This window comes from Pelophylax lessonae (assembly GCF_965119305.1).
Source record: "Pelophylax lessonae genome assembly, chromosome: 4".
Taxonomy (NCBI): domain Eukaryota; kingdom Metazoa; phylum Chordata; class Amphibia; order Anura; family Ranidae; genus Pelophylax; species Pelophylax lessonae.
Genome location: NC_138771.1, coordinates 162168798 through 162240886, shown reverse-complemented (window position 1 = coordinate 162240886; position 72089 = coordinate 162168798).

The window sequence follows — 72089 nt, the reverse complement described above, 5'->3', positions numbered from 1 at the left end:
GGGTGTTTGTCAAATGGGCGAACAGCCAACATTCAGCCCAAACTCATGCTCAGGCTGAACCGTTTGCCCAACTCTACTGACAACTTTGTAGGACCAACCAGGCTACCCAAATGCATGGTTGTGATATGTTCATGGGGTTACATTGATAAAGCTCTAAAGCACTCTAGAAACTACAGCCCTGTTCTCTATAAAAAGGCTTCACTGGAGCAAAGCAAATATTTTTTAAGGAAAAAATGCATTTAAGATAAACTGTTTTGAGCACCATAATTTAAATGTCCAAATGTGTCACGGTGTGAAACATAAAGTCATCATTTTGTGATACTTTTTGGCTTTAAAAGTCTTTGAAATAGAAAGATTATCCTCAACAGGTTCTAATGCTCTCGTTATTAAAGCACTCAAATGTTTACACTAATAGAGACAGAAATTGCAACATTTTCAAGCAGTTTCCAAAATATTATATTAAGTAGAAGTACATTTGTTCAGTTTATTAGCAAAAAAAACCCTTCTACTTGCAGTTCCATATTTATTTATTCAGTTAAACTTTGGATTAATTTGAAGTTGGATGGCTTCTTCTTAGGGTGTGACCATAAACTGATAGAGTAGGACATACAATTCATCAACTCCTACCCAGCCGAACTCTGTCCTGCATCTTGACATTCTGCACAGCACAGGGACCTACCGTACTTTATCTGTTTCCTTGCCTTTTTCAATGCCAGAAATGGTGCACATTTCACTGGAATGCAGTGGCAGCTGCCTTGTAAAGCTTTTGTGATGTGTGAAGCCCCCAGTAAGGTCATGTCTGACATCTACAACATGTAAGCAGCAACATTTTTTTTTAAATAGATATAACTTTAACATATTATTTGTTTGTGGTCTCCCCTGTGGCAATATTTCCTTCCTCATATAGTTACATAGTAAGTCAGGTTGATAAAAGACTATCTAGTTCAACCAATAAAAGGGGAAAAAATCATATAATCCCTTATACACAATTCCATACATACAGGTGATCCAGAGGAAGGCAAAAAACCCCAGTAAAGCATGATCCAAGAGGCAATTGGATATTCCCTGGATCAACTGTATCTATAAATGTTAGTACCTAGTTTTTTTATGTACATTTAGGAAATAATTCAAGCCTTTTTTTAAGCAATCTACTGAGTTGGCCAGAACCAGCTCTGGAGGGAATCTATTTCACATTTTCACAGCTCTTACTGTGAAGAAACCTTTCCGTATTTGAATCTATTTTCCTCTAGATGTGAAGAGCACCCCCTTGTCCTCTGTGATGAAGTCATGAAGTGTCTTGAAGTGAATAACTCAACACCAAGTTCACTATATGGACCACTTATGTATTTATACATGTTGATCATACCACCCCATAATTTCCTCTTCTCAAGAGAGAATAAATTCAGTTCCTATAATCTATTCTCATAGCTGAGCTCCTCTGTGCCTCTTTTCAGTTTGGTTGCCCTTCTCTGTACTTTCTCTAGTTTCCTGATATCCTTTTTGAGAACTGGTGCCCAAGACTGAACTGCCTATTCCAGACGAGGTCTTACCAATGATTTCTCTCTCTCTGGAGTCCATGCCTCTCTTAATACAAGAAAGGATTTTGCTTACTTTGGAAACCGCAGCTTAGAATTGCATGTATTATTAAGTTTATGATCTACCAAAACACCCCGATCCTTCTCCACTATTGATTCCCTCAGTTGCACTCCCCCTAGTATGTATTATGCATGCATATTCTTAGCCCCCAAGTGCATAATGTTAAGTCTCCGTTAAGAGACAAATCCTCTTCAGTCCTCAGAGATTATCAAGATGAACCATTTGTATCTCAGATAATGTACTGCAAGTCTTCCCTAACCTCAATCATTGATACTGTTAAAATTGATATCTAGATTATTAATCATAATGTTCAGATTCTTAGGAAGAACAGAATGTGTGTGCCCAATATGTGTGAGTGTTATTTACAGCCTATGAGGGGAAATATGAGGTATACACTTCAACAACTTTAAGATCAGAAAATTAAAGGGAAACTAAATGGTTCTGGTCAAACCCTATTTTGGCTTTTCTTTTTTTGCTACTCCAGTGCTTTTCTCCATGTCCTCTACCAATAATGGCCAAAAAAATGGATACCGTGAAATGTATGCCATCATCCCCAAGAAACTAGGACAAAAAACAAGGGGTAGTAGGGGCCAAGAGAGGACCCATGAAAGCGGGACTATACGACTATATACTATAAAAGGTCCCCATATAGGTTTGGGTTACATACCTCCTCTTTTTTTACTGGAGGAGGTATGTAACCCAAACCTATATGGGGACCTTTTATATGGGAATTCGTGGGGAGAGAGGTTGCTGTACCCCCTCCTCTCCCAGATATATCTATGGACCTAGTTGTCCCTTTTTTCCCTCCCCCTTAGGGGGATTTTGTTCTCAGATAAATGCAGACAAATACACATATGTGATACTGGTATTTTTCTTTCCAGGCAAATTCCCTTCTTGGTTGGACTGTATTTTGTGACATCTGCATTGAGGGTTTCAAGTCGCAATTGAGGCTACCAGCCCTTCTCCCTAATATATCCTTTATTATACAGTATCCCATATGGTATTTTCATCCATATATATATATATATATATATATATATATATATATATATATATTGTAAGGGATTAGCTCGGTGATAGGCGTGGATGACCCCTTTGGGGGTGCGTTTTCACAGAGAGATAGCCGAGAAGTGGTTGCAAACAACACTTTGATTTATTCATGCAATTTACTTCACACAATTGCAAGCCTCAAAACAGCCAAAATAAAATAAAACAAAATAAATCCTTGCCACTGTGTGCGGCTACCTTCTCACACACTGGAACCTATCTAATGAAGTCTGTCCCCAACCTACTGTTGGGCAGACTTTGCTGATCCTACAGCAGACCATCAATAGTCCATTTATAATCTCTTCACACAGCAAACAGTTCATTTAACATGTCCCTTTTCCTCTTCATATGGAACATGTCCCTTTGTCTCTTCACACTCTTCTCATTGAACACATTTCATTTGCTTGTCTCTCCACATAGCAAGCAGTGCATTTATTTCTTTCCACATAGAAATAGTTTCTCTTCTCACCTTGAGACGATCCAAGACCTCACTTCGAGTAGTCTTCACACTTGTTTGCCCTCCTTAGCGCACATCACTTCAGGGGGTCTTCTCCCATGCTCACCAGCTTGTCGGGAGGCACTCATCTGTCTGTTCTCCTCTCCCAGCCCACACGGTGACAGGAGCCAGCAGTCCTTCTCCCATGCCCACACGGCGTTGGGAGGCACACGTATGTCTGTCCTCCTCTCCCAGCCCACACAGCGACAGGAGGCAGCCATCCATAGACTTCCTTTGGACAAATTATAGAGGCCTTAACTTCCTCTTTCCGAACAGCTGAAGGCCTTTCAACTACCTCTGCAGCCGACACCCTATAGTAGTTGGTGATTTGTCTAACCCAGGTGGAAGTGTAGCTCCTGTCTGTGACTATATTAACAGATTTACCTGACTTCCTGTCACATACCCCCCCCCCCCTCTTGTTTCAACCCTAGTGTCAGGCACTTCTCTTGACTCTCACTGATAAGCCTCCTAGTATCCTCAAGCTTCCGGATGAAACTGTTTCTGTCATCTTCATTGACAGATTTCTCATAAATGCCACACAGTTTGTCTCTCATCTCATATACACATTCTTCAACTGCATTTATGGCATCATTTTGCTCCTTCTCGTTTCTCTCATCTTCATTGACAGATTTCTCATAAATGTCAGACAGCTTGTCCCTCATAACCGTCTGTCCAATCCACCATGGAGGACCGTGATCCATAGGCAACTCAATTTTGCTAGTCTTAAAGTCTTCAACATTCTTAAGACGCCTCTCTCTGCAATCAACAAATGATTTCCACAACACTTTGAGAACCTCTGCTTCACTTAGCTTTGTTCCAAGAAATGTCTGTACTTTATCAACTTTCCTTCCATCATCATATGGGTCAAAGGCAACAACACAGTTGAACCCAGCGATCTGGGTGGTATCCATTATAGACCTCCTCTCTGCATCAGTGAAGAAGCATGGAACTGCAACACATTCTTTTACAGGTTTCTTCAATGCACTTTCTGCTGAACTATTTGACCGCTCAAGGTCACCTAGTTCCTTTTCTCTATCTGAACTCCACATGGAATGTATCTCAAGATCACGATCAAACTTCTGCCACTTATCTTTCACCAGTTCCATTTTGGAAACACTCCCTGAAAGGCACTTATTCATTTGCTTCACGTTTTCACCAACAGACCTAGCCCTCTCCACTAGGTGGTGTTTGCTTTTTCCTCCCAGATTTATATCACTTGCTTTAGTTTTCTCCGCTTTAGTTTTCTCCACTAGGTTTTCAGCCTGAACTGAGAAATCATCATATTTCTTACACAGCACCTTTGTTTGCTGAAGGTCTAATGATACATTTTCCAATGCTTGAAGTTTTTGAAGGAACGGTTTATTCCAAAGGGGTGATTCAAGCCACATGTCATCACATTTCTGAGGCTCACTCAGGACAGACCCCAAAACACTGATCCTTTTAAAAACTGCACCAGGCACACTATCCCCTCTTTGGGACAGATCCTCTGTTGCCTGTAATTCCTCTTCCAGTTCCTGCAACGGAATCTTCATCTCTTCTACTTGCTGTTCTAAGGCTCGCTTAGACTTTTCTGGCTCCTGAACGCTTTTCACAACATCATCCTTGGAGCTGACCAAATCTTCAATTTCTGTACACAGCTGTTGGTTAACTCTTTCTAGTTCAACCTTACACTCTAGAGCTTCCTCCAAGGAGCGAGCCAAGAACAGGGCTTTGCTCTCGTTATCACGCGCCTCCGTTTTTGCACGGTCGCGTTCTTCTGCATATTTTGCAGACACAGTCTTCTCCTCACCAAGCATCTGATCAAACTTCTTTTTCACATCTTCAACACACTCTAATGAACCAACGCTTTCTTCCATGCGTTTTGCATATCCGCTATCTGAGCTTGCAATGTTGCGACTTGCTCTGATAGGTTTTTCTTTTCTTCCTCCTCCTCTTTTAATTGTTCCAGGAAGCCATTTTTCTCATCTTCCATTTGTTTGAGCTTTGTGCTAAAACTCAGCCTTTGACACCTCTCTTCCTGTAAGAGTTCCTGCGTGTCTTGCAGCTGCGATTCCAAGATAGAAAAATCTTCCGCAATTTCTCTAGATTTGCTGTCTGCTTGAGAAAGCTGATTTGTAACATTGTCCAGCTCAACCTGCAGTCGGTTTGCCTTCTCTGACAGCTTAGCACACACTCGGTCACCTTCTGACACCTTGACTTGCGATTCCTGCAGCTGTGCCTCTACTTTTTTTCTCTTGTGTTCAGAATCTCCTTTTCCCTGCATAAGAGCCTTCACCTCATTGGCTAGTTTCTGGGAATGAGACTGTAATTCTGCCACACAGGCTTCTTTCTCCTTTAACTGCTGCTGGACACGTTGGGCTTCCCCTTTCCAACTTTCACAGTCCGCACGCAATTCATCTACCACATTGCTCAAAGTAGTGAGCTCATACACAGTACTCAGTAATTTATCCTCTCTTTCACTTTTCTCTTTGTCGCTGAGAGACAATGTCGTTTTCAGAGCAACATTCTGTTCCTGCGCCCCCTGCAGGTCTATTTTGGTAGCTTCAAAAGACTGAAGACTTTTTTCCAGCTGATTACGCAACTCCAACATATCAGCCATACTTTGCTTCTGCAAAGTCTGAATTTCACTTTCCTTTTCCATGAGGATGGTATCTTTCTCCATTATAGTCTCTCTGCGTTTGTGCAACTCGGAAAAAAGAAGAGCAGTGGATTCTTCCCACTGGAACACCTGAGCCTGCACGTTTCTATGCTCCATCCTAAGCAATTCCAAGGCTTGTTCCTTTTCTTCCATTTTCCGTTGCAAGGCATCCAACTCAGCCCTGCACACATACTCGGTTTCCTCCAAACCGATTGCCTCCATTGGCTGCTGGCGTCTCTGTTTCCAGCCTGCCATGCTCTCTTGGTGAGCCTTTTGTTGAGCTGCAAAGCTCCGCTGAAAATCCACATTTTCCCCAGTGTTGCTAGGGACAACAACCTTTCTCTTTAGCTGATTCCATTCAGGCATGGATGGGGCTGGTTCAGACGGTAGCATCCCCTCCATCCATAGAATCTGGTCTCTCATTTCAGCGATCCTTGCATCTTTCAGGCGTTTTGATCACCCCATCTTTAGTCACTCCACAAAAAATTATTTCAAAGTCCAGAAAAACTTTTAAGACCACTGTCTCTTTACAACTTAATAGTTTTTTCCCTCTCTTGCAGGATCTCCTTTCCTGTACACACAGTTTGTGCAGTCCCTTGCACCAGACACAGTTCATCAAAAATTTTGAGACCGCTGTCTCTTTAAAACACTTTTTTTCTCTTTCAGGATCTTCTCTCCTGCACACATAGATTGTGCAATCTCATGCACCAGACAAAGTTCATCAAACATATGCACTTCTTTGCAGGGATCTCTGCTTCTGCCCACTGCATACCTTCACCATATGTAAGGGATTAGCTCGGTGATAGGCGTGGATGACCCCTTTAGGGGTGCGTTTTCACAGAGAGATAGCCGAGAAGTGGTTGCAAACAACACTTTGATTTATTCATGCAATTTACTTCACACAATTGCAAGCCTCAAAACAGCCAAAATAAAATAAAACAAAATAAATCCTTGCCACTGTGGGCGGCTACCTTCTCACACACTGGAACCTATCTAATGAAGTCTGTCCCCAACCTACTGTTGGGCAGACTTTGCTGATCCTACAGCAGACCATCAATAGTCCATTTATAATCTCTTCACACAGCAAACAGTTCATTTAACATGTCCCTTTTCCTCTTCATATGGAACATGTCCCTTTGTTTCTTCACACTCTTCTCATTGAACACAGTTCATTTGCTTGTCTCTCCACATAGCAAGCAGTGCATTTATTTCTTTCCACATAGAAATAGTTTCTCTTCTCACCTTGAGACGATCCAAGACCTCACTTTGAGTAGTCTTCACACGTGTTTACCCTCCTTAGCGCACATCACTTCAGGGGGTCTTCTCCCATGCTCACCAGCTTGTCGGGAGGCACTCATCTGTCTGTTCTCCTCTCCCAGCCCACACGGCGACAGGAGGCAGCAGTCCTTCTCCCATGCCCACACGGCGTTGGGAGGCACACGTATGTCTGTCCTCCTCTCCCAGCCCACACGGCGACAGGAGGCAGCCATCCATAGACTTCCTTTGGACAAATTATAGAGGCCTTAACTTCCTCATTCCGAACAGCTGAAGGCCTTTCAACTTCCTTAGACAGTTCTGGCTACCTCTGCAGCCAACACCCTATAGTAATTGGTGATTTGTCTAACCCAGGTGGAAGTGTAGCTCCTGTCTGTGACTACATTCACAGATTTACCTGACTTCCTGTCACAATATATATATATATATATATATATATATATATATATATATATATATATATATATAATATCACCCATACTAGGCTTTTGTGCCTATGCTAATATTATACCACCACCCTTATGATCCACATATATTGGCCTCCCGGCGCCTGCAGAGGAGATATCCCTTCATCTTGTCCGTCCTATTTTGAGGTTAGCATAATTATAGTTGAAAAATGATGCAATATGTATCAATGTATGAATATGAAATATTTGTTTATAATGATTGTAATTTTTGTATTTTCACTATATTCTCTTTAGTGCAGTACCTATTTGGTCTTGGCAATACCCTGATGAAGCAATGAATGTGAAATGCGTCGGCTTATCCAGGGACCAATAGTCTGCAAAAAATATATATTAGGATCCAGTAGTGTGGTATTTTGGTACACAGTTATCATACACACACGGACCGGTATATCTTTTATGTACTGTATGTCTTGTTGTCATGTTTTTTATGCTTTTGTAATAAAACGAATATATTTTTTATACATACATGAGTGTTGTATTTGTATTCCTGCAACCACCAGTTATGCCGGTATAGTCCCGCTTTCTTGGGTCCTCTCTTGGCCCCTACTACCCCTTGTTTTTTGTCCTACCAATAATGGCCAATGCTCTTCTGGGTTCAATGACACTCAGTGTCATTCAGTCAGTTCCTGTGAGCCTAGGATTGTCAATGACCCACTGACTGGAGGTGTGTAATCACACAGAATGAGTTGACAGTACAATGCTGCACAAAACAGCACTAACACATAACAGCAGACTGCCTTTCTATTTAGTATTGAGAGCCACTGATGCTGGAGTAGAAGAAGAACCACACTCATCACATGATTGTCTGGAAGACACCTGGAATTATGGATTTAAAATGAGATACAGGGATGGAAGATAGTTGGTAAGAAGTACTGAAATGAACATAGTAAAGTGGAGCCTGAATTCATATCTGGATTGAAGTCACCTGTCGCATTGCTAATGCCTGTCAACAATTCTTTGACCTTAACTGTCTGTAATCCTTTTAACATGTGTTTGCCAATGGTTACCTTTTGATGTTTTGGGCAATTTTACTGCATGGCTTTCAAGCCTGAGTTATGTCAACTGTTCAGCTTCCCTCAAATTTAGGCAACTTTTGAAAGGGGTTACGCTTTGTATTCTCTGGCTTTTTTAAAGTTCACACAGTTCTTTCAGAAAAACAAAATTTTATCAATTAAAAATAAGCTACAGTATAAGAAAAGTTCAAAAGTTCAAAATAAATTATGTTATAACTTTAAAAAGGAAATAAGCATTACTTCCCCAAAATGAAATTAATTAAAAGGTCCAACTTCTGGGAGACACTGCAAAAATGTAATTCCCACAGTTATTGTTCTCATGTTTCAAACTCTTCTCTCCCTAGAAAAAATGTCCCAAGCGTCAAAGTGCTGCTGGAAGTATGTCAGTGTCTCAGCTTACAAAACAATTCACATATCACAAAGTTGTCACACTCCGCATATCACAAAGTCGTCACACTCCACATATCACAAAGTTCGTGTCACACTTCACGTATCACAAAACCCAGTTTTGCACCTCCATATCCGTGCCCAATTAGTGAAAAAAGGCTAGCCAAATTTACAGGACCCCTTATCGCTAGGTGAGTTATGAAACACTTTATGCGGGAAAGTAAAATAGGTAAGATATCTTGGCTCCTCCTCCTTCCACCAAGATTCCCACTGCTTGCTTAATAAACTCTCCACAAGTAAGAAAAGACAGTCATCTTCACCTCTTTTCCTCCTTTCCCCAAAATCAGCCCTTTTGCTCTTCCACCCCCTGAGCATAGAACAAAAATGCTTCCAAAGTGCAATAATGTTAAACCAAAAGCACTTTATTTTAGAAAATATTATACTCTCATAAAATTTATAAAATCACAACCCCCATTATTTTAGACACAAATCCTGGTACTTACAGGTGTCTCCTGCAAATGACATCACTTCTGCTCAATGCATTTCGTCATCAAGAACATATGTACATTGTGATATTACAGGGGTATTGCTCAAGTGTGTAGAATCTGCCAGAGAATTCACGCCAACCTAGAAGTGCAGTTTTGCACTTGTTGGTCCACTTTCATTAACAACAAAAAAAGTTTAAACAAATCAGTTGCCCTCACAGAGGCTCTCCATCATCACTGCTATTAAGACTCCTGGCTTTCTCTTCCAGTATCACTGTTCAATGCTCAGGACTCAAGCTTAAGCCATTTGTCTGGACCTGCAGACCAATTCACGGCACCACTGTGTTCCTGTATAAAACTCTATACCTCTCGCACTCTTGGCTTTATCTCTTGCAGTTCCCTGCTGGCTTAGGGCCTCTGTTTGTTTCCTCACAGTCTTCACCTGCACAGCACAGACAGGTGCACTCAGGCTGCCCCATTGCAGCCTCACGGACACCTGGGAAGGGGTGGAGCCCTGTATTGCTCTTATGCCCTTGGTTACAATCAGTGTGCAGAGCTGCACATTCAGCCTGCTGGTCTCCAGCAAGACCTGGACCTTGTATTGAATTCTTTTTTCTATGCAAAGCTCTTCAAAGACTCTAAACTCCAAATATTGATCTGGGAATAACAAAACCTGGAGAAAACCAAAACTTAGTTCTCTCAACCTCCTGAATATGTGAGAACCTTGTGTTGGGTTGTTGCTGTGAAAATCCTGTAAATTAAGAATGCTTTTAGCAATAGAAGTGGTAATAGGTTTTTTATTGTTTTATCAATTAACAAAATAGAAAGTAAACGAATAGAAGAGAAATCGAAATCAAATCAATATTTGGTGTGACCACCCTTTGTCTTCAAAACAGCATCAATTCTTCTAGATACACATGCACACAGTTTTTGCAGTTTTTGAAGAAACTCAACAGTTATATTGTTCCAAACACCTTACAGATGTAGGCTGACTCAAATCCTTTTGTCTCTTCATGTAATCCCAGACAAACTCCATGATGTTGAAATCAGGGCTCTTTAGGGGCCAACCCATCACTTTTAGGACTCCTTATTTAGGCTGAAGATTGTTCTTAAAGACATTGGCTGTATGTTTGGGGTCATTGTCCTGTTGCAGAATAAATTTGGGGCCAATCACATGCCTCCGTGATGATAACCATATGGCTGTATTTCTCAGCATTCAGGACACCATTAATCCTGACCAAATCTCCAACTCAGATTGCAGAAATGTCCCAAACTTGCAAGGAACCTCCACCATGCTTCACTTTTGCCTGCAGAAACTATTGCCTGCAGTCATTATTCTACTGCTCTCCAGCCCTTTGGGGAACAAACTGCCTCCTGTTACAGCCAAATAGTTTACATTTTGACTCAACAGTCCAGCTGCTGCCATTTTTCTGCACACCAGTTCCTATAGTTTTTTACATAGTGGAGTGGCTTAGTCTTGTTTTCACGTCAGTGGTAGGGCTTTTTGGCCATAGTTCTTCCATGAAGACCACTTATGGCCAGCCTTCTCTGTAGATGGGTGTACTTGAGTTCCACTGGTTTCCATTAGTTCTTTGCTGATAGCAATGCTGGACATCTTGCAATTATTATTATACAGGATTTATATAGCGCCAACAGTTTGCGCAGTGCTTTACAATGTGAAGGAAGACAATACAGTTACAATACAGTTTCAAAACAGGAGGAACTAGAGGGCCCTGCTCGTTAGAGCTTACAATCTAGAATGACATCTTGCAATGTCAAAGGGAAATGTTTTTCATCTGTTGCATTAAGTTACCTTGGTCGACCACTCCGTTTACGGTCCACAACAATGCCTGTTTCTCTTTGCTTCTTCTTCTTCTTGAACAGCACATCTTAAAACCCCAGTCTGCTCTAAAATATTTGCCTAGAAGAGACCTTTCTGATGCAGTATAACCACCTTGTGTCTTGTTACTGTGCTCAGTCTTGCCGTGGTGTATGACCTGTGACATGAAACTGTCCTCCACAACCTCAGCATAGTAGCAGACTTTGGCTGCTCCTCAACCAGTTTTAGGCCTCCTACACAGCTGTTTCTGTCTCAGTAATTAACTGTGTTTCAATTCATGTAAAATTGATGATCATTAGCACCTGTTTGGCAAAATTGGTTAATCATACACCTGACTCTAATCCTACAAAATTCCTGACTTTGTGCAAGAGTGCAAATTGTGCAAATGTAGGAACTGATACTGGTTTAAAGCCAAAGAGCAGTCACATCAAATATTCACTGGCTGCCTCAGCTTCTGAAGACTCCCAGTAGGAGGGGCGAAAGGCATCAAGTGGGACTGACAGTGACCTATACCCGGTGATTGGAATGCAATTCACAAGGCAGCGGCCTGGCATTTAACACATGCTTATTTTCTTACAAATAAATACGAGTGTTATTGCTTTTAATACATTTTATTAAAGTCCAAATGTTATTAAACCGTGGAGATCTCTCTCTATAATCTTCACATGATACATTGGGAGAGCGTCTACCCCCCCCCCAAAAAAAAACCCCTATAAGACAAAGGCATAATGAGCTAGTATGCATAGCATACTAGCTCATTATGAAATACTTCCCTTAGAATGAAGTCCCCGCAGTGCCGCCCGCTCAGTGATGGGACGACATGTTCTGCCGTCCTGCTCCCTGGTACGCTCACGGAACAGAGCTCTGAAGGAACGGCACGGGTGACCGTTCCTTCAGAGCGCATGCGCCGATGACGTTATCGGCTGCATTAAAAGTAAATATCTCCTAAACGGTGCAAGTATAAGAGATATTTACAGTACCTATAGGTAAGCCTTATTAAAGGCTTACCTATAGGTACAAGTTCCAAGAGAGGGTTTACAACCTCTTTAATAGCGGAAGAGTTTGTATAAGAGGAGATGCAATCCACTACACTAGGACATCACTTTTGAGATGCGCTTCTGACTCTGCGAGTCGGTGAATTTTTAGTAAAGGCGGGGAGCATGGAAGAGTGAACACTACACGCATAGGAATTTGTTTGCACAAGCACTTTATATAAGGATTGTTTTGCACTAGGGACTGTTTATTTTGCACTATGGACTCAAAAGACAATTTGGGTTGAAGTATATTAGCACTTTGTGATTTTACATGTAGGTATTATTAATTGTTGATATACGAATTGTGGTATATACGATTTATGAATTGTTAGGAATTATTCTTTTAGCACATATTGGTAAAGGAGCAGCGATTCGATCTATTGATATTAACACCAAATATTGATTTGATTTAGATTTTTCTTCTGTTGGATCACTTTGTTTTTGCAAAAAGTGTAATAATTGAAACTGGAAAATGAAGAGTGGTAAAAATACTGGAAAAGGGAAAAGCACTGGAAGTTGCACATCTCTGCAAAAGCCCATATGAAGAGGTATGACAGCCTCAGCCCAGGCTCCAACTAGGCCATGCCCCAACATGCTTCACTCCGCCCAAGAAGCCTAGTCCCTTTTACTAAGCTCCATGGGAGTGAAATGCATTTGGGGTGTGGCCTGGTTTGAGTTTGGGCTGAGGCTCTCATAAGTCTTCTTACAGGGATTTGCAGAGATGAGCAATTTAAGGACTTTTCTAATTTCTATTAAATGTCTAGAGCTGGGGCGAGCTCTGTCCTTGTCCGCTCTCTAGGCAGTTGCTACATAAGAGGACCCGATGGAGCCTTCAGAGGCACCTGCCAATTTAGTTTGGGTCATGGTAAAAATATTGCACATGGACTGCTTTTTTAAAATCTTTATTTTATATTGTATACAAGAAGGGTATTGTGTAAGCAGTACAATGTAACATGCAGATGTGTCATCACATTTTACAATATGGCAAATAAAGAACAGACTTATAACAAACATACCTATGGAATTGTTATTCTACCCAACTTGGTTTTCAATGATGAAACAAAACCAGTAAGGAATGGGGGGTAGGGGGTCTAGTCCGGAGCCAGGGAAAAAATTGTATAAAAGGAGTGTGACAGGCCAAGATCAGGGGACAATTTAAGAAAGTTTTTAAAAAGGGGAAAGGAGGATGAGGCAAGCGGGTGAAAGCTGGCAGAACGTCATTGAAAAAACAGGTAAATGCAGGTTGTGTAACACCAAATGCTGGAATATGTAGAGCACTAAAAGAAATAGCAGAGGATTGCATGGGAGACATACACTTGTAATATCTCCATTTAGCTTGCTTATGGATGTCCAAAAAGTTCTAACTCGAATATTTCCACCATATATAGATGAATATGCCACGTTGCAAATATCAATAATGGTGAAAGAAATACAATCTAGTGTCACATACTCTGTTTGGAGGCTGAAGTATCAGGAGGACTTCCTTTATACCAAACATTCCTGGAATGGTGACAGGGAATAAAAGGGCACAGAGTGGTAATGGTCCCAAAAGTTAAGTCCACTGGTGCTCACCCCTGGTAGACGACTTGGCAGAGAGGTGCTTGTAGATCACCAAGGAGCCAGGTGAGGGTGCCACTAAGAAGACAACTGGAATAGCATCTGGCAGAAACACCAGAACCTATGACATGCTTGCAGAGGGGTCCAAGACAGACCAGGGTCAGCACCCAGAAAGACAGATAGCAGACAGGGCAGAAGGCAGAATCAAGGTCAAGATGCAGGCACAATTTAAACTGGGAAATCCGCAGGATCATGGTCAAAAGGATGGTTACACCAGAAAATCAGGTGGGTAGGCTAGCTGCAGTCACACCAGGAAAAGGGAGCAAGTCGACCTCACACCAGAAAATCAGCATGGATGAGACGTGGTCAGGAACTAACTGGGTCAGCAATGAAGATAGGGTGAGGATCGAGTTGGGTCATAGCAGAAGATTAGAGCACAGACAAGCCCAGAGTCAAACAAAGTCAGCAATGGATAAGCAGATCAAGAAAACTGGTTCAGTTGGAGATTATTCAACATCTTTCTAGTTCAGCTTTGTTCTTTATTTAAGGGACCTGGTGCCAAGATTAGAATTAGGAGTGGATGCCCTCATGAATTAGTTTGCCCTCATAAATTAGAGCTTTCATGCAAACGAACATGCATATATAACTCGACTGAGAACATTTTGCATGTTGTTGCGCATCTTTTTCTTGTAAGGAATTTACAGCACGACTCCTGCATTCTATAACTGAGGGAAGAAATGTGTCAAGAGAATAATTTAGCTTTTTTGAGGGTCTGTGAGGGTATGTCCAAATGAAATTTCCATTTCTATTTTTCTTGGGTATAGCCCCCAGTTGGGTTAGCGGGAAGATTGGTGTGACATATTGACCATTTACATTAGGTTTGTCCTAGAGCTTAGAATATTTATTGTAAGCAGTGACGTCTCCCCTTAGAGGACTTTATCATGACTCATGCCCAAGGTGTGTATGGTAATACTTGGAAGACCCAGTCGCCATCCCCTTTTGGGCCATGTTAATATATTTTTTTGACAATCTCGATTTTTTTTTCCTTTCCAAAAAAAGGAAATGCTGGTTTATCTGATATGGTGGAAAAAGGACCCTGACAGATACTATTTGCTAGAAATACATATTTCTGGCTAACACATTCAAATTAATAATATTTGTCTCAACCATGTGAAAAATGCACTTTTCCAGTTGTCGAGGTCGCCCTAAATGGTTTATAATATTTGGTACATCATTTTTTAAAAATGATTAATATTTTAAAGAGTGGTGTTGCCATACTAAATGGTACAAGTGTTGGAGGGATTTAGCCTCTGATGATATTTACAGGGGTAGTATTTTTACTTTGTTTTTTTTTTTATTTGAAAAGGGCTCCAAAATCTCAAAACTCTAGCATAGGATTGGGTAGGGAGGTAATCAGTTTGGTAATGTAAAACAGAATGTCATCTGCATAGGCAGATAGTTTCCAAAACCCCTGGATGTTCAGATTTAAATTTTTACTTTATAAAACACCATTTTCATTATCAAGACAAACAGCATACAGTAGGTGACAATGAGCAACCTTGACTGGTACTATTCCTTATAGAAAAGGACTGGGAAAGGGCACAATTAATATAAACTCTAGCTGTGGGTTTGCAGTAAAAGGACCAAAATTCAGTGCAACCAAGGCCCAAAGTTCTTAGATATTTTACCTTGAAAGTCCAGTTTACTCCCTCAAACACCTTCTCGGCATAACTAGAGGGCATCCAGATATCCACTTTCTTCAGGCAAATTATTACCACAAGCCCCCCCCCCCCCCCAAAATGCGAAAAAGTAAATAACACCAGGAAAACATCCTTCACTAAAAAATAAAAAAAGTAGATCATGTCCATTCATGTAAATCCAGTGTCAATCATGTCATCTGGTGATGTAGATCCATTGTGATGAAGCAGCATTACAATGATCTGTTGCTGGATGATGTTGACCTCCTACCACAAAGACCCACTGCTACGAAGTTGCCCTTCAGCACTACTGTCTCTAAATCACAGTCAGGTCCATGGTTGCTGTAAGTAAATAAAACAGCTGGGTTTGACATATTTAGTAATTGAAGTTGACTTTGAGTCTGGCTGTTATGCTTACAAAGAGCAGCCTGGAATTTACATAAGCAAACTGGCCGAATATGGCCAGTTTATTTGGCAGGTCACCAAACTGCGGGCAAGCACATTTGACCCAAACCTAGATGAGCATATCATTAAAAAAAAAAAAAAGCATAAGCAGATTTTACCTTTAGAACAATATAGAGGCTAGTGGAGGTAATGGGGATATGTAGCCTTTTTACTGGAAAATTTGAAAACTGCAACTTCAGCAGTCTTATTTCTGGATCCTTCCACTTAGGGTAATGTGCGCTTAAATATATTTTCTCAGTTGGTTTATTGAAATTTATGACAGATTTACTTTAAAGTGCAGACGTTGACATGGGTTACATGCCACAGTACTAATGTCTATTTGAATTTGTTGCATTTGTCCATATGTCACTTGAAGAGAAAGCCCCTACACTATTACTCTAAGAACCCCATGAGATATATAGGCAAAGTGTTTGAGATCCTTGAGATCTCTTCAGCTTCAGTTCAAAAGATCATTAGCGTTCAAGAATGCAAGCATTTCCCCTTCCATTGCCTAAATTATTAATTGTAAAATATGCTTGCATTAATTCCATCCCTCACCTTCCCTGGAGGTTATTTTTCAGTCCTTAGGATATTGTGCACTGTCAGCACTTTTATCCTATTATCTCTCAGAAGACCAGATGCCAAGGTCAAATGTTAACGCAAGTGTTCCCATAAATAATAACATATATGCAAGCTACACAAATGAGCAACATAAGCTTTCACTTTCTTTACACAAAATATTTTGTTTGGCTATGATACACACGTAAATATGTGAAAATGTTGAAAATCTGTTTCAACCCTCTAGACCGTTGCAGGATAAATAAGCAAATTCAAGTTGTCTGAACTTTTCAACAGTTTAAATGTAAGAATTATTTTGAACATATAGTCCATATATGTTTTTTTTTGTGTACTTTTATTTATTAGAAAAAGAAAAAATCAAAATAAGGTGGACTTTTATATGACATTATTTTGCATACTGACACTGTAGCCCAGCAACTTCTACCACCACTTTCTAAAACAAAAATTGGGATGAGTGAATGTTGGGTGGGGCATAGTCAATTCATACTTTAGGGAATTTAACTCACAAGGCCTAGGGCTTGTTTACGCTAGCTGTTTGGGGGTCGTAAAACCATGTGGTTGAGCCATGTTTTGACCATCCCTTAACTGCTCCACCTTCCGCTACAAAGGCAGTGGCTAGGGCTGTGCACATACCACAATGTTTTGCTTTGTGGCTGCAGCAGGAAAAATACCCTTCAGGTCAAAGGGACCCACCACAGCTGCCCCACAGCCACATGCAATGCACGTGGTTTCAATACAGTAGTCCAGCTTTTAGGTGGTTGAAACAGGCACTGCCTGTCAAATGATCTCTGAAGAGTGAATCTCAATTAAGATCCTCTTTAGATAAATGAAGAGACATTATGAGGAAAACTGACAGATAGGACAAGTGTGCTCTGGGTCTTATACAGTATAAGATACACAACTCCAACTTCAACAGCAAGGTAACTGACCAATATCATACAACTTAGCAACTGCATAGCTCCCAACAGTCCCTGATTTTGAGGCACTGTCCCTCATTTGGAACAAAGTCCCTCTGTCCCTCGTTTCTCCTCATTTGTCCCTCATTTTGGTCTGATCTTTAATGCTGTAAATAAAATGCACTTTTTATCTTTCAAAAATTGTTTCCCAGTGCTAAACCTTTCATCCAATTACTAAATTGCTGCACTTGTAAATTTCAAAAGCCAATATAAAGGATTAGTGGTAAAAAAAAGCACTTGTGGGTTTAACTATTCTTTTTTTTTGTATAATTCTCCTTTAAGAAAGCATGACAGGGGATGTGTCCTATGCCTACATACTTTTGCTAATAGGTGTCCCTCGTTCCCATCTCAAAAAGTTGGGAGGTATGCAACTGTGGGACCTGCAGTTAAAGTATATTTACAGCCAAAACGTTTTGGATAGATCTCCTGCCATGTATTTATTGCTCTCTATGACCCCACTGGGAAGATTCCTCCTTTTTGTTTGTTATGGTAACTGTTGTCACCAAGACAGAAAGTCATGGAAAATGAAAAATATCACATTTGTCATCAAAACAGGTATAGTGGGTACACCTGCTTTGCTGACAATTTCCCCTCACTTTGGAGAGATTTCTTCTCTCTTTCTTTTGTGACTCTGAGACAGAAAGTGAAGATGAATCTCCCAAATAGGACATAGACAGCAAAACAAAAACACCATTAACCATTGCCTTCTCTATCAAAAATGAATACAAAAGCATAGGCGTGTGCACCCTAATCACCCGGTGCGATGCAGCTTCCCCCTGCTGAACAAGTCCACTACTTTACTGACACCATAAACTGCTCTACTGACACTGTCCACTGCTCTACTGATATTGTCCACTGCCCTACTGACATCGTCCACTGCTCTACTGACATCGTCCACTGCTCCACTGACATCGTCTACTGTTCTACTGACATTATGCACTGCTCTACTGACACTGTCCACTGCTCTACTGACACCGTCCACTGCTCTACTGACATCGTCCACTGCTCTACTGACACCGTCCACTGCTCTACTGACACTGTCCACTGCTCTACTGACATCGTCCACTGCTCTACTGACACTGTCCACTGCTCTACTGACACTGTCCACTGCTCTACTGACACCGTCCACTGCTCTACTGACATCGTCCACTGCTCTACTGACACCATCCACTGCTCTACTGACACCGTCCACTGCTCTACTGACATTGTCCACTGTTCTACTGACACCGCTCACTGCCCTACTTACACCGTCCACTGCTCTACTGACACCATCCACTGCTCTACTGACATCGTCCACTGCCCTACTGACACCATCCACTGTTCTACTGACACTATCCACTGCTCTACTGACATTGTCCACTGTTCTACTGACACCGTTCACTGCCCTACTTACACCGTCCACTGCTCTACTGACACCATCCACTGCTCTACTGACATCGTCCACTGCCCTACTGACACCATCCACTGTTCTACTGACACCGTCCACTGCTCTAATGCGCATGTGTCTTTGAGCTTTGCTGACATTTTCCTCTCACTTTGGAGAGATTTCTTCTCTCTTTCTTTTGTGACTCTGAGACAGAAAGTGAAGATGAATCTCCCAAATAGGACATAGACAGCAAAACAAAAACACCATTAACCATTGCCTTCTCTATCAAAAATGAATACAAAAGCATAGGCGTGTGCACCCTAATCACCCGGTGCGATGCAGCTTCCCCCTGCTGAACAAGTCCACTACTTTACTGACACCATAAACAGCTCTACTGACATCGTCCACTGCTCTACTGACACTGTCCACTGCTCTACTGATATTGTCCACTGCCCTACTGACATCGTCCACTGCTCTACTGACATCGTCCACTGCTCTACTGACACCGTCCACTGCTCTACTGACACTGTCCACTACTCTAATGACATCGTCCACTGCTCTACTGACACCATCCACTGCTCTGCTGACATTGTCCACTGCTCTACTGACACTGTCCACTGCTCTACTGACACTGTCCACTGCTCTACTGACATCGTTCACTGCTCTACTGACATCGTCCACTGCTCTACTGACACCGCCCAATGCTCTACTGACACTGTCCACTACTCTACTGACACGGTCCACTGCTCTACTAGCACCATCCACTGCTCTACTGACACCGTCCACTGCTCTAATGCGCATGTGTGTTTGAGCTTTGGGGTGCACACCCTAATTCAATAGGCTGCCCACCCCCATGTACAAACTTATGGCTTAAGGTCCACTTAAAAGGCTTACTCCACCTTTTGCAACATTTTACAAACATATCTAGAGTGTAACATGTAACATTTTGCTAAGCACCCCCCAAACATCTCAAAGCTACTGTCACTCTTGCAATTGGTGTGGCTGTACCCACTCAGGTTCATAATTTTTCATATAGATCTGTGAATGAATAAACCACTAGTTTCATTTGCAACAGTGGCAGATGGACTTGTAATTTTCAATGGAATACAAGTGCGGTAATCACAGCTTTCATAGTCCATAGACACTTCTTTCATCTCTCTAACTAAAAGTTGAGACCTTGGAAAAAACATAGAGCTAGAGGAAGAGTCTTCAGGAGCCTGACATACAGGTAGTTAATCTGGCTGAAAAAAAGACACAAGTCCATCTAGTTCAACCAATTCCACTTTTCACTGATTGTGGGTGCAATGCTTGGCAGGGTCTTATGAAAAAGAAAAATTGCATAATGTTTCCTGCAGAAATATGTGCATGTATTATTTTTTAACCACTTACTGACTGCCCCACGCAGATTTACAGTGGCAGGGCGGCTCGGCTGCGCATAATCATGTAGATCTATGTGATTATGTGCACGCAGATTCGGCGGCTCACATGTAAATAGACACAGCAGGAGTCATACTGCAGGAGGAGCGGGCTCGATCGCCGCAATATTGACAGGAGAGCCATCTGGGTACTGTAGGCATTGGCCTGTAAAGCAAAGTGCCTCCATCCCTAATTTCATAAAATATTTGGGACTTTACATGAGACAAGCAGGTCATGCTATTGGTCTCCATCCCTGTATATGAAAAAATTCTTCAACTTTCGTTTTTTTTCAGAAATCACATAAAGGGAACACACTTAACCCTTTGATCACCCCCAATGTTAACCCCTTCCCAGCCAGTGTCATTATTACAGTAACAGTGCATATTTTTAGCACTGATTGCTGTAGTAATGTCACTGGTCCCCCCAAAAATGTCAGTTAGGGGTCTGATCTGTCTGCCACAATGTTGCAGTCCCGCTAAAAATCGCAGATCGCTGCCATTACTAGTAAAAAAATAAAAATAAATAAAAATGACATAAATCTTTCCCCTAGTTTGTAGATGCAATAACTTTTGCGCAAACCAATTATTATACGCTTTTTGGGATTTGTTTTACCAAAAATATGTAGCAGAATACAAATTGGCCTGAACTGATAAAAAAAAGTTATATTTTTCTTTAAAAAAATTATTGGGAATCTTTTATAGCAGAAAGTAGAAAATATTGGTGTTTTTTCAAAATGTATGCTGTTTTTTTGTTTATAGAGCAAAAATGAAAAACCGCAGAGGTGATCAAATACCACCAGAAGAAAGTTCTATTTATGGGAAAAAAAGGACATCAATTGTATTTCGGTACGGCGTCGCATGACCGTGCAATTGTCAGTTAAAGCAACTCAGTGCAAAATCACAAAAAATGGCATGGTCATTAAGGGGGTAAAACTTTCCGGGGCTGAAGTGGTTGAAGGTGTACTTGGCCATTATGCTAAACAGGATAATTGTTTCCGGCTAGTAACTTGATCAATGGCTTTTCAAGTAGGCATTTAGCATCTTAAAAGATTTCCTTCAACCTGGCAAGCACTTTGGCGAAAAAAATAAAAAGAAATGTGTGCTGTAAACCATCCCCTTTTATTTAACATGAAATTACTAGAAGGGTTCAGTCAAATAAAAAATTAAGTTGTCATTTGTAAAAATTTATCTTAAATATAGTCAGTAAAAACAGCAACTGAATAAACATTTGGGTGAGCATCAACCGATATCTTCTTGTTTTACATATTTGTATGCACTGCTTATTGAATACGTTTATATTTCAAACATACTGTGCATGCCCTGTAACCCTGGATTTCCTGGCAATAATTCAAAAGGGACTTGTGTCAGAAAACAAGTTTAGTAAAGAATCCCCAGTGAATCTCTAGGATTTAGTGACTGCTTTATATTTTATACCTGAGGGTGAATGCGGTTGAAACGAGAGCTTAAACACTACAATTGAGATGTTAGACTTAACTTTTCTCTATACTGGCAGGGATCTCCGGAGACTTTCCACTCTGTGCACTTTGACACGGTGGTGTTTTAATGATGCATGCGCAGTGTAAAACATGGGTTTTTATCGATGTGGCCGAGCCTAGCTGTGAGACAGAAGCCTTCAAGATTCACAATACAAAATGGAGCAACATAATTAGTATTTGTTTCACAGTAGCTGCTTTTGATTAATGTGCTATGTTATAAATGCAGAACGCATTTTTTCCCACAAATTGCCACTCTTAACTGCTTCTGGACCGGAAGGTTTTCCCCTTAATGACCAGGAAATTTTTTGCAGTTCGGCACTGCTTTAATTTAATTGATAATTGCACGGTCGTGCGACGTTGTACCCAAATAAAATTGATGTCCTTTTTTCCCACAAATAGAGCTTTCTTTTGGTGGTATTTGATCACCTCTGCGATTTATTTTTTTGTACTTTAAACAAAAAAATAGCAACAATTCTGAAAAAAAAGAAAAAAAAAAACAATATTTTTTACTTTCTGCTATAAAACATTACCAAGAAAAAACAAATCTAATTTTTTCATCATTTTAGGCCAATATGTATTCTGCTACATATTTTTGGTAAAAAAAAATCCCAATAAGTGTATATTGATTGGTTTGCGCAAAAGTTATCACGTCTACAAACTAGGGGAAAGTTTTATGTAATTTTTATTTATTTATGTATTCTTTGCTAGTAATGACGGTGATCAGCGATTTTTTAGCGGGACTGCGACATTGCGGCGGACAGATCGGACCCCTAACTGACATTTTTGGCACTTTTGGGGGACCAGTGGCATTACTATAGTAATCAGTGCTAAAAATATGCACTGTTACTGTACTAATGACACTGGAAGGGGTGGGGATAACACCAGGGGGCGATCAAAGGGTTAAATGTGTCCCTAGGGGGTGCTTTCTAACTGTGTGGGGGATGGACTTGCTGGATGAACACAGAGACCTGTGTTCCTAAATAGGAGGAATGCAAGCTCCCTGTGTTCATCACTGATAGAACAGCGATCTGCGGCGTTTACAATGGCAGACCGCTGTTCTGTCTCCATAGGGAGCGATCGCGGGTGCCCGGCGGACATTACGTCTGCCAGACCCGCTGATTGGCTCCCCCTGTGGTCAATCGGCCTGTGCGCACCCCCACTAGCAGTCCCGCGAAAACAACATACAGGTACGTCGTTTCGTGGGACAGAGCCGACCTGCCGCAGTATAAGTACGGCGACTGGTCGGCAAGTGGTTAAGCCAGTTTCTTTATATTGATTGTTAAATAGTGAAAGCCAGTAAAGATAAATTACAGGTTGTTGAATATAACAGAGCTTTTAATAGCATAATTGCTAAATATAGACACACTGGGGCTTATTGTAAACATGTCCACCCTTTGACCATCATGTGTCTGCTTACTTTTTGCACTCCATGTGGCTGATTTTCCCAATTTTTCACATGTACTGAAAAGCATATGTTGCAGACTTGTAAGGCTATTAAAGATCTGCTAATTCTAAAATAAGAAAACCTACAGAAATGTAGTGGTGCAAGTTTCCATGATTTGTTATGCCCTGAAATAACTATTTATCAATACTATTAAAATTACAAAGATGACATTTTTATATATTATATTTATTATTAGGGATGCACCGATACTTTTTTGTTTACAATAAGTACAAATACCGATACCTTTTATTTTAGTACTCGCCGATACCAATTACTGATACCTACCGCAACTGTTTTATTTACACTTCAGCTGTCAGCAATGGTACAAAACATTGAAAAAGTATTTACAAATGAAATACATTTTTTTATTTTAATTTTTTTACATTTTGCCCTTTTTTCAATGTGAAACGTGTAAGTATATGGTAAAGGTGTAAAAATATTAATGAACTAAGCAAACAAAAAAAGTTTTAATTATTAATAGTTAACAAAATAGAAGTGAACAAAAAAGAAATAAAAAATCGGCAGGAAAATAATAATTAAATGGAGGAGAATAAGGAGTTAATTAAGACTGATTAGAGTAAATTAAGGGTTAATAAGGGGTTAAACATAGAAAAATTTAATAAAAATCACACAGAAATGTTTTTTTCTTTACTTGACAGGTTGCTTTAACCACTTAAGGACCGGAAGGTTTTACCCTAATGACCAGCTCATTTTTTTGCGATATAGCACCGTGTTACGTTACTCACTTGCCAACCAGCCGCCATAATTTTACTACGGCAGGTTTGCTCTGTTATGCGAAATGTCGTACATGTACGTCACTTTGTTCTGGAGACAGAACAGCGGTCTGCCGATGTAAACATAGCAGACCGCTGTTTTGTGAGTGATGAACACAGGGATCCTGTGTTCCTCCTATTTAGGAACACGGGTTTCTGTGTTCATCCAGTGGTCCCATTCCCCACAAATTTAGAAAGCACCCCCTAGGCACACATTTATCCATTTATCAAAGCACCTTTTGATCGCCCCTGGTGTTAACCCCTTCCCTGCCAGTGTCATTATTACAGTAACAGTTCATATTTTTAGCACTGATTACTGTAGTAATATCACTGGTCCCCCAAAAGTGTCAAAAATGTCAGTTAGGGGTCCGACTTGTCCGCCACAATGTCACAGGCCTGCTAAAAAATGTTGATCGCCGCTTTACTAGTAAAATAAATAAATAAATAAAAATAGCATATATCTTTCCCCTAGTTTGTAGACAAGATAACTTTTGCGCAAACCAATCAATATACACTTATTGGGATTTTTTTTCCAAAAATATGTAGCAGAATACATATTGGCCTAAAATGATGAAAAAATATGACTTTTTCATTTTTTTTCTTGGTAATGTTTTATAGCAGAAAGTAAAAAAAATATATTGTTTTTCTTTTCAGAATTGTTGCTCTTTTTTTGTTATAGCGCAAAAACTAAAAACCACCAAAAGAAAGCTCTATTTGTGGGAAAAAAAGACAATAACCATTTTTTTTTTGGGTACAGCGTTGTACGGCCACGTAATTGTCAGTTAACCACTTAAGGAACAGAAGGTCATTTTACTTACTGTGTTACTTTAACTGACAATTGTGCAATTGTAAGACGCTGTACCCAAATAAAATTGATGTCCTTTTTTTCCCACAAATAGAGCTTTCTTTGGTGGTATTTGATCACATCTGTGATTTTTATTTTTTGCACTAAAAACAAAAAAAGAGCGACAATTCTGAAAAAAATATATATTTTTTACTTTCTGCCATAAAACATATCCAATAAAAAAAAAAAAATGTAAAAATCTAATTTTTTCATCAGTTTAGGCCAATATGTATGCTGTCACATATTTATGGTAAAAAAAAAATATCAATAAATGTATATTGATTAGTTTGCACAAAAGTTATCACATATTCAAACTAGGGGGCAGGTTTTACTTGTGCAAATACTCATGTAGCGGGATTCCCAGCCATTTTGCTTGATATGGGTCCCCCTGGGTCACCGGGTGCAACAAAAGTACTTTTGTGCATGTTCCCCCATGTGTGAGCACTGAGACAATGACCAGTCCAGTATCTTTGGGTTTTTTGTATTTATTGAGAACTTGGATGGGAGAAGGGAATGAGTGGGATACTCCTCTGGATCAACTATGCACAATTTGCTAGGGACAACTGAAAAATGCCAATGGGCGCTGACTTGACGCTGGCTAAATGCCGGTCAAAGCTGGTTGATGCTGGTTAACATTGGCTTGCTGCCTGTAAACTCCAAACTGACTTTGGACTGCTTTCTCACATAAAGAAGTCCTCTTTGAGCTCCCTTTAGCACTCCTTGCTGAGGTAGCTACTTGTACTACTGCTGCGCTGCTAAACACTTCAGGGCCCACACTGGTGCCCTCTTCCTCTCACTTATCTTCAGGGGTTAGACACTGGCACCCCCTTTCTCTAAGCCTGCTCCACAGGTTAGCTGGCTCCCAGATCCCTCTGACCTTCTGGAGTGGTCCCCTCTCCTAGGCAGACCCCTGGGTGGTTTCAAGTACTCACAACACTGTTTTTCCCCGAAACTTCTGCCCAGCAGCTCCACTCAGTCCACAGCACTCAGGATCTCTCTCTGCAGCCCAGCTCAACCTTCGTCCTCTAGGCCGACTGCCCAGGACACCTTCACTACCGCTGACAGGAGGAGAGACAGCCGTCACCCTCCTACTGGGACTCTGCTTCCAGCCAAAGATGCCCTGTCACATGCTCCCCTCAGACTTATAACTCATCCCAGGGTGCATTGCGGCAAACTCCGCCCACTGAGATAGCCATAAGCCCTGGTGTGCTATTGGCTAGAATTTCTCCACTGTCCAATAAGAGTCCTCATTGGAAACAGTGGGGAGACTCCCCAGGCACAACAGACACACCTGGAAGCACGTGACATCCTAATTAAATGATCAGGAACCCCTGATATGCAGACAGGGCCACCCATATACTTCTTCCTAGCACCTACCTAGGAGGGTGCCATACTTAGTATCGGCGCAACCGTAATTATTATTATTAATGCAAAATTTACAATTTGCTAAATACTTTACTACATTCAAAAGAGTTCCAGGTGAAATTTGTTACAGTCAATCAATAAAAAATACATCAAATTAGGCAAACTTTCTAAACAATGTAAACAAAAGTATACACAATTGTAAGTGCATTCATTTATTAATGTTTAAAGATAAAATATTGTGTATTTTAGTGAGTTATTCCTGCAACTATTTTTTTTTATGTCTCTCACCTTTTTTACAAGCTTATTTTGTCTAGATTAACCACTAAAAGGAACTCTTAATGGAGCAATGCAATTACATTTGCTCTGTCTTAAAGGGTATTTTGACTTTTGCAGCCGAATTGGGATAACAGCTACTTTATATTGTGACATTTTCCAATTCACATAGCATACCTTAAAAAAATGTAAAAAATGAAACTGATGTTCTATTCTGGACCCTTCAGCAAGGAAAAATCTCTTTGTTTGTAAGGCGGCTGAGCAGCTGTGTTTGACATAATGTCTGTACAGTACAGTGCAGGCAGATTTTCATGAACAATTGTTACTCGATTCAAACACTTTCTGCCCTAACAAAGAGTTAAAGGCGTAGAGGCTTTTTCCATTGTTTATTAGAGAGGACAGATTTGGAACCGACTTACATCAACATTGTGCAAAAAACCTTGCAGTCAGCCATGACACCTTGTCCTGAGAAACATCCAGAAGGCAAGAAATATTTTAGAAAAACATTGTTAGGCATGCTGTGTAAACAAAAACACAAAACAAACATAAGTGGGGTTTCCCAAATTTGACAGCAAAAGTGGAAAAACGCTTTAACCAATTTCCTACTGGGCACTTTTACCCCCTTCCAGACCAGCCCAATTTTCAGCTTTTAGCACTGTCACATGTTGAATGACATTTGCATGGTCATGCAACACTATACCAAATGAAATGTTAATCATTTTTTTCACACAAATAGAGCTTTCTTTTGGTGGTATTTAATCACTGCTGTTTATTTATTTATTTATTTTTTCAAAAAAAGAAAAAAGACAGAGAATTTTGAAAAAAAGTTTTTCTTTCTGTCAATACATTTTGTAAAAAGGTAATTTTTCTCCTTCATTGATGTGCACTGATGAGGCAGCAATGATGGGCACTGATAGGTTACCCTGACGGGCACTGATGAGGTGGCACTTATGGGCACTGATGAGGCGGCACTGAAGGGCACTGATTAGGTGGCACTGATGAGGAGGCACTAATATGCCGAATTGATGGGCACTGATATGTGGCACGGGTATGCGGCACTGATGAGCGCTGATATGCGGCACTGATGGGCATTGATAGGTGGCACTGATATGTGCTACTGGTTGGCAATGATAAGTGGCACAGATAGGCAGCACTGATGGGCACTAATGGGCAGCACTGATGGGTGGCACTGGTGGACATTGAAAGGCAGCACTGAGTGGCATCACTAATGGGCACTGATTGGTGTCACTGATGGGCACTGATTGGTGTCACTGATGGGCACTGCTGGGGCACTGATGATCAGTGCCCTGAATACCTGTACATGTCTTTCCTGCGAGGAGATGCTGCTAATTGGTTCTCCTCGCCACAAACTCTGTCAGTGTGAGTCTTGGAGAGCCGATAAACGGCACTTTCTTGCTTATATGTGACCTGCTGTGATTGTACACAGCAGGTCCTTGGCTCTTTACTGAGATCAGGGTTGCAATCCCCATGCTATGCCCACCTTGCCGGTGAGCAAGAGGCAAAAGCAGTGGTTGTGGGCTGCCATCATATGATGTCGTCACAGAATAAGAGTGCATCCCGCCCACAGTCATTTTACTATATGGCAGGCAGGAAGTGGTTAAAGTAGATGAAAACGCAATCACTAAATTCTCTTATAAACTTTAACATGCAATATAATTTTAAAAGTAGGTTCAATATTTTAAATTGATAGGTTTTATTAAAATAATATCTAGAACCATTAGGGTTCTTGTTTTTTGCACTTCTTGTTATAGGGCAGTGATGGTGAACCTTGGCACCCCAGATGTTTTGGAACTACATTTCCCATGATGCCTAACTACAGTGCAGAGTGCATGAGCATCATGGGAAATGTAGTTCCAAAACATCTGGGGTGCCAAGGTTCGCCATCACTGTTATAGGGCAATATTGTATTGTCCTTGTCTCAGAACTGCGCTCCTGTATTCCGGTGGAGTGTACACATGGCTGTTTTAACACACATTTTACAAATTTGCTCCACTGTTGTCACCATTAGGAAATCCATCCTAAAAAATGCCATTTGGCTATTGATGACAAGCATGCAGGCAGGAAATGGCTTCAATTAGGATGCAAGAGATCAGCAACATTGAGATGCAACAAAGGTTGAAAACAAGCATTTTATTTTATGAACTTGTCATCGTTTATTTCTCATTCAGCTTGGGTTTACTTCTACTTCAACAAAAGATAAGATAAGATGACATTAGCCCCATTGTTTGTCTTCAGTAGGTCAGCCAACTAATCAATTGTGAGAAGCATCAGTAAAGCAAAACCATTGTTAAAGCGGAGTTCCACCCTCAAAAGTGACTTTGGCCTATCCGCTTGCTCTGTGTCACCTGAAAAAGAAATGGATAATGACGATTTTTTTTTTGTTTACTTAAATGGTTTTTGAAGAAAATATATTTACCTTCCTTCCACTTCCTCCCTCTGAGGCTGTGGCCCGCGCCGCCACTTCCTGCTTGCGTTGATTCCTGGGAGCTGAACGTCATCACTCCCAGGAGTCAATGCGCCTGCACCGGCCCTGCTCATCAGTTCCAGTGCAGGCGCGTCATTCCCTGCTAAACAGCTTCTGGGCATGCCCAGAAGCTGTTCAGGGATGACGCGCCTGCTCCGGAAGTAACGAGCGGAGTCGGTGCAGGGCATTCTGGGACTGAAGAGGACACGGAAGAGGACACCGAAGAGGATGTTCTGGCTTCAGGTGGCCACACCTGAGATGGCAGCGCTGGACAAGAAAATTTCAAGGTAAGTATTTCTTCTAAAAGGTAAGTGCAACCTGGGACAGTTCAGAGGCTATCCATTCTGAAATGCACTAGCCCTGACTGTCCCCGGGGGTATTTTTATCCCAAAAACTTTTTTGAGGGTGGAACTCCGCTTTAACCATTGCAAAGCAGGAAGCAGAGCCTGCGTATGTAATGAGCAAATATGGCTGAAAAAAAATACCAGTATGATTACATATTATATATAAACCAGGACTCTATAACAATAACATATATTGATATAATTTTTACATGATGACGATCTCTTTTACATATTTATCTGGAAACAATTTAAATACTTTACTTTAGACATCATTGGAACTAAAAGTACTCCCCTAATTGCATATTTCTAATGTTTCCATTAAAGACTACTGAAGGTATAAGAGTCAGTGGAGGGGTGTCAGAAAAGAGGACGCTAGTGAAATTCCCGAAAATAATGTCTCTTTTGCTGGAGAGAAAAGAGCAAGGAGAGTTAACCCTTTCCATACATGTGGCAGTATGGATTAGCAAGTACAACTGCTTCCACAAACAACCTGGTGAGGCCAAGTGAGAGTTGTCCTTATCCATTGTGAATAGTTACAGTTGGAGTATCCCACTTTTCCCTTCTACCAAACAAGTTCCAAAATAAACTCTAAAAACCAATACCCCTGGACTGTTTATTGTGTGGCGAGCCATCAGGAGTAAGGAGGGATGTGTGAACTGTTCCCTGAGTAACTGTGGGTAGGTAATCAGAGGAGGCCCGAGAAGCCATCATACAGCAATGATCCCCTATGGGGACAGTGCTACTTAAAATAAAGAAGCAAACGCATACGTAAGTCGTGCACACATATCTAAATGGTGTTCGCACCACACATGTGAGGTATCGCCACAAACGTTAGAGTGAGAGCAATAATTCTAGTGCTAGACCTCCTCTGTAACTACCGTTTGTCCCCATTCCATGAGCTTGTACAATTTTAAGGCGAGACATGTTAGGTATCTATTTATTTGACGAAACATCATCTATCTTATCATACAAAAAATGGGGGTATATATTGTGTTTTGTTTTTTTTTGCAAATTCATTAAAATTTAATTTTCCCCAAACAACTGCATTTGAAAACCTGCTGCGCAAATACTGTGTAACATAAAAACATTGCAACAATCGCCATTGTGTTCCCTAGGGTCTCTGCTAAACATGTTTGGGGGGTTATTAGCAATTTTCAAGCAATTTATACTGGTTTAACCACTTTACCACCGGAGGATTTTGCTGTCTTACGTCCAGGCCACTTTTTGCGATTCGGCACTGTGTGAATTTAACTGACAATTGCGCGGTCGTGCAACACCGTACCCAAATGAAATTTACGTCCTTTTTTTTTACCACAAACAGAGCTTTCTTTTGGTGGTATTTGATCACCTGTGCGATTTTTACTTTTTGCGCTATAAACAAAAAAAGAGTGTAAATTTTGAAAAAATAACAATATTTTTCACATTTTTTTATATGAAATTCCCCCCCCCCCCCCCCAAAAAATGTAAAAATCAAATTTTTTTAAAATTTTTGGCCAATTTGTTTTCTGCTACCTATGTTTGGTAAAAAAAAAATCACAATAAGCGTATTTTGATTGGTTTGCGCAAAAGTTATTGCGTTTACTATCTAAGGGAAAGATTTCTGTCATTTTTGGTGTTTTTTTTTTAACGAGTAATGGCGGCGATCTGCGATTTTTTTTGCGGGACTGCGACATTGCAGCGGACAGATCGGACCCTTGACTGACATTTTTGACACTTTTGGGGGTACCAGTGACATTACTACAGTAATCAGTGCTATAAATATGCACTGTTACTGTAAAAATGTCACTGGCAGGGAAGGGGTTAATTTTATTGGAGAGGGAGGGGTTAATGTATGCCTGGTGCTTACTAGCGTGTGTGGGGGGAGGTGACTGAGTGACACAAGGACAGATCGCAGGTTCAGCTATGCTTTACACAGGCGGGCGGATCTCCAAACTCGATTACCCGACGATCGGGGAAGAGCGGCGGTGATCACTGCCGCTCCTCCCCTGGCCCGACTCCAGATGTGACTGAATACAGCGGGAGCGAGCCTCCGGCGGCGCGCGTGCGCCACCCACAAGGGGAGGAGTCCAGCGACGTAGGTCTACGTCGCTGGACGGGAACGAGCCACTTTGCCGCAGTATAGCTCCAGTGAGCGGTCGGCAATTGGTTAAACTTGTAAACAAAAAGTGCCAGTAAAGGTTTGGTCTTCAGGTGGTTAAAAAAGAGTTAAATAAAGGAGGTATAGTGGTGTAGAGATCTTCTCCAACATGGGGGTAGCTGGGGAATGGGGTAGATGGGGGAAATGCTACTGACAAAGATAGACTGACAAGCTTTCAGTAGCCTAAAATGAGTAGAAGTGAGCCTCCACCTACACAGAGCATCAAGCAGCTCATTTATATAACACATATGGGATCTATTACATACACATTTGTGTTGTTACTACCATTTACCATTAAAGGGTTTCTTTAGGTTTACTGGCCTTTTAAATGTACTATTGAAACAGAGCAAGTAACATAGCATTTAAAAGCAAGCACTGATTGCTCTCTGATTATACACAGTAAGAAGCCAACCCTCACAGAAATGGTCATAATCTGTGCGTGGGAGAATTGTTCTCATTCTATTTCTTCCCATATAGCTTTAAAATATGTAACATTTTTGACTGTACTTTATAATCCCCAAACTGTGGACTGGAAATTCAGGACATGCTGATACTTCTTTTAGCTTTGTCAGGCCAGCACCTTACAGAGTCAGCTAATATACCATCCCATTGTAGACAAAGCAGATTGTAGACGGCCAAACAGAAGGGGAAAATGCAGCACAGATGGTACTACATCACTGGACTGGAAAAAGCCTAATGTGTAGCTAACATAGATATAGGTAAGTATGACATTATTATACAGGATTTATATAGTACCAACAGTTTTGTTATGTTATAAAAAAGAAACAGTACAGTTATAATACTATGTAAGACAAAAGTGTTAGGAGGGCTCTGCTCCCTAGAAGCTTACAATCTAAAACAGAGGGGCAAGTGATACTAAAGGTAGTAACTGTAGGAGAATGAGTTGATGGAGAAGATAAAAGAAGAAGAAGGATGGAGTTGATGGAGAAGATAAAAGCTCGGTACGTAGACAGAGGCAGGGCAGGCGTCTCTGAAGAGAAGAGTTTTCACCGATTGCCTAAAGGTGGACATGGCATTTGCAAACACATTGGAAAAAAAAATGATAAGAATGCACTTAAGCCTCAGCACTAGTCCAAGACCACTGAGCAAGGTCAACCCCTTCAGAGGTCCTGAAACAATGGAAAATGATTGGAACTGTGCATGGTTTGGTGGAGGATCTTGTCTCATTTTCTCCTTTTGTGAAGTCAGATCCTCTAAAAATTGGTCATTACATTCTTTATGATTCTTATATTATTGAATGTTTATTTAAAGCAGAACTCCAGCCAAAAATGACAAGTTAATAATTTACTCTATAGCGCATGTTATGAACCACTTCAATACTGGGCACTTTCACCCCCTTCCTGCCTAGGCCAATCATCAGCTTTTAGCGATGTTGCATTTTGAATGACAATTGCGCGGTCATGCAATGCTGTACCTAAACCAAATTAATGTCATTTTTTTCCCACAAATAGAGATTTATTTTGGTGGTCTTTGATCACCGCAAGGTTTTTTTCTTTTTTTGCTAAACAAATAAAAAAAGACCGAAAAGTTTGAAAAAAAAAAAAAGTTTTTTTGTTTATGTTATGATATTTTGCAAATAAATATGTTTTTTCCTGCACTGATGAGGCCGCACTGACAGGCACTGATGAGGAGGCACTGATGGGGTGGCACTAATGGGATGGCACTGATGATGAGGCTCTTATATGCAGCACTGATGGGCACTAATATGCGGAATTGATATGCAGCACTGATGGGCACTGATATGTGGCACTGATAGGTAGCACAGATATGTAGCATTGATGGGCACTGATGTGCACTAATAGGCAGCACTGATAGGTGGCACTGATGGGCACTGATAGGCAGCACTGATGGGCACTGATAGGCGGCACTGATGGGCACTGATAGGCATCACTAAAGGGGCACTGATAGGTGGCACAGATGGGCAATGAGGGGCAATGGTGGGTGGCACTGATAGATGGCAATGGTGGACACTGGTGGGCGGCCCTGATAGACGGCAATGATGGGTAGCACTGATGGGGAGCGCACTGACAGGCTCCCTGAGCACTGATTGGCATCCCTGGTGGCATGGGTGGGCATCCATGGTGGCCATGGTTGGGTAATCCCTGGGGGCTCTAGTGGCATCCCCCAAGGGTCTGCACTGGTAATCAAAGCTCTGATTACCAGCACAGACCCCCCCCTCGCCCGTCAGGAGAGCCGCCGATCGGCTCTCCTCTCCTCGCGCCTGTCAGGCGCGAACTGAAGAAAGCCAATCAATGGCACTTCCTATTTACTATGTGACCAGCTGTGATTGGACACACCTGATCACATGGTAAAGAGCCTACTTCATAGGCTCTTTACCAGGATCGGAGATGCGGTGTGTCAGAGTGACACACCGCACCACTGATCACCGCTCTGCATGCTCACCTGCAACCTCGGCAGATGTAAGTTTTACCATTCTTAAACTTCAGTATTGGCCGAATTATTTTATGTGTGTACTTCACCAACATACTATACTATAACGGCTTTTCTGCCTGCCCTTTCTTTTTGTCTTGTGTTTACATATTCCTGTGAATCTTTTTTTTTTTTTTTTTTTTTTAATCCAGAAGCCACCTGACTAAGTAACAAATACAGAGACATAGGATGTGTTGGGGCAAAAATCAACTTTTTTTTACAAAAAATATTTTTGAAATCTGCTGCATACAGTGGGTACGGAAAGTATTCAGACCCCCTTAAATTTTTCACTCTTTGTTATATTGCAGCCATTTGCTAAAATCATTTAAGTTCATTCTTCTTCCTCATGAATGTACACATAGCACCCCATACTGACAGAAAAACACAGAATTGTTGACATTGTTGCAGATTTATTAAAAAAGAAAAACTGAAATATCACATGGTCCTAAGTATTCAGACCCTTTGCTGTGACACTCATATATTTAACTCAGGTGCTTTCCATTTCTTCTGATCATCCTTGAGATGGTTCTACACCTTTATTGAGTCCAGCTGTGTTTGATTATACTGATTGGACTTGATTAGGAAAGCCACACACCTGTCTATATAAGACCTTCCAGATCACAATGCATGTCAGAGCAAATGAGAATCATGAGGTCAAAGGAACTGCCTGAAGAGCTCAGAGACAGAATTGTGGCAAGGCACAGATCTGGCCAAGGTTACAAAAAGATTTCTGCTGCACTTAAGGTTCCTAAGAGCACAGTGGCCTCCATAATCCTCAAATGGAAGACGTTTGGGACGACCAGAACCCTTCCTAGAGCTGGCCGTCCGGCCAAACTGAGCTATCGGGGGAGAAGAGCCTTGGTGAGAGAGGTAAAGAAGAACCCAAAGATCACTGTGGCTGAGCTCCAGAGACGCAGTCAGGAGATGGGAGAAAGTTGTAGAAAGTCAACCATCACTGCAGCCCTCCACCAGTCGGGGCTTTATGGCAGAGTGGCCCGACGGAAGCCTCTCGTCAGTGTAAGACACATGAAAGCCCGCATGGAGTTTGCTAAAAAACACCTGAAGGACTCCAAGATAGTGAGAAATAAGATTCTCTGGTCGGATGAGACCAAAATAGAACTTTTTGGCCTTAATTCTAAGCGGTATGTGTGGAGAAAACCAGGCACTGCTCATCATCTGTCCAATACAGTCCCAACAGTGAAGCATGGTGGTGGCAGCATCATGCCGTGGGGGTGTTTTTCAGCTGCAGGGACAGGACGACTGGTTGCAATCGAGGGAAAGATGAATGCGGCCAAGTACAGGGATATCCTGGACAAAAACCTTCTCCAGAGTGCTCTGGACCTCAGACTGGGCCGAAGGTTTACCTTCCAACAAGACAATGACCCTAAGCACACAGCTAAAATAACGAAGGAGTGGCTTCACAACAACTCCGTGACTGTTCTTGAATGGCCCAGCCAGAGCCCTGACTTAAACCCAATTGAGCATCTCTGGAGAGACCTAAAAATGGCTGTCCACCAACGTTTACCATCCAACCTGACAGAACTGGAGAGGATCTGCAAGGAGGAATGGCAGAGGATCCCCAAATCCAGGTGTGAAAGACTTGTTGCATCTTTCCCAAAAAGACTCCTGGCTGTATTAGATCAAAAGAAGGCTTCTACTAAATACTGAGCAAAGGGTCTGAATACTTAGGACCATGTGATATTTCAGTTTTTCTTTTTTAATAAATCTGCAACAATGTCAACAATTCTGTGTTTTTCTGTTAGTATGGGGTGCTATGTGTACATTCATGAGGAAGAAGAATGAACCTAAATGATTTTAGCAAATGGCTGCAATATAACAAAGAGTGAAAAATTTAAGGGGGTCTGAATACTTTCCGTACCCACTGTATATCTCTCTGAATCTGCAGATCATTTGGATATGCAGATTTCATTTAGTTTAAGTAACCTGGACTGTAGACGATATTTGCTGCAAACCTCTTCCTTTGTTGCTGCTGTATTATCCTTCTGCATTGTGGGCAGGGCTAAACTGAATATTCATTAATACAAGTTAAGCAGACAGGAGACAACTCTGTAATGATCATCTATGGAGTGTCTCCAGTGCAGGTGGCAGCCATCTTGGCTGGGTCTGGGTCAATCCTGGAAGGACAGTGATTGCTTGCAGGATTTAAAGAGAGATATCACAGTCCTATTCCTGTCTGAGGACTTAAACTGAATCAGAGTACATGTCTGGAGACCTAGAAGTGGGCCCTGTGGGTCTGGTAACAAGTTATTCTGTTGTCTGCTGGGAACTGTTGTGCTTTCTTCAAATGTCCCAAGTTTCCTTTTCATTATTCACTGGCCAGTGGGAAAACACGAAGACTGTTGTAGATAGTTGGGACACTGTTGCTAGGTAAAAGCAAATTATTTATTTTAATTACGGATTGACAGAATACTGCAGGTATTTACCATATCTCTCAGAGAAATGTCAGTGTCGTATTGTCTCAGTGTTTGCCTGCATCAGATTTCATGGTACGGTAGTACCATACGATCCGGTTGCTGACATTACTTTTATTGCTGGCTGGTGCGATTCAAGACCATTCAAATGTATGGGCTGCAATCACACTGTAACCAGATTACATGTAAATCTCACAGGATCACACAGTGTGATTCATTTTGTGAACTAGCTATGCTTGGCCTAATAAATACTTTGAAATACCTCAAGGTGTTTCAGTTAGTGCTGGCTGAGCGAGATATGTCATCTTCAGGTGTGCAGAGAAATCACAAAACAACTTAGCAACTCCCCTGGGGGTGGAGCTACATTTACATAGATAATGTATTTCTTGATTATCAGATTGAAATGTCGTGGTCTGTGACAGGTTTACTCTTAAAACAGACTTTGGAAAAAAAATAAAATCAAAATATTTAAAACTTTGTAAAACATTTGAATTGCCCTTGGGGCTATGTTATATTTGAAAGACACATTAATATGGAAATATAGAATCAATGACATGCAGTATTGCAGAAAACAAGGGCTATACTAACAGGGACAAATCTGTGGATAGGGCTAAGGCAAACTAGCGGAGACACCGTGGAACTGCGCTCACTAATGCCTAAACCATAGGCAGGAGCTGCGGTCACGCAAAATCAACATTAAAGCGGAGTTCCACCTTAAAATTAAACTTACCTCCATCTTCATGCCCAGGGTCACCTGAAAAACAAATGGATAATCGCAATTTTTTTTTTTTTTTTTACTTACCCGGTTTAGAAGAAAATATACTTACCTTACTTCCTCTTCCTCCCCTCAGTGGCCACGGTGATTCGTCACTTCCTGGCTTGCAATGATTCCTGGGAGCTGAACGTCATCGCTCCCAGGAATCAATACGCCTGCACCGGCCCCAACGTCATTTCCGGTGCAGGCGCCGTCATACCTTGCTAAACAGCTTCTGGGCATGCCAGGGATGACGCTGCGACACCGGAAGTGACGGCGGGCCGGTGCAGTGCATCGTGGGACCGAAGAAGATGGAAGAGGACACAGAAGAGGATCGCGCTGGCTTCAAGCTGCCCACACCTGAGATGGCAGCGCTGGACAATACTTATTGTAAGGTAAGTATTTCTTCTAAAAGGTAAGTGCAACCCGGGACAGATCAGAGGCTAGCCATTGTGGAATGTACTAGACCTGACTGTCCCGGGGGTATTTTTATTAAAAAAGCTTTCCCAGGGTGAAACTCCGCTTTAAGGCTATACTCCAGACTTAGAAGTTAGCAGAGCACTTGCACAGTTAACATTTTGTAATCTGTGGCTTTACTTCTTACACTGTTCACACTACAGTTGGAACTTTGGATTCGATTTCTGTTAGAGAACACCTCTCCCCCTTGGTGTGCAGAAATTCTGAGCAGGTACTGCCGAGCTTGCATCGGTCTCCAACAGCCAAGGACCTAGGTCCCATCACCTCACTGCCAGTGATAATATTCTGTACGTTACTACGGATACACCAAATGCACTTCTCCATAGCTCAGTGCATGTTCTCCTCCCAAGGCCTCACTACATCACTTGTGACTCCTAGGCTAGGTCCTTAAGTACAGTAGTAATAGGGTACTGTATATGACACAATAAATGTTGTGTGTAATTAAATGTCTATAAAGAACAGCAAAAAGTTCATAGAGTCCATCAGCACACCAGGGGGGCAGAGCTATGCATTTCAAGGCCACCCAAGCCTCTTTCCTAAGCTAACCTGACGTGCTGATGATGTCACTTCCAGTCTGCTCTGCATTCAGCAAGCCCTATTGGTGGTTTCCACTTCCTCATCTAAGTTGTCACCCAGCTTGACATTTGGACTTTCCAGACTGCTAGTTTTAGGAAAAGGCTGTCCATTCCATTTGTCCACCAGAAGCCCTTAGTATGTGTTAAACCGGATTTTACCTGTCACAACGTGAGTTGTCATTTGTTTTTTTACCACAATAAATATGTTAATATACTACACTCAGGTTATTGCTGGTCTACGTATGTAGGTTGTTACTACGTACTTCAGTAATCCCCTCATCACAACCAGAGCATCAGGTATGGTTGGCTGCTTTAGCAAATGACAAAAATACAGTAGTTATTAGCAAAAGCGATATAGCCTCCTCTGGACAGCATTCTGCTTGTTAGATCCACATACTGTATTTTCTCTAACCTCTTTAGTCCCCAGTTGTAAGTAGTGATGGATGAACATCGGCCGGGGCGGTTCACGAACGTCAGCCACAAATTTTCTCAAAAGTCCGCGAACCGCAAGTTCGCGGTGGGCCCCATTGACTTTAATGGGAGGCGAACTTTAAAAACATTTAGGTCATATTTGCAGCCACAAAAGACGTACTAGCTGTGCACAAATAGTCCCAGCACATGGACAATGTCATAACAGAAGTATTGCAATTGGACATTTTTTTTCACTAATTGAATATATAGTTTTATAGTTTCTTTTTTTTTGGATTTTTTCACTTTGTCAACGAATTAATCAGTTGAGTTTATGTGATAGATAGCACACATTGTAATTGTTTTATTATCATTTATTTGGTATGGCCTCCAGGGGATGGCAACCCTCCTGGAAAGAGTGGGAAAACCTGCCACTTTAACCCGACCTCCCCAGGAATCATTAGCTCAGCAAGTCAACTTAAGGACACAGTGCAACATTTAATTATTGTAACATTTTGCAACTTAGTTGATCTGATTAACCTCAGAGCATCAACTCAGCAAAAGAAAACCTTTAAACCCTCTTGGAAGCACCTGCTTACATGTCCAGGGACAGTGATTTCTAAGGACAAACTTCCAACACTAAAGCCTGTGCTGGGTAATGATGGACAATTGCCAGCTATGAAATGTACATACCAGGGGAAGTTTGTTAAAAATATTGCCATGGATTTTGGCCATTTCAAAGTCATACAAAAGAAAGAGATACACTGCTCAAGGTAATGGGAAGCTTGATGACCAACAGCGGTGCTCGCCCCGGCTCGCCTCCGTGGACAGTCAATAACGAAAAGAAATGGCTGCACTCAGATGTGGTCAAAATCCAGGTTTATTGGACATCCCAATGTGGCAAAAAGGTGGCAAGGTAGATGCGTTTCACACACTAAGATGTGTGCCTAATAGTAATGATTAGGCACACATCTTAGTGTGTGAAACGCGTCTACCTTGCCACCTTTTTGCCACATTGGGATGTCCAATAAACCTGGATTTTGACCACATCTGAGTGCAGCCATTTCTTTTCTTTTTTCATTTCAAAGTCATGTTCACTGACATAAAAGGCCAATGAGGTCTACAAGCCTTACACATGCTAACGGGCTAATCCTCAGAACAGCAGGGTGTATGAGTTTTGTAAATGACTGTGAAACTAACTGCCGAACTATCACTGCTGAAACACTCTCACTGGTTTAGCATTAATGCTAATATTATGATATTCACTAGATTTTGTTCTAAGTATATCTAAACGAATAACTCTCATCAGCACAGCTGAGGGATTAGAACCCTATACTTGATATAGTGAATGATAGCATAATTACAGCAGCATTTATTTATTCTCCATACACCATAATTAGATAATTGCTAAAGTTATCAGCGAAAAATGCAGAAATGAGCTGCTCCTTGAGAATTTTGCTGAAATAGAAGAAATTGAGGTCAACCCCTCACTACGCATATTTAATGTTGAATGATGATTACATTGTGTCTACATGACTTGGCTTGAATTAATCTGCATGCAAAACAGATTGGGTTCCATTGCTGACATACAAAGGTACCAGCACTTTGCAAATGTTTATGTCTCTCTTGGTTTTGTGTTTTCAAATATCCACCTACACTAATGTGGGCAGGTAGTTATGTAATTAAATTGTAGGATCATTTGCCTGCTTGCCTCCTGAGAGACAGCACCTGCATTACCCATAACGCAATGTAAAAACTTAAAAGTGTAAGATAAGCAGATTTAAATCAGAAGTCAGAGAGTTTATTTCTTTCTTTTATAAAGGGCAGGACATTTTTTATTTGCATTCATTGTCCCAAAATCCTACATTTCATATTCACTTTATTGGCTAATTGGCTGGCACTCTTGCCTTGCAGCACTGAGGTCCTACATCTGATTCCCATCAAGCACACTTTCTGATGGCACCTGCAAGTTATTGCTTGTTTTTGTTTTTAATTTAATTTTTCAAGTAATTTGCCAAGTTACGACGCAACCTCTGTGACCCACAGTTTGTTTAATGTGCCGCTTAGGCTCGATCACTATGGAGGGAAGGGTGGGTAATGTTACATCCACTGCAGGAGTGCCAGCAATGGATGGATGGAGCTTGTCCCAGATCCTGTAGTGGCTGGAAGGAAGAGAGGAAAGATCCCTTGTGCCGCACATTCATGGAGTCCTATGGTGGTATGGGAAAGGGAGAGATAACCTCAGCCTGGGCACCTGCCAAGCCCTGCTTCCAATGTGTTTCACTCCGCCCCCCAGGAGCTTAGTCATGAGGATAGGGATATGGGGATATCCCTATGACTAAGCTCAGGTGAAATGCATTGGGAACATGGCCTGGCAGGAGACACGGCTGAGGTTGTCTCTCTCTTTCTCTCATACCACTATAGGACTCCATGGATGTATGGCACCAGGGATCTTTTCTCTCTTCCTTCCGACAATGGAACCTCTGGTGTGCAGTGTGGTTCAGTGGGATCATTAAAGTGCCGCACTGTTCACTTTTTTATTTTGAATAAACTTTATTGAAATGTCACAGAGACATTTCTTTAAGTTCAATTGCCAACCTTGCGGTGTGAAGCAGTGGATTGCGTCACACTGCACTGGATTAAAGGACTGCATGCAGATATTTCTTTTTTTCAGTGCGCACCGCCTGCGCAGCACCACAAGTGTGAACTGGATATAAGGAATTTTACCTTGTCATGTGGTGGGACTGCTCTGGAATAGCTACCCAGCGCAGTCCTATCACATCTGGAGTGAATATACTCTTAGAGTTCTGACAACCATACAGCCCTAGAATATAAGTGAATTTACCCAGAATTTTCCAAAAGCCAGATGTTACAATGGCATTGCCAGTTTATTGGATTCACACAGAAACAAATATCAAAATTACATTTCATACGAAGCAAAGTTTATTCTAACCTACCCCAATCAAATTCCAGTGTGATTTACGGTCTGCAGAGATGTGTTCTTCATTTTCGTCAACATATAATAATATTAAATGTACCTACTCCCTGCATCCTCCTCACAACTTGGTTTTTATTTTATATACCCATGCTTCCTTTTTTATGATTTTCCTTGCACTTCACACCTTTCCCTTACTGACAATAATTCATCCTACATGTCTGCCCAACATCCTATTATCCTATCCCTGTGCAAACATAAAGCACTATGTTACTCTGCAATGTATTTTTCCTTCTATTACATTATCCTATGTCACTCTATATCATGCTCGGCTACCCTAGACCCTTCCTTATCAATCTTCCTTCTACCCATTCTCTAGCTCCCTACTAGAAGACCCCTTCAGTTTCAATCTCCCTCATTGCCTGGCAGGGTGCTTTACAGCCTTCTAGGTGCTTTATTTATGCCAACATGTGAAATCCTTCATCCTTTCATTATTGTCTACTGTCTTTTACACTTGCATATTCCTTTTATTGTATCCTTATTCAATTTCACAATCCCATTTACTGGTCTCAGTAATTCCTATTTCATCAGTATCTGTCATATTCTGCAAGACTGAATGTTATGTGTCTTCTTATTTGTGTGCCTATATATCTGTGGATTTATGTAACACATGTTAATGTAAACTGCTTGTTGGGTTTGTTTTATGCATTGTACTGTATATATTTTCACATGTTTCAGTGCATACTTTTTATTTTAAACTGTAATGCTTTCAGCACAAGCTTACATGGATTTACCATGAACATGTTTTAAGTTGCATCATGCAAGTCTTTCCCTTCATTCTGTGTATTGATTTGTAAACATTGATTACTTTTAGAACGTTTAAATATATTTAGTTTAAATTTCCACTGCCTCTAAGAATGACATTGCTCTAGCAATTGCTATTTGAACTATGAGCCAGAGAATGACAACTTTCATCTTAAGCTTCTCAATCAGGTGGTTTAGAGGGCGGCTTTAAAAACGTGCGAGTTCAGCTTGGGGGGGGGGGGGGGGGCGATTTGAGAGACACCTTTGTGGGTTCATGCACAGATGTCTATTGAAATCATCCCCGAAGTCACCAAAAGTAATGCAGGAACTACTTTTTGGAAAAGGTACGGCGTCACACTGATTCAGACAATGCTGTTGCCGGCAATAGGCTCTGATTTAGCATGTGATTCGACATGTCAAATCGGCCCAATGTGACGGGGGCTTAACTAGTGATAGATTTTTATTAATGGAAACCTTTGAGAATAAAAATATGAAAAATTCCACTAATGGCTATATTTTTTAAAATTCCAATTCTGTTCCTGGTTTCAGTTTCCAATGTATCTCTGACCTTGAGGACACACATGACTTGAATTGTGTCAAAAATCTGAAGTGCTGCAAGCTTGTTGAAGGTAATTCTGTCATTAGGCAATAAAGCCAGAACCTGGATGCTGCTCCTTTAAAAAACAAATCCCCACTGTATTTCTATCCTCACTACAGATTCTAATCCTGCCATTCATTATACTATGAGTGCCTCGATTCTACCAGACTCAGTGGTAGTTGGGGATTACCATATTGTCTTATAACGGGAGAAAGAATTCAGATACCCTAGTCCTGGATTTATGGACCCTGCAGAGTGCAGCCACATACCCTATATCTGCCATGCCCTGGAGTCTGATCGTGCAGATGCTCTGGCTTCACAGGAGCCTAGGAAAGTGTGGCAAACAGCATAAAAGATTATTGCACCCTCACTCCAGAACAGGTGCCCAGTGCTGGAGACATTGCACAAAACAAAGCAATTCTAGAAGCCATTAAAGTCTGTAAGGTCACCCCACAGCCAAAATCAATCACCTAGCCACTGAATGTTCTTTGATCAGATATCCCTGTATAGATCCAGGGTTGTCTATCTTCAACAGAATTGTGGATCTCCAAGGTTGAGGACTCTGCACACTCTGCCACCATGACAGAACTGCAACAAACCATTAAGCTCCTCTCCACCAAAGCAAATGACATGAATAATAGATTGTGCTGGAATGTTGTAAGGGTCATCAGCCTACTCATGGTACTCAAAGGCTCACAGCCTTCACAGTTTACTGAAAAATATGTCAAATCCATACTAAATCTTTAAAGGGTAGCTTCACTTTCAGGGGAAAAAAAAGTATCAATTAAAAAAAAAATAATAATAAAGCATATGCAATTGTGACACAAATCATATTGTAGTTGAATGCTATTAAAAATTACCTTTCTTTTTCAATCTGACTGCAGCTCTGTAATTTTCTGTAAAATGCAATGCAATGTGGCTACCTGGAGGTGTTCTGTACACAAAATGTGTACTGAACTCCCCCAGAAACATAATTTTCTGCTTGTGTAATCGGCTCGCTGATTTTCCCAGAATCCTGCACTAAGATACAAGTCAGATTTCAGGCATCCCCTGCACCAAACATGTCATTTTTGGTGAGAAACTTCCAATAGGAAATCACATCTAAAGGGGTGCAGTCCCTGCAATTTTCCTCATTAGTGCCCTGCAGGTGCAGCAGCTGATTAATAATTATGAAACCACTCCCATTAGATTCACAGACAAACATACAGGGATTTCTTCAGCATACCAAATACGTTTATCTTGATCTCATCAGACCACAGGACATGGTTCCAGTATTCCATGTCCTTAGTCTGCTTGCCTTCAGCAAACTGTTTGCTGGCTTTCTTGTGCATCATCTTTAGAAGAGGCTTCTTTCTGGGACAACAGCCACGCAGACTGATTTGATGCAGTGTGCGGTGTATGGTCTGAGCACTGACAGGCTGACCCCCTACCCCTTCAACCTCTGCAGAAATGCTGGCAGCACTCAAAGGTCTATTTCCCAAAGACAACCTCTGGTCCACCATGGCGAGGCCTGTTCTGAGTGGAACCTATTCTGTTAAACCGCTGTATGGTTTTGAACACCGAGCTGCAGCTCAGTTTCAGGGTCTTGGCAATCTTCTCATAGCCTTAGCCCTCTTTATGTAGAGCAACAATTCTTTTTTTTCAGATCCTCAGAGTTCTTTGCCATGAGGTGCCATGTTGAACTTCTAGTGACCAGTATTAGAGAGTGAGAGCGATAACACCAAATTTAACACACCTGCTCCCCATTCACACTTGAAACCGTGCAACACTAATGAAGAACATGACACCGGTGAGGGAAAATGGCTAATTGGGCCCAATTTGGACATTTTCACTTAGGGGTGTACTCACTTTTTTGCCAGCGGTTTAGACATTAATAGCTGTGTGTTCAGGTTATTTTGAGGGGACAGCAAATTTCCACTGTTATACAAGCTGTACACTCACTACTTTACATTGTAGCAAAGTGTAATTTCTTCAGTGTTGTTACATGAAATGATATAATAAAATATTTACAAAAAATGTCAAGGGTGTACTCACTTTTGTGAGATACTGTAGATCACCCAGAGGGGAATGCTTTTTTCTCAACAAAAAGGGAATTACTCTTTAACCACTTAAGCCCGGAAGATTTTACCCCCTTCCTGACCAGGGCCTATTTTGCGATTCGGCACTGCGTGACTTTAACGGACAATTGCGCGGTCGTGCGACGCCGTACCCAAATTAAATTAACGTCCTTTTTTCCCACAAAAAGAGCTTTCTTTTGCTGGTATTTGATGACCTGTGTGATTTTTTGATCATGAGCTATAAACAATAAAAGAGCGACAATTTTGCAAAAATAACAATATTTTCACATTTTTTTATATGAAATCCCCCCCCCCCCCCCAAAATGTAAAAATCAAAATTTTTTAACATTTTAGGCCAATTTGTTTTCTGCTACATATGTTTGGTAAAAAAAAATCGCAAAAAAGCATATTTTGATTGGTTTGCGCAAAAGTTATTGCGTTTACTAACTAAGGGAAAGATTTTTGTCATTTTTATTGTTTTTTCTTTTTACCGAGTAATGGCGGCGATCTGCGATTTTTTTTGCGGGGCTGCGACATTGCGGCAGACAGATCGGACCCTTGACTGACATTTTTGACACTTTTGGGGAACCAGTGACATTACTACAGTAATCAGTGCTATACATATGCACTGTTACTGTAAAAATGACACTGGCAGGGAAGGGGTTAACTTTATTAGAGAAGGAGGGGTTAAGTGTGTCCCTAGGGGTGTGCTTATAACTGTGATTGGATGTGGCTAGTGATGTAACAGCAGAGATCTACAGTCCTACATAGCAGGACCTTATGATACACAGGGGAGAATGATAGGCGGCTGTGTTTACATCAGCCACCTGTCTTTCTCCTGGTGTAACCGACGATTGCGAGTGAGCGGCGGACCTCGGGTCCGCCGCTCACTCGCGCTGGGGGGGTTCGTGAATGAGCGGGAGCGCGCCTCCGGCGGCGCACGCTCGCTCTGGCGGCGCACGCTCGCTCCCTAGAGCTTCACATGCTAGTGACGTACCCCTACGTCACTTTGCCTGTAAGGGGCTGACTGCCGCCGTATATAGTCGTGCGGCAGTCGGCAAGTGGTTAAGGGGTACCATGGACCGTCGTCATTGAATAGGCACACAGTCCCTACCAGAAAGAGGATCCCCGGGACCCTGCCAAGACCCTCTATCATGCAAGATTTCTCATTTTCTGAGACAAAGGCAAAAAGAGCTAAGTACATAGGTAAAGTAAAGTAAATAAGTATTCAGTGCAGCTAGCACTACCTTAGCAAGTTCCAAGCTCAACATGCAGGCTTAGTCCAGTTTTCTGACTCTCCTTCTTCAACTAATGACTAGCTTGAGTACACCATCATCCTGGATTGCATGGATGAGTGCACCATCCTGTCTCTACCTAACACTGAACTAGCTCCCCCCCCCCGCCCCCTTAGACTAGTAGTGAAAAATTTGACACTAAAGCACCTAACCAGTTTGGGAACTGTTTAGGGTATTAGCTACCTTAGTTTTGCCTTTTGGATCATTCGCTTAAGAAAGCAGGGTAGTTCTGTGGAAGCTGTTCGTGTAATAAAATATGCTCTAGTTTTTGCTTTTTTGTTATGGTTGCTGGGTGCAGGTTTTGCTACCTTGTCACTAGTATACTCTGATAGTATACTCTTGGAATGACAGGGGTCTTAATAGCAAAATATAATGTGTCCTTAATTCCAATTTTTAAAGCCCTATAGGTCAACTGTATTTGGACCTCAGTTGGTTCTAGAGTTACTTACTCTAGACATAATGCAAACTTTTAATCAATTAAATATGGAACTATATTCCCCAATCACCTCCTGTGATCTCGCTCCCCATGAGTGTAGATCTTTTTTTTTCCTGTAGGATCAGATCTCTTGAATTATAATGTAAATTGTGGTTAGGACTGTAAAAAAACATGAGGTGCTCTTGGATACCCAGAGGAGAGTAATAAGGCAGCGCATGTAGCGCATCACAGTGAAATGTGAGTGCATTTAAACTGCATCAACAATAGAAAAGTGGCTTAAAACTTGAGATGATTCACTGTAACATATTTTTGTGTCCAACAAATGTACTTTAATTATTGTGCCTCAAGTGAAAGTATAACTCTCACTAACTTATAAAAACCTCAGCGCAATAATTTGTTAAAAATAAAGCTCCTTCATTACATACGCTTTTCTGCACACACATCCCAAGACCACCTCCACTTCCCTCACCAGGTCCACAGCTCCCCTATTCAACCTTGATAACAGCTCACCTTTACATCAGATAGGGGGTTCTCAGTTACCATCTGACCTTGCAGCAATCCACACACACCATTCCCTAGACCTGAGATGGCATAACCTTCATTCCATTTAAAGGGACATACCCTAACATTTAAGAACAGTGAAACCAGTGATGCTAAAAAAACAGCTTGCACCTAATAGGCATTTACACTGTTATAACACATAACATGTGCTTGCTGTGACTTGCCCGACCCCAGTGAATCACAGGTTAAATGCCGGCCTCTGTTCATCCCACCTATCTGACGTCTGGAGAATAATTTACAATGATACTTTGCCTACCGGCACTTTTGATTATTCATATAAATATCTAGTTACCTCTACACAGATAACCTCTTTTCCTAAATATGTTTATGCACCCCTGAAGAAGAAAAGAAAAATAAATTAAATTTCAAAATGCGTTGGGTGTCTATCACTTGAATTTCCTGCTTGGTGCTATCAATTGGGAATCCAAGCATACTAGAGATTATCTAGGAATTGTGCAATAATCATTTTTAATATTGAGTAATGTATATATATATATATATATATATTTTATCTTTGTTACAATAATAAAGATTTTGTAAAATGTTAACAGTTAACAATTACAACTTTTCATGTTTAACTACACAGTGTAAATGCTTGTACAAAATGATGCTGCTAAATACCTTATTTTAGATTGTTTCTACTCGGTCACGTGACCCCCGGCCGATACCCTACCCCGATCTAAGGGCTATAGCAGGAGAAGCTGAGATCCCCCTCTGACATCTGCTGGGAGGTCATGTGACCACTGCAGTGTCCACCCGGCCCCTCCCACTGTAGCCCTTAGATCGGAGGAGGAGAGCAGCCGGAGGTCTGAACAGGGATGATTTGAAATAAGGTATTTAGCAACATAATTTCAAACAAACATTTACACTGTGTAGTAATGTAATCCTTCTCTGACTTTACTGCCAGCTACTAATAGCAGCAAGAAGGGAGAGGAGAGGTGGGAAAGAGATCACTCACACACAGGAGCTGAATGGCAGGGTAAGAGGAGGAGAGAGGAGAGCAGGGGGATGATGGAGGCACGTAAACTGACCATGGTATCGTGGATCAGCAGCCATAATTACCGTGGTCAGTTTACATAGGAGACACAGGTGGGATCAACCAGGTTTTTTATAGCATAGAAAGGGACATATTGAACAGCATAAGCACTATGCTGTTTAAACTGCTTTAAAGGAACAGGATCACTTAACCTTTTTTTAGCATTACAAAATCTTTAAATTGTTGGGTTTTCCTTTGATCCTTGGTGTTGACAGTGCAGGATGTTAGCAGGACTGTGGTACCTTCTTCATAGAATCCTTTTTCAGCTCTGGTCTGCAGAGACCTTGGCCCACCCTTGAATGTAGCTGCAGTTCCAGCTGGTACTTTGTACTTTGTTCCTGACAATGCTCACCTGGATTGTACCCCACACTCCCCATCGCTGAGGCCACATACCTTTTGCTTGATGGTGGACATACAGTCTTTTTTTAATCCAGATGTGTCTTGTACATATAAGGCTCTCTTTTTTCTGCAATGGAGGGCAGGAGGAGTTTTCAGTTTAATCCTATTCTCCTTTCCCAGTTGCACTGAGCTGGGTGTTTACTGTTTTGTAAAGTTTTATTCTCAAAATAACACAAAGGAAATTAAAAAGCTGTCCTTAAGTCTCACAATTAGAGCATATTTTGCAGGTTACCTAAATATGCACAAGTGGGGTAATTAGTGTTTCAGCTATGTTCTGCCGTTTGGACCCATTCCCTCCTTCTTAAATTGTCGAGGAGTGTAATCTTTATTTGCATTGAGGCAGCTGTATCATTTAAATGGACTGGTTGATGCACCACAATGGATTGAAAGAAGTGTAGGCTGCATATTTAATAGCTGCACAGCAATGTGCTATTGCATGTTTTTTAAGGTGCATCGGAATGCCATTTTAAATAAATAGCACCACAGCAGACCATTGCATATACCATTATCTCAGCGCAGTGGTGTGAATAGGCCCCCAAAGAAAGGACTGGGAAATATTGCTTTAAAATCTGCTACTTAAAAACAATCAGTAATCCAAAAAAACACGAAAACAGAAGAAAGAAACAAAACTCACTTGGGCATGCAACACAAGCTAATACATTTATTCTAGGCTTTTCAATGTGTCAGTGTCCAGACTAATGATGCAATGTACTGATAATTTCAGTGCCATATTAAAAAAATTACCTGTAGTCTCTAGGCACAAAGCTACATCAAGTTTCAACATTATTTTGCCTCACATTTGACTTATTTGTTTCTAGCATATGGCTGTCTCACACTGAGGTGTGGGCATCTGGCGTTGTGTAAAGCACATTTCAGCACACGTGGTTACTTTTTACTTACATACACTATATTACCAAAAGTATTGGGACACCTGCCTTTACATGCACATGAACGTTAATCGCATCCCAGTCTTAGTTCGTAGAGTTCAATTTTAAGTTGGCACACCCTTTGTAGCCATAACAGCTTCAACTCTTCTGGGAAGGCTGTCCACAAGGTTTAGGAGTGTGTCTATGGGAATGTTTGACCATTCTTCCAGAAGCGCATGTGTGAGCTCAGGCACTGCTGTGGTAGGGCGAGAAGGCCTGGCTCGCAGTCTCTGCTCTATTTCATCCCAAATCATTTGGTGGAGGGGGGAACATGGTGTGGGGTTGTTTTTCAGGGGTTGGGCTTGCCCCTTTGTTCCAGTGAAAGGAACTCTTAAGGCGTCAGCATACCAAGACATTTTGGACAATTTTTCACGCTCCCAACTTTGTAGGAACAGTTTGGGATTGGCCCTTCCTGTTCTAACATGCCTGTGCACCAGTGCACAAAGCAAGGTCCATAAAGACATGGATGAGTGAGCTTGGGGTGGAGGAACTTAACTGGCCCACACAGAGTCCTGACCTCAAACCAATAGGAAACCTTTGGGATGAATTAGAGTGCAGACTGTGAGCCAGGCCTTCTTGTCCAGCATCAGTGCCTGACCTCACAAATGCGCTTCTGGAAGAATGGTCAACAATTCCCATAGACACCCTCCTAAACCCTGTGGACAGCCTTCCCAGAAGAGTTGAAGCTGTTATAGTTGCAAAGGGTAGGCCAATATTGAACCCTATGGACTAAGACTGGGACGCCATTGACGTTTATGTGCGTCCCAATACTTTTGGTACTATAGTGTAGTTACAAAGTCGGTGAGGTTGAATAAAAACAATTGTCCATTCAGTTCAACCAGTGTGGGTGCGTGCGTGTTCATGTCAGTAATCATTTCTTATATCCCTTTATGTTGTGTTCACTAAGATGAACATCCAAGAGTCTTTTACTATCAACTATGAACTATCAATACTTGCTGCTGACATTACCAATTGTGGAAGAGAGTTCCACAACCTTACTGCCCTGGCAGTAAAAAAACCCCTATGCAGCTTTAAGGTAAATTGCTTCTCCAGTCTCATGTTGTGGCCTGTGTCTTCTTACACTCCCTGAAACTGAATAGTCTCCTACCTACGCTGGGATCACCTTTGAGGTATTTATAAATCACTATTATATCTCCTCTCAGGCGTCTCTTCTCCAGGGAGAACACATTTAGTGGTTGTAGTTGTTCCTCGTAATTGAGGTCCTCCAGTTCCCTTATTCATTTTGTTGCCCTTCTCTGGATTCTCTCCAGCTCCGGCACATCCTTCCTGTGGATTGGTGACCAGAACTGGACAGAATACTCCAGATGTGGCCAAACCAGAGTTTTATAAAGTGGCAGGATTATTGTTTTATTTTTTAAGCAAATCATCTTTTTAATGCATGCTAATATTCTCCTGACTTTGCTTGCTGCAGCTTGAAATCGCATGCTTTTTCTCAGTCTGACTTCTATTAGGACCCCCAGATACTTCTCCATCCTAGAATCCCCCAAAGGTTATCCCCCTAGTGAGTAACTTGCACTTATATTTTTTACCCCCCCAAATGCATTACTTTACATTTTTCAATATTAAGCCTCATTTGCCATAAACTTGCCCACCGCATTAATTTATTCAGGTCCTTTGGAAAGTTTCTATATCCTGCTGTGAGGTTATTATTTGCCCTACTTATTTTTGTGTTGTCAGCAAACACTGAGATTGAGCTATTTATCCCATCCTCTACTGTATATCATTTCTAAATAAATTAAACAGAATTGGTCCCAGGACAGAGCCTTGAGGTACCCCACTTACCACTCCAGACCAATCTGAGTACACGTTATTTATCACCAACCTCTGGACACGCCCCTGTAGTCAGTTTTTTATTCAAAAACAAACCCTTTGGTCCATACCTACAGACCTCAGTTTGTAGATTAAGCATTTCTGGGGGACTGTAGCAAATGCATTTGCAAAATCCAGATACACCACTTCCACAGGCCTTCCTTTATCTAGATGGCCGCTCACTTCCTCGTAGAATGTTAAAAGGTTGGTTTGGCAAGAATGACTTTTCGTAAACCCATGCTGATTACTACTTCACTCATGTTCTTTAGAGTGGAACTGCAGGTGAATAACAGTTTACAGTTTACATACCTAAATGTTGACTGTTGGTTCTGCTGTAATATTCAAAATTCTGTCCAGGCAACACAGCGCAAAGTAGGTGACACTCTAGTTTTTTGGGTTCATATTGGGGACTTCCCATGTCATTTTCTCCAATTCAGCCTGCTCAATGGGCAAGGACCTAACATATTCTGTTCTGTCCAATGAGCAGGAAGGTGACACATCCTCCACGTTATGGTGTCTGGCAAAGTTTGTAAACCACAGGACAGAATTAAAAACCCTGACACATGTTGGAAAAATTCTGCTTATGACCGGGGATACGCAAAATGAATGACAGGTATCTTAAAGAGTTTGGCAGGAAGCAAATTCTGAACTCTCTCCATCTGGAATATTGTTCCCCCCAAATTTTTTTTGCAGGGAAATACATTGAAGCGTTTAGGTGGAACCCTGTAAATGTTTTCACACTAAATGCTTGGGCAATTTAGTTCTATCCATCATACAAATATCTTTGTGTACCATTATACAAATACTTTTAGGACCAGTTCACCGTGGTGGTGCATTTTGACACTGAATTAATTGAATTGGCTGCAAAACACACCGGGCCACACAAAAAGTAGTGCTTTCACTGCTGTTAACCACTTGCCGACTGCCTAACGACGATTTACGTCGGCAGTCAGCCCCTCACAGGCAAAGTGACGTAGATCTACGTCGCTAGCTTGTGAGGGTCTAGGGAGCGAGCGCGCGCCGCCGGAGGCGCGCTCCCACTTGGTCACGGACCCCCCTGCTCGTGTGACCGGCGGACCCAATGTCCAAGGTCACTCTGCGATCACCGCTGCAGAGGGAGAAAGTCAGGTGGCTAGTGTAAATAAGCCGCCTGTCATTCTCCCCTGTGTAGAAACTGTGATCACACGGTTCTACTATGTAGGACCGTTGATCACTGTTTCTACAGCTCAAACCACAGCCAATCACAGTTAGAATCACGCCCCTAGGGACACACACAGCCCCTCCCTCTCAAATAAAGTTAACCCCTTCACTACCAGTGTCATTTTGCAGTAACAGTGCATATGTATAGCACTGATTACTGCAGTAATGTCACTGGTAACCCCAAAAGTGTCAAAAATGTCAGTCAAGGGTCCGATCTGTCCGCCACAATGTCGCAGTACCGCACAAAAAATCGCAGATCGCCGCCATTACGCGTTAAAAAAAAAACAACAAAAATCTTTCCCTTTGTTAGTAAACGCGATAACTTTTGCGCAAACCAATCAAAATACGCTTTTTGCAATTTTTTTTACCAAACATAGGTAGCATAAAACAAATTGGCCGAAAATGTTAAAAAATTTAGATTTTTCCATTTTTTTGGGGGGAATTTCATATAAAAAAAATTGAAAAATATTGCTATTTTTGCCAAATTGACGCTCTTTTTTTGTTTATAGCGCATGATCAAAAAATCGCACAGGTGATCAAATACCACCAAAAGAAAGCTCTGTTTGTGGGAAAAAAAGGATGTCAAATTAGTTTAGGTACAGCATCGCACGACCGCGCAATTGTCCGTTAAAGTCACGCAGTGCCGAATCGCAAAATACCCCCTGGTCAGGAAGGGGGTAAAATCTTCCGGGGCTTAAGTGGTTAAAAACGCACTCCACCAAATCAAATGGCACTGCATTTGTGATCTGCATTTATTGAGCCATTAACAATACATTGACACCCATATGCAGATCGCAAGGGCAGCGCGCACCGTGTTCTGATGTAAACTGGCCCTTGCTCATTCTGGGGCAGAAAAATAACCAAGTTTCACAATTACAACTTTTTTTTTACTTTCAATAATTTTTATTCAAGAATAACAAATGTACAGGACATTCAAGTACAATAATATTGTAAAGAAGGCAACACAACTTCGGGAGCTTAACAGTACCAATAGTATAAGGTATAACATGAGTAGAGGACATCCAGGGCATTTGCCAGTAGTCCATAGAAGAGTACCTTTCTGACAACACCATAGAGTCAATGTGCAATGAGGAAACAAATGTAGCACATGTAAAACAAACAAACCAATGAGATTTCATGGTTGTCAAGTCTGTCATCAAGTATCCTGACCCAAGAGAGGTCTATGTGAGCATGGTGAAATAAGAAAATTAGATCAGTAAATAGAGGAATACTCCCGGTACATGTCCGTACCAAATCGGGTTTCAAACTCCCATATAAGGCATAACGTAATGACAACTAGTTGCCTCACAACAACATAGAGAAAGGGCCCTATGGCCCAGAGAAGATTGAAATGACAGAAGATCAGGAGAAGGGAAGGAGGAAAAGGAGAAAAGAAGAGAGAATAGGACAGAAGTAAGGGTTTACAGCCAGTCCCCAGATAACATCAGTAAGACAATCTAATTCATAGTCACTCCTGGAACCAGTGAGATACCTACGTAGGATGCCCAGGGCTCCCAAATCATCTCAAATTTGGGTACCGTGGTGGTCAGCACGCTGACCATTTTCTCTTGGGTCATAATCCATGTGATTTTATTCCTTATTTTCCTGATGGAGACCCTGGGCAATTTCCAGGATCCCGCTATAGCGAGTTTGGCTCCCAACAGTATGTAGCGAACCAGTGTGTAGGTGTATTTCGGAATGCCCGGGGGTTTTGAATGCAGTAGGGCGATAGGGGCAGTGTTGGGAATCCTATGTCCAGTCACTTTGTATATCATATGAAAAATTCTGTTCCATGTGCCCCTAATTCTAGGACACTCCCACCATATATGCAACATAGAACCAGGCATCTGGCATCCCCTGAAACAGAGAGGTGAGGCAGAGGGATACATCTTGTGTAATTTGACGGGCACAAAATACCAACGGGTCAAGACTTTTATGCCTGCTTCCATTAAAGATATACTGTGGATCCCCTGAAAGGAGCGAAATCCAACCCTACCCCATTCCTCTCTGTCCCATTCCCATGGAAGTTTCTCTTGGTCGGATACCAGTGAATTATAGATCATTGAGATGCCCCCTCTCTGCTCCGCTGAATTACAGCACCATACCTCATAGCTTGTGAAAGAGAAGGGAGGGGATTCCCCTTTCGAGATGGATGTGAGAAAGTGCGAGATTTGTAAAAATCTAAACTTTTCCGAAAGTGGCATTTTGAGCTTGTCAGAGCAATGTTTGAGGGTGAGAGGTCCCTGGGAGGTGAAGAAGTGTCCTATACGATAAATTCCTTTATCCAGCCACCATTGGAAGGCCCTAATGTCCATACCGGGTTGAAATGCCGGGTTATGGAATAAGTGAGAAAGTGGTCTCATACTGGAGGTGAGGGAGGAGGACTGCCGTAGACCATCCCACAAAGCGAAGGAAGACGACAAAACAGGCGACAGTATGGGAGGTCTGAGCTTAGGTGGACTCCATAGGAGATAATCCAGGGTGTACATAGGAACTGCCTGTCTTTCAATTTGTATCCAGTCTGGTTTCTCAAATCTGGAGTAAACTGCAGAGAGCTGTGCTAATCGCGCAGCCTGGTAATAGAGCCAAAGGTTAGGGACTCCCAACCCCCCTTTCCGTCTGTGTGCGTACAATACCTTGCGAGAGAGTCTATGTCCCATTCCCCCCCAGATAAAGTTGATAATCAGGTTTTGAAATTTCCGCAGCGGTTCCCTGAGGAGTGGAACAGGGAGAGCCCTGAATATGTAGAGAAGCCTAGGAAGCAGATTCATCTTGACAGCATTAATTCTGCCTAGCCATGATAATCGATAAAGAGACCAACTCTGTAGTTCACCCTTCAAGGACTGGTAAATAGCTGGGTAATTTGCTTTATGTAAATCCTCGAACTTGGCCGTAAGGCTAACCCCAAGGTATCTGATATGGGAGTCTTGCCAAAGAAACTCGAAGGAGGATTGCAAGCGTTGAGCCTCCTCTCTTTTTACGGAGATATTTAGGATGGAGGATTTTGATATGTTAACCCGAAGGCCCGAAATATCTGCAAAGTTAGCCAATGTTTTGCATACATTAGGGAGGGAGACTGAAGGAGAAGTGACGAATAAAAGAAGGTCGTCTGCAAATAATGCACATTTATGTTCCTGAGTGCCACAGGAGACCCCCTTAATGTCTGGATTAGACCGAAGTGCAATGGCGAGAGTTTCAATAGCGATTGCGAATATAATAGGTGACAAGGGGCATCCCTGCCTCGTCCCCTTAGAGATTGGGAACGAGTCAGAGTAATATCCCTGATATCTTATTCTTTCTGTGGGGGATGAGTAAAGAGCCCTGATAATGCCCATGAAGTGTGCTCCATATCCCCATCTTTCTAATATCGAGAACAAATATGGCCATTCAACTGAGTCAAATGCCTTTTGAAGATCTATGGAAAGGAGCAGACCTTCCTGCGGGACACCCCCCGACCAGCCTGACTGTAGTATAGAGATGATGTCGATCGCTCGCCTCACTTGGTCGGGACCCTGTCTGCCAGGGATAAACCCTACCTGATCTTTATGAATGTAAAGATTAATAAAGGACGCCAACCTATTCGCCAGTAGTTTAGTGAGTATCTTTAAATCATTATTTATGAGCGAGATGGGTCTATAATTGCTGACTTCTCCAGGGTCCTTATCAGGTTTAGGGATGACTGAGATGAAAGCCTGATTGTTTTGTTTGTCGACCGGGCTACCGGTTTTAAGGGTGTTAAAGTATCTAGTTAAGTAGGGGGAGAGCAAGTCAGAGAATGTCTTGTAGTAAAGGTTAGGGAACCCATCAGGTCCCGGTGCCGAACCTAATTTAAGATCTTTAATCACGCCTCTGACCTCCGCTTCAGTGAAGCGTGCATCCATGACCTCCGTATGTTTCTCGGAGATACTAGGGATAGGCAGGCTGTCTAGGAAGGATTGTAACGCTTGTGTCTTATCCGAGTGTGCATCTTGATAAAGGTTTCGAAAGTAGGTTGCAAATTCCTGCAGTATGCGTTGTGGGTTCTGGGTCCTGCCTCCCCCCCCTACAGACATTTTGGTCATTGCATGCAATCCCATTCTGGGCCTAAGCTTCAGGGCCAGCATGGACCCTATTTTGTCCCTCTGGTGATAAAATTTGGCTCCCTGCCATCGGAGGTGTTTCTCCGCCGACCTGGTCAAAGCCAAATTAAGGTCTGCCCTTGCTGCATCAAGTGCCTTCAAGGACGCCTTGGTAGGTTTACGCTTATGTTCGGTACTTAAGGCTACAAATTCATTTTCCAGGCGGCGTATTTGTGCATTCCGTTCCCGTTTGAGATTGGATGATATTTGTATCAGTTTCCCCCTAATGGTCGATTTATGAGCCGCCCAGAGGACTTCAGGAGAAATCCCATCTAGGTCATTCAAAGAGAAGTATTCCGAAATAGCACGCTCGAGTTCCGACACTCTACAGGGTTCACTAAGAATGGATTCATTAAGTCTCCATTGGAAGGGGCCCTTAGGGGTGCAGGTCCTGGCTACCTTAATTTCCACCATCGAGTGGTCCGACCATACCACGTCTTTAATAGAGGCCAATAACAGTGAGGGGAGCACGGCCTGAGAGACTAAAATATGGTCAATGCGTGCAAAAGTCTGGTGAGGATGAGAAAAGTGTGTGTAATCTTTCGATGTCGGGTGCAGTTCCCTCCAGCCATCCACCAGTCCCAGTTGGTTAATCAATTTGGCTATCTGCGAGCTATGTTTGGGAGGTTTAACCTCTCGAGAGCCCAGTGGTTTAGATTTGTCCAAGCCATAGTCAAAAGCTGTGTTAGAGTCCCCTCCAAAAATGACGCGGCCCTCCAGATGCTGCGAAACCCGACTAAACATGTGCTGGAAGAAGTGGGACTGATTCTGATTTGGTGCATAGTACGAGACAAATGTGTACAATTGTTCTGCAATGGTACCCTTGACTAGCAGAAAGCGCCCCCCGGGATCCCGTAGCTCAGAGTGGAGGGTGAAGTTACAAGATTTAGCAAAAAGGATCGCCACACCCCGCGTTTTGTCCTCTGCATTGGCTAAAAAGAAAGTGGGGTACTTAGCGTGCAAAAACGAGGGACAGTATGAATGGGGGAAGTGAGTCTCCTGGAGCAATAAGACCTCTACCCTTCTGCGGTGGTAATCCTGAAAAGCCTTCCTTCGCTTTATGGGAGAGTTGAGACCCTGAGTATTGTGGGTAGCTATTTTGAGGCATGGGGCTGTAGTTTTAGAAAGAGACATGGAGCAGGTAGTGTAGGTGCATCTGAAAAATCACATCACTCACCCCGTTCCGAGACAAGATACCTGGAGTGTTCATTCGACAAAATCTGGAAATCCGGTTAGGTGTAGAGATCGTAAGCAACATTCTCCCAGGGACCAGCTGCAAGAAAAGAAGAAAGTAGATGAGAGAGAGAGACAGGAGAAAAAGGGAGAGAAGCGGGTAAGGGTGAAGTCGTGGACCAACGTCCAAATAGGACATCCAATGTCGGGTTGAGGTCCACATCAACCCGACAATGTCAAGTACAGAGTTCCAACCTCCCATGAAGGGGGGCTGGAGAGAGTCACTTGAGAGAACCGAGATCCTCTCCCGTGACTAGTGGAGGCGTCATCCGACCACTCCGGCAGGGCTCCCGCCCTAAGTAAACAAATGCTGTAAATAAAGAACAAATAAATGCAGGTAAGCATGCAAGTAGAACGGCTGCAGGAAAAGAAAGAAAAAAAAAAAATGCACTACCCCCAGGTGCTCCGCTGCTACCCAGCTATCCAGCTGGAAGAGCCCCCAAAGGCAGTGACAGAGTCGTCTGCAAAGTTCATAAACAAATGGCAGGCCAGTGTCCGGACTGCGAAACTCCCCGAGCAGGACCCCTCCAATTGAAGGGGAGCCTGCCCGAGAGATTGGATCAAAAATAGCAGGCAAAAATCAAAAACAAAGAACCGAAAGGTTCTTAATCAAGGAGACAGGTTCATAAGGTGGAACTCCACAGTGAAGGAAATCTTGCTAGGAGCATCCGTGGCTACGATCAGGGGGGCTTGCCATCTTTAGAGCGCTTAAATTTGGATCCGTTCCAGAGCGGGGCAATGGGGCTGGATGGGTTTGGGTCGCTTGGATGATCCTGGGCCAGTTGAAGAGGCTTGGTGATCCGGGGGCTGAGGCATTAGTTGCAGATGATGCAGTAATCTTTCTCCTTCCGTGAAGCTGGAAAAGGTATACGTCTTATTCCTGTAGGTGAACTTGAGTGCGAAGGGGAAAGCCCACCAATACTTAAGCTCTTTCTGGGACAGAATGGACAAGAGTGGTTTTAAGGATCTCCGTCGTTGTATTGTAGATGGGGCTAGATCAGTGAAAATCTGAACTGCGTGGCCTTGACAAGTAGGATTTTGAACCTTCCTGGCTCTGCTGACAATTTCTTCCTTTATCATATAGAAGTGGGGTTTGACCACTATGTCCCGCGGATTACCGTCCCGCCTTGGGGGACCCAGTGCTCTGTGAGCTCTGTCAAGTTCAAGTTTGTGCGCTGGTATATCGGGGATAAGATCCTTAATGAGCCCCTGCACAGCGGTCTGGACATCCGCAATTGATTCTGGCAGGCCCCGCAGTCTAAAATTGTACCTGCGAGACCTGTTTTCAAGATCTTCCACCTTAAGGAGGGCCGAGTCCAGCTGATCCTGAAGTGATTGTATGAGGGTAGTGTGCTGGTTAGTTTTTGTCACTGTCCTGTCTATTTTATTCTCAATGGCTTCCATCCTGTCACCCAGGTTCTGAAAATCCACTTTTAGGTTTGAGGTGACTCTGTCAGCAATTTGTGACATACCCCTCTCCATCATGATGGACATTTTGAGAAGAAGATCCTCATAATCTGAATGGGAGAGCCCTCCGGATCCCTCTGTGGCAGGGGGTCTGATAGTGGGTATGGGTGTATAGCAGGCAGGGGAGAAATCCCCCATCACCCTGCTCAGGAGGGACTCTGTGGAGGCTGGGGAGGGAGTCAGGAGCAGGGGGTTACTCACAGGTCCCTGTGGAGTAGCCAGGCAGTTTCCTTTAGCCAGAGAATCTGGATGTAGCTGAGCGGCGTCCCCCTCCTCCATCTCCTCATGCTGCTGGGACGGATCCGCCATCTTGGATAGCACTGCCTCCGGAAAGCCTGAGGTAAATTGCCTCGCTAGGTCTCTTCTGACCCGATTAGCCTGCATACAGTGATTCCCGCGGGTCCGGTGGAGGTGCGGACCCCGATCCGGGTCTGCTAATGTGCTGCGTTACCGCGCTGGGCGGGAGATAGTGCCGGGATGGCGCGGAGCTCCGGTCCTAAGCGGCCATCTTGGGAGCTGCCGCGCATGCGCCTCCACAATTACAACTTTTGAAGGCATTGTTGGTCTCTTTCATATTTTACAGCTTTGATTAAATTGTGCTCATAAATATGTGAAAATAATTATAATAAACAGACTAATTCAGATACATTGTTATTTAATCTTAATAACCAAACAGATATTATCAGAAAAATAATATAACAGATACTGCATCTTAAAAAAAAAAACGTGTTGTTTGTTCTGCATCTTTCACGTTGTATTTTAGCATACTGTCAAATAAAGTATACCAATTATCTCATTTCAAGCTACATATATCTATAAAGTAACCAGAAAAGGCATTGCCATTTTTCATGGTATGAAAGTATTTTGATAGTAGCTAACAATAATGGAGCACAGTGATAAAATACATGTCATTTCAGAAAACTTTTTTGTTGAACAAAAATAGAACTAGAACATTTGAACATTTACTAAAAGCACATAAAGTATTGTCACTGCATTCCTCATTATTTGCTGCTTTCAGAATTTTGGCTGCAAGGAAATCCTACAGAAGCCAATGGAACATGGAACAATGAAACACTGAAGCTCATAAATTAGCAGAACAAAGTTTGTGTGTTTAAAGATATCAAACTCAATTTACAAAACATTAACACAAGGATACATTTTTTTAATGTCATTGGACAGTCAGCTGAGAGTCATTTTTTAAAAATAAAATCTTTGTTTCAGCAAGATTTGTGATTTTAGCCTATTGCATTGAATTGTGTGGTGCAAACTCACAATGAATAAGCTATATGAAAGTGAAAGCGGTATTAAACCCAAAACCAAAAATGTCATATTTTGCAGTTTACCAATTGTTCGATGTGGTGGTGTGTTTTTTTATTTTTCCCTGTTCTCATTTGGTAATCTGGGCAGTAAGACACCTCCTGTATTAGGCTCCTTTCAGATAGGCAGATTCCTTCAGTGGATTCACCTGCTTGGCGGGGAATCTGTCCGCTGATCCCTGCTGAGCATGCAGAGAAAAGGTAAGTTTCTGCTCTGCTTATGCAGAGCGGGCATAGACATAGCCCGCTTACCTCTATGAACAGTTTGATGGAAACAGGCTACCTGTTTGTTTCCATCCGGCTATCATCCACTTCACCAGGGGGATGTGGAGAAGATCCCCCATCCGTCAGTTTTTAGCGGATAGTATCGGATCGGATGTCGGTAGATGTCAATGGACACAACGGAAAATGGTTCATTTACATCTGCCGCTCCATAAGGGGCAATGGATGGTCCGATCAGGTCAGCTTTAAAAACTGACAGGCGGAAACAATCGGTCTGCCCATGTCAAATGCCTTAGGCCAGTCATAGACGTTCAGCAGAAGCCGGCTGAGATTTGAACCTTGTGGGCAGGCTGAATGGACCAAGTTGATGGAAATAAAAACAAAAAGCAGAGAGCCTCTAAGTGTTATCAGTTTAATTAAAAGGGTAAGGCAGGTACAGGAAAACTGCTCACATTTAAAACAGTATAAAATAGCTCATTTGTTAGGTGACTCAGGGGTCCACGGCTGGATGTTGTTGCTCCAAGAGGTTTTACAGGGGATGGTGAAGGAGGGAGATGCCTGGAGGGCCAAGAGACCAGATAGTAGGATGGCCGGCAGCTTCAGGAAGGTGTTCTGTTCCTCAGGGAGACGCCTGGTGAGCCGAGGGACTGTTTCGTAGGATGGCCGGCGGCTTCAGAAGGGCGCCCTGCTCCTCAGTACATCTGGCGCAGACAGACAGGGGAGCCCAGCGTGACAGATCCAGTAGCCAATCGCACAACGCATTTCCGAGCATGTGCAGTAGCCTCACAGGGCGTGCACTTGAGAAAGGAGCATGCACACCCTATGAGGCTACTCCGCACGCTCGGAAACAGTTACAACAAACATTTTTTTTTTACTTTTGAGAAATAGGTTTTTCTTAACCACTTAAGCCCCGGAGTATTTGGCTGCTCAAAGACCAGGGCCTATTTTGGGATTCGGCACTGCGTGACTTTAACGGACAATTACGCGGTCGTGCAAAGCTGTACCCAAATGAAATTGACGTCCTTTTTTTCTTACAAATAGAGCTTTCTTTTGGTGGCATTTGATCACCTGTGCAATTTTTATTTTTTGCGCTATAAACAAAAAAAGAGCATCAATTTTGAAAAAATAACAATATTTTTCACATTTGTGAAATTTCCCCCCCAAAAAAATGTAAAAATCAAAATTTTTTAACATTTTAGGCCAATTTGTTCTCTGCTACATATTTTTGGTAAAAAAAATTGCAATAAGCATATTTTGATTGCTTTGCGCAAAAGTTATTGCGTTTACTAACTAAGTGAAAGATTTATGTTGTTTTTATTTATTTTTTTTAAAACTAGTAATGGTGGCGATCTGCGATTTTTTTTGGGGGGGACTGCGACATTGTGACGGACAGATCGGACCCCTGACTAACATTTTTGACACTTTTTTTGGGTACCAGTAACATTACTACAGTAATCAGTGCTATACATATGCACTGTTACTGTAAAATGACACTGGCAGGGAAGGGGTTAACTTTATTAGAGATTCAGAGGTTAAGTGTGTCCCTAGGGGCGTGTTTCTAACTGTCAAGGGGCCTGGCTTTTGATGTAACCACAGAGACATACGATCCTACATAGCAGGATCGTATAGTCTCTGCTGTTACACCAGGGAGAAAGACAGGCGGCTTTGTTTACATCAGCCGTCTGCCTTTCTCCCTCTGCAGCGGGAGGTCGTGAGTGGCCGGCGGACATCGGAGCCGCCGGCCACTCACAGGGGGATGGCCGTGAATGAGCAGGTAGCGCGCACTCCCCCCCTACAGGCTCCTGGGCGAGCGACGTAGTACTACGTCGCTTTGCCCAGGAGGGGCTGACTGCCGCAGTAAATGTACTTGCGGCGGTCGGCAAGCGATTAAATAAATAAAATTCTAAGCACCCTGTCGGTAGTAAATGGTTTGTCTCAACTTTAGGCAAAAATAATTTTTCTAGGTATCAGTGGGGGCTTGCAACTCCATTAGGTGTTTATTGCTGGCTCAAATGCCTGATGAAGGGGTCCTGCGCGACTCCGAAACATTGCACTGTTTCTGATGTGATCCTTTCTGCCATAAAACGTTTCTTAGGACTGCTTTGCAAGATCCATGGTGTGCTGGCAAATATGTATATAGCTGTGATAGATCCAGTGTCCAGCTGGTGATCGCTTCAGCACCCACAACAGATGTGCCGATATCCAGGAAGGTGTGTGATAGGAATATGAACTTTACTTTATTGCTGGCTATGGCCTCATTCTTGAGATATGCAATTACTTCTGTATCCTGGTAAATCTCAGAATACATACTCATTCATTGAGAAGTAATTTATTTATACGCAATATAATGCACTGAAATGCACAAAATATTATATACAATATCCACATATATGTACGTATAGACTGTATATATTTAAAAGATTATCCAAACTGGTCATACGGTAAGAATATATTGATAACAGCTTTCCCCTTTTATCTTGACAATAAAATCCCACGGCAAGAGAAGATATGAAGAAGCACATGTAGTATTAGGCACTTTGCCAGCAGCTTCAATAACCAATATATCTTCCAGATAGGAATGCTGCCTCTTTTAATGTCTTGCTAAAACATTAAAACATTATGATTTTAAAGGCTTTGATTCATTTTAAATATGATATTTAAAATATAGTTTTTAGAAATAAAGCAGTAGGTTTTGAGAGTAGGCAGATGTCCAGGTGCAGCAAACGTGTGCTTTTCACTGTTATTAAGACCCATCAGGATCATGGCAGTTTTAATAAGGAAAGGTAAGTCATTTGTGGGCACATCAAAGCCTTTTGTATGTTTATGAGTAAAAATAGATGGTGATCTTCAAAGCACTGCAGTTTCATATCACACACATCTGAAGTCCAGAGAAAATGAACAACACATTTCATGTGTACATAAGTTTCATTAGCCCACAGTGGATGATTTGCAGTCTTGTTTACTATAAATATGATATTATGCATGTAATTACAGCATTAACTCGGAAAAAAAAGTGTAAGGCAGCATTTAGCCTAATCTGCTATTTTTTTTCCCAACAGTTTCTGATCACAGCATTGCAATATTTATATTTTTGCATATCATACTACAATTCTGAGTTAAAAATGCAGACATATCTTTATTTAAAGGGTAAGTTCACATTTACCAACAAAAACTGCCTATGCAGACAAGGGGCACCTGTAGATAAAAATAAACTTTTCAGTTTTGACCAAAGTTGAAAAATGCCCTTATTATAGGTATAGGGCATTTACGTACCTCCAGATCAGATGAAGCGATAACCAGCAATGAGCAAAGGTCAGAAGGGGCTAATGGAGGCATAAGTGGTAGCATAATCATAATAACTAATCACCAGGGCCAGATTAACGTAGGGGCTATTGGAGCTGCAGCTCCAGGCCCCTACCTTTTATATAGGCCCCGGGTTGGCCATATTCACTGTTACCGCTCTTCTGTCACTTGTAAACACAGAAGTCTGGCTTCTATGCTCGCTTCCCCAGGCAGCACCCTCAGAACCTCCCCACACAGCGCGAAGGCCGGACAAGGAGGGACAGTTGCTGATGCATGGATGTGTTTATGGGCTTCAGAGACAGCATCCCATGTTGAATTAGGCATGCATGGCTGCACCCTTCCTCCTCTGGGTGCATGCCAAGGCACGGCCCTTAAGGCCCTTCAAAATCCTCAGCACCAAGCCCATGATGCTCTTAATCCGGCCCTGCTAATCACAGCATCAGAAAAACGAATGAGGAAATTATATGCGCCCATACAAAAATGTGAGGCATGTACACAAATGCCAGAAACCTAGCTAACAAAATTGAAGAACTGAAGCTGCTGATACACAAGGAGCATTTTGACTTTGTGGTAATGTCAGAAAATTGGTTTGACAGCTGACATGACTGGTTGGCAACTATCAAGGGGTATTCCTTGTATTGCAGGGACAGGGAGGGTAGAAGAGGGGTGAAGGTGTGCCTGTATATCAAGAATGATTTGTTAGTGAACATTGTAAATGGGGCAAAGGGGAGGTGGAATTCTTGTCGGTGGAACCTAAAAGGGAAGAAACAAGTGGGAAATGAATAGTGGGGGTATGCTATGGGCCCTATAACCTGAATGATGAGAAGGAGATGGACCTCCTGTCAGAGTTAGAAATGGCAGCGAGGCAAGGGTGTCATCATAATGAGGGCCTTTAACTATCCAGATATGGACCGGGCAGAAGGAACAGCTGACTCATTTAAGGCCCATCATTTCTTAAATGTCTTACAGGAAAACTTTATATGCCAGTTGGTGGATGCCATGACTACAAAGAATGCACTGCCAGATCTATTATTTACAAATAACTCAGATCTGGTCGCAGATGTGCAAATACGGGAAAACTTGGGAACCAGCGATCACAGGATAAATACATTCAGCGTAAATCATAGGAAAAAGAGGCATGAGGGTAGTACCAGAACATTACATTTCAAAAGAGTCAACTTTTCTAAACTGCACTTCAAACTAAAAGATATGGGACCAAATCCTTTAAACATTGAACACTGAAGAAAAATGGGAGTACTTTAGGAACATGTTAAATAAAGGTATTATCCAGTGCATTCCAATGGCAATAAATATAAAGGAGCAAAGGTTAAACCTGGGTGGCTAAACCAGAACATAAAAAGTCATGGTAAAAAGAAAAATATGGCCTTTAAAAAATATAAAGCCCAGGGGTCAGCATTCCAACACTACAAGGATTGCAATAAGAAGTGTAAGAACACAATCAGGGTGGCTAAAAAAACGAGAGCCATATAGTGATGGACAGTAAGAAAAGTTGTAAATATATTAACAGCAAAAAAGTGGTCAGAGTACATCGGCCCTATACAGGATGATGAAGAGAAGTTGGTTACGAATGACAAGGAGAAGGCAACTGTGCTAAATGCATTCTTCTCCTCAGTTTTTGCACAGGAAAAGAAGGGGCATAGTAATCAAGACTGTATCATTAGTAACAGAGACAAGATAAAGGGTTCATCCCGAACGTGTAGTGTATCATTAGTGTAGCACCCTCTAGTGTGCTACTAGTGGTAGTGCAGGTAAATTGTAGTTTGGCTCAGGGCTAGGCTTGAGCAATGTAATCTGGATCAGGGTTCATTAGAGTTCAGGGCTAGGTGAAGCATTCAGGCAGCTCTCTGGTGCCTCCCCCTGGTTCTAGAGTATTGGAGAATTTTCCAGAAATCCAGGAGGATTGTCTTGCATATTTAGGGGCTCTTAGCTAATCCACAGGAAGTAGGCCTAGCAGAGGACTAAGTGAGCCCTTAAATAGACATGAGCCATGTCAGCAAGGGAATCGGGTGGAAGATGGAGATACAGTGCTGAGGGAGTCTGTCAGTGGCCCTCGATGGACCCCTGCCAAGGAGGGGCTCTTCCTAGGGCCAGGGCTCAGGTGGCTGGCCTGGAAGGATCCTTCCACAGAACAAGTTGTAGGAGGCTTTCCAGGGAGGCAGTGGGAGCAAGAAAGGAGAGAGTGAGTAGATCAGCACAGTGCAGGGACAGATAAGGAGAGAGACTGCCACAGCAGGCCTCTCTTGAAAACAGTGGTGTGCTTAAGTCTCCAGCCTTTCCCTGGGAGATCTCCAGTGTGTTGGGTTGGATTGGTGCAGAGTGGCAGTTGGTTAATGTTAGAAAATAAAGCAGCCAGATGGGCTGGTGGAATGGCAGCCAGGTGTGCTAGCATTTCCTGCAAGAAAAACAACTGGGAGCAGTGTCTACAGGGGAGCTGAAGGAGTTTCAGGATGCAATTCATCACACATGTGCTTCTTACCTAAGTGACTGAGAGTTTTTAACCTGTAAGGTGCTTTTGCTGGGCCAACAAGAGGCTGTTAGAGCCTAAAGAACAAATCAATTGGAGTTCTGCAGTGTAAGTCAACTGAAGCTGTACAGAGGATCAAGTCAAGCTGCAAATAAGGAAGTAGTTGACCCTGGTTTGTTTGTTACTGTCAAGTTGGGCATCCCATAATCCCTAACCCCATATAAGTTATTATCCCCTCAATAAAACAACAAAAACAAAGCTCACGGACTGTTTTTTATGTTAGGATGCAAGCTTAAAATGCTATGTGACTTGCTGTGCAGCAGTGGGGCTAACAGGAGCCGATGTCTGAAAAAGACTATAAAAGCTATAACACAAATAAATCACAAGGACCGGGTGGCTTACACCAAAGAGTCCTCAAAGAACTCAGTCAGGTTATAATCAGACTGCTAGCCCTAATTTTATTGGACAACATACTGACAGAAATAGTATCAGCTGATTGGAGAAAAGCCAACATGGTACCAATATTCAAAAAAGGGCAAATATATATTCCTGGAAATTATATGCCAGTCAGTCTAAGATCGATAGTATGTAAACTATTGGAGGGCATGATAAGGGGCTATATCCAAGAATTTGCTGATAAAAAACAGTATTATTAGTAGTAATCAGGATGGGTTTATGAAAAGTCATTCTTGCCAAACCAACCTTTTAACATTCTACGAGGAAGTGAGTTGCCATCTAGATAGGGGAAGGCCTGTGGATGTGGTGCATCCGGATTTTGCAAAAGCATTTGATAAAGTCCCCAATAAACGCTTAATTTACAAACTGAGGTCTGTAGGCATGGATCATAGGGTTTGTTCCTGAATAGAAAACTGGTTACAGGGGTGTGTCAAAAGGGTGGTGATAAATAGCATGTACTCAAACTGGTCTTAAGTGGTAAATGGGGTACCCCAAGGCTCTGTTCTGGAACCGATTCTGTTTAATTTATTCATAAATGATAAAGAGGTTGGTAAAATAGCACAATCTCAGTGTTTGCTGCTGATACAAAACTAAGTAGGGCAATAACTTCACAGCAGGATATAGCAACTTCACAATATCAATAGAATAAAAGGGTGGGCAACTACAGGACAAATGGTTTAATGTTGAAAAATGTAAAGTAATGCACTTGGGGGCTAAAAATATGAATGCAAGTAATTAGCAAGGGTAAGAACTTCTGGGGGAATCCAGGACAGAGAAAGATCTGGGGATCCTAGGAGATGACAGACTTAGCAAAGGTATGCAATGCCAAGCTGCAGCAAGCAAAGCACGCAGACTATTAGCATGGATTAAAAAGAGAATTTACTCCAGAGATAAAACTATAATCCTACCATTTTATGAAACTGGAATATTCTGTCTAGTTCTGGTCACCAATCCACAATAAGGATGTGCTGGAGAGAGTTCAGAGAAGCGCAACAAAATTAATAAGGGGACTAGAGGACCTCAATTATTTGGAACGACTACATGTTCTAAACGTATTTTCCCTTTCTCCCTGGAGAAGAGATGCTTGAGAGGAGATCTGGTAGCGATATACAAATACCTCAGTGGTGATCCAAGCATAGGAAGAATACTGTTCAGTCGCAGGAAGTGTAAGACGACACAGTGTCACTCAATGAAATTGGAGGAGAAGCAAATTAACCTCAAGCTGTGTAGGGGGTTTTTTCACTGTCGGTGAGTTAGAGATGTGGAACTGACTTCCACAATTGGTGGTGTCAGCAGGAAGTATTGATAGTTTTAAAAAAAATCTTGGACGTGCATCTTAGTGAACACAGTATACAGGAATATTGGAAATGATTTTTGACATGAACACACACACACCCACACAGATTAAACTGGATGGACTACTGTCTTTAATCAACCTTACCAACTAAATAACTATGTATGGTATGGTATGGTATGGTATGCAATTTTACAGCTGCAAGAAAAAGTATGTGAACCCTTTGGCATGATATGGATTTCTGCACAAATTGGTCATAAAATGTGATCTGATCATCATCTAAGTCACAACAATCACAGTCTGCTTAAACTAATAACACACAAAGAATGAAATGTTGCCATGTTTTTATTGAACACACTATGTAAACATTCACAGTGCAGGTGGAAAAAGTATGTGAACCCCTAGACTAATGACATCTCCAAGAGCTAATTGGAGTGATATGGAGTCCAATCAATGAGATGAGATTGGAGGTGTTGGTTACAGCTGCCCTGCCCTATAAAAAACACACACCAGTTCTGGGTTTGCTTTTCACAAGAAGCATTGCCTGATGTGAATGATGCCTCGCACAAAAAAGCTCTCAGAAGACCTACGTTTAAGAATTGTTGACTTGTATAAAGCTGAAAAGGGTTATAAAAGTATCTCCAAAAGCCTTGCGGTTCATCAGTCCACGGTAAGACAAATTGTCTATAAATGGAGAAAGTTCAGCACTGCTGCTACTCTCCCTAGGAGAGGCCGTCCTGTAAAGATGACTGCAAGAGCACAGCGCAGACTGCTCAATGAGGTGAAGAAGAATCCTCGAGTGTCAGCTAAAGACTTACAAAAGTCACTGGCAAATGCTAACATCCCTGTTAGCGAATCTACAATACGTAAAACACTAAACGAGAATGGATTTCATGGGAGGATACCACAGAGCAAGCCATTGCTGTCCAAACAAAACATTGCTGCACGTTTACAGTTTGCACAAGAGCACCTGGATGTTCCACAGCAGTACTGGCAAAATATTCTGTGGACAGATGAAACCAAAGTTGAGTTGTTTGGAAGAAACACACAACACTATGTGTAGCGAAAAAGAGGCACAGCACACCAACATCAAAACATCATCCCAACTGTGAAGTATGGTGGTGGGGGCATCATGGTTTGGGGCTGCTTTGCTGTATCAGGGCCTGGACGGATTGCTATCATCGAAGGAAAAATGAATTCCCAAGTTTATCAAGACATTTTGCAGGAGAACTTAAGGCCATCTGTCTACCAGCTGAAGCTCAACAGAAGATGGGTGTTGCAACAGGACAATGACCCAAAGCATAGAAGTAAATCAACAACAGAATGGCTTAAACAGAAGAAAATACGCCTTCTGAAGTGGCCCAGTCAGAGTCCTGACCTCAACCCGCTTGAGATGCTGTGGCATGACCTCAAGAAAGCGATTCACACCAGACATCCCAAGAATATTGCTGAACTGAAACAGTTCTGTAAAGAGGAATGGTCAAGAATTACTCCTGACCGTTGTGCACGTCGGACCTGCAACTACAGGAAACGTTTGGTTGAAGTTATTGCTGCCAAAGGAGGTTCAACCAGTTATTAAATCCAAGAGTTCACATACTTTTTCGACCTGCACTGTGAATGTTTACATGGTGTGTTCAATAAAAACATGGCAATATTTCATTCTTTGTGTGTTATTAGTTTAAGCAGACTGTGATTGTCTATTGTTGTGACTTAGATGATGATCAGATCACATTTTATGACCAATTTGTGCAGAAATCCATATCATTCCAAAGGGTTCTCATACTTTTTCTTGCAGCTGTATGCTATTTTATGATATGGTATGGTATGGTATGGTATGATATGGTATGATATGGTATGGTATGGTAGGTTTTAGAGAACAGCTTGATGGGGTGTCTGCTGGTGCTCATAGACTCATAGACAAGAGAATAACAGCCATCTCATGGCCTGTTTAGGCATATGATGTTTAATTAAACACATAACACATGCCAAACACAATATGACTCAATGTAACAGATGTTATCCAGCAAAACATTACGAAAACTTGTTTTGAGGCAGACACAAGTACTTTAGGCTATACCATAAATCAACTTCAGTGACCTCTGACTTACAAAATATGTTCCTTAGAAAAGTAATAATGTTTAGCAACCGATTTTAATCTAACTAATGTCGTTTTTAATATGTTCTAAGTGTTCTACTTAATGAATGCTTAATTGATCCTAAAATTGATAGTATAAATAAAACATAATTTCGTATCAAAGAACAAAACAGTGACGGCAACAGCTTAAAGGGAAGTACAACTGTTTTATTAAGCACGCACACTGCTGTCATGTCAAAGCTTATGTTGAGCCAACTGCTTCCAGTACATTTTCTAGAGAATGTGCAGTCACCATATGCCTTCTTTGTACGGAAATGCTGTTGAAATGTATCTGGCCTCAAGAAGTTTGTTTTGGAGTAGATCATATAAGATTCAGCTCAAACTTTGTTCATGAAAGCTGTTCGGACTTCTGCTAGTCCTTCAGTTGCGGAAAGTACAAACTCAATAGCAGGGTTTTTCAACCAACGCTCCTCCAAAGGTTGCCAGGGGTTTCTCGAGCAATGCGCAATTTCCGTCTGTCAGATAAGTTTCCACTGACACTACTGTATTTTTTAACTATCTGCAAGGGGGTAATTCTTGCCAATGTCCACAAGTGTAAGGAGCATTCTTGCCATTGACAATCATGCGTATGTATCATAATATGTAGATATAGCCATTTTTATCCAGGGATCCCTGAGATTGGCAAGAGATTTCAAGGGTTCCTTAAGGCTGCCCAATAGCGTCAGAAGGCTCTTCCTTCCTTTTTTTTTTTTTTTTTTTAGAAATTTGCTAACAGGATATCAAAATAGTGTAAGAGCCGGTCCACACTAGCGCGACTTGTCAGGCGACTTGTCAGCCTTACAAGTCGCGCTCCCTCGCGGTCCATTGACCGCTACAGGACCCGTTCTAATAGGAGCGAAACAAGTCGCTCCGACTTAGAAAAAGGGTCCTGTCGGGGTGACTTCGGAGTGACTTCGGAGCGACTTGCATAGACTTCCATTATGTGAAGTCCCTGCAAGTCGCTCCGAAGTCGTGGTGCATGGTAATGCACAAGTCGCCCCCGAAGTAGTAAGGAGTCGTGTCGCCTTAGTGTGAACCGACTCTAAGAAAAATGTTTTGATTAATCAGGATTTTCTTGTAAATGAAACAAAATGCTAATTAAGTTATTTGTTCTTTCCTCTGTCTTAACCTAAACAGTAGTCCTGTTTCAAATGGGTTCTCGGTGTTAAAGTGGGAGTAAACTCCTATGCAGGAATTTTACCTATATGTAAGCCTAAAATAAGGCATTCATATAGGCACGGTAAATATCTCCTAAAAGTGCACCTTTTAGGAGATATTTACTGTAGATGCAGCCGGTGATATCACCTGCACATGCGCTCTGAAGGAATGGCATACCCGTGCAATTTCTTTAGAGTCCTGTGCGTAAAATGTTACGTTCCAGTGATGTCATTGCGGCTCACATAGCCAGAGTCAATGAACCCAGAAGGAAGACTG